This window comes from Adiantum capillus-veneris, chromosome 4 (assembly GCF_014529385.1).
Source record: "Adiantum capillus-veneris isolate H3 chromosome 4, ASM1452938v2, whole genome shotgun sequence".
NCBI lineage: Eukaryota > Viridiplantae > Streptophyta > Polypodiopsida > Polypodiales > Pteridaceae > Adiantum > Adiantum capillus-veneris.
The window spans coordinates 44,433,159-44,505,247 of NC_140934.1; the positions used below are offsets into that span (position 1 = coordinate 44,433,159).

The window sequence follows — 72,089 nt, forward strand, 5'->3', positions numbered from 1 at the left end:
TCTGTCTGTTGGGTTGGTTGGTCAACATCGAGGCTTTGGACTTGTCTGTAACATAGTCGTGAAGCATCCTGTCCAATTCTAGCTCATTTGGAGTCAGTTTGACCTCGCATGTCAAATTTGACGCTTTGTAACCTTCGAGCTGTTTTCTGCTTTTCGAGGGATTTTCTTGATGGATTTCACCAAATCAATCATATATATTGTATATGGGCCTTCTTAGCAAGCCATCCGTGGAGTCAGGTCGGAATTCTGGCATTTGCCAAAAACCTAACTTTTCTACTTGGGAATGCTTTACCCCTACCGAATGGTCATCTGATGGTATAGAAAGGTTCTATTATGTTAGGGCATGCTATGGTTCAAATCCCATCCGATTTGGTCAAGCTGGCAGGCCGCTATGGTCAGTTTTAGGTCATAGGTTTTTGTGCACTGCTCGGTTACTAGGGTTTTAAACTAGCTACCGGCCGTATAAAATGGATCATTGTCAAGTATAGAACTTACTCCTCATGTCTCGTGTGAGACGGCGCTGAAAATGGTCAACTGTGGGTTCTGGAAAAGTCGCGCAAAAGAGACCTAGATCTCTCTTTGCAAAGGCTTCAAGTGGAAATGAGGTGGCTTTAGCCTACCTTGGATATCTATACCCGGACTTCCCGAACCAAATTTCCTCAGATTCCCCCATTAGTCCTACTAAGCCGTGAAATCTATGGTAGACTCAAAAATTTCCTTGATCGGATTCCTGTAGCTCATTCTGCAAGAATTTTGCAAAAGTAGGCCTGACAATCTAATTTAGGCTTCCCGCTTCCATCTTCTGATTTCATTGAAAATTTTTATGCTTGTCCGCCTTGTCTTTATGATCACGACTGTGTCTTTTATTTTTCTATCAGAGCTTCCCTGCTATTTATTATTAATTTTGACCTGTTTATTTGAAAAAATCAAAGAAAATATCAAAATGCTCTAAAAAAGTAAAGTAAAAATCTAGTAATTAAGAAAATTTCTGAAAAACACAGCTTTATTGTTTTTTGTTGCATTTCTCCATTTTTAAGCCTCATTATCAACAAAAATGATAAAAAATACCCAAAAAATGACTATTTTTTATGATTTTTTGATAGTATATACACTATTTACACTCATCGGAAAGATATTATCAGTGAATTTTTCCTTGATGATGAATTATAAGGGCATTATTAGGTAATTTTGCAAAAAATCACACGTTAACATCAAACTTTTTCTTCCCTCTTCAAACTTTGTCTGTAATTACTTAGTACTTAGTGCCCTTCCACCCCTCCTAGATGGAGTACTCCGGGACGACTATGTGCATGGGTTGAACAATTGTGTCTATGCATAGCTGTGATTGGCTCTACCATGATATGAAGATCAATGCAATTCAAACCAATATGTTGTGCAAGAGCTGGGTCTTGAGTAATTAACTCAAGGATTCCCGATGTCGAGGTTTGTTGCTGATGTCCTCCAAAGAGAAAGTCTTGTAGCTTGTGTGCTCTCTATTTGATTGTACCATCAGGATGTTTCAACACACTGATTGCTTGAGCTATTGGTAGAACTTTTGAATGTTGTCGAGCTTTTTCTCGCCATTGGTAATTTGGTCGACGTGGTGCTTGATGGTGTGGTGGAGTCTTTTTGGACTTAACTCGCCATTGCTTGATTGTTTTTACGGTTTGTGGAGAAGATAAGTGCTGCTTTTTCATCCAAACCATTTCTGTGTTAGGTTCTTTGCTTGGAGATGCTCGTCTCTGTGTTTTAACTCTCTTTTGTTTTGTCGGTGAAGTTTTAGGCACCCATATCTGAATCGGTTTATCCTTAAGCTGTGCTTTTGGTATCCAAATTTGCCTAACTCCTTGCATGCTACTTGTAGCATTTGATTGTCGAGGGACTGGAGAAGATTGACTACTTTGTGGTTTGGTCTGCTGATTGATTCTTTTCCATTCCTCCTTGCTTGGTGCAATTGGAACAACGAGTTGCCCTCCTTTAGGTGATAGCTTAAGCTAATTTGTATCCCATTCTGAAACTGCTTTGTATGTACACATCCAGGGAATTCCAAGAATCATTGTCTCATTCATGTGTTTATCTGGTAAGCATACAAACTGATGAGTACATGAACATCCATGTACTATCACGTTCAAGTTGACTACTCCCAATGTTGGAGTTGGGTTCTTGTTGCATCCTTTGATTGTCGCTATTCCTGCCGTCAATGCTTGACTTGTTGGCTTGGAAAAGTGGTGGAGCTTTGCTTTTCTACTCTTCATAACACAATGACGTATAGGTTGGTTACATGGTGAAACTTAAGGCCAAACCTCCCATCTTACTAGAGATGATAGATTGGACAAGTGGTCAACCTTCTATCATTTCTCCATGCCTATAATTAGACAATTAGGAGAACTAGCATCTTTCTATGTTGTCTAGAGCGGAGCTTGGACAAGTAATGGACCTTGCTACTCTCTTCCCTTGGTTTATTAGTTTGAAGACTCATTATATATACTTGCTTAGATCTATATACTTACTCATTAGTTAGGTTACAAGTAGGTATGTAATGTGTTCCACTTCCACACTTCGAGGTAGTGTTTTTCTTAGGGCTTGATATGATTTTTCCCGCTTTGCGACATCCTGAAACCCAGTGGGTTACTCTCCTTCTTCTAGCATCCTTTTGTTCAGAGACAAAACACTGAAAAACTCGACAAGTTCTTTTCAATGAGGGCCTTGCATCCTTTCAACTCCTCTTTATTCATCCCCAAAATGTCGTTCTGGCCATCCCTCATCACTTCTCGATTACCCCCTCCTCTGTTTGTACCACCCCCAACTATTTTTGAGCCTTTATCTTTCCCGCTCAATAGCGGGACCGAATCCCCCCCACTACTCCCCATGATAGCTTTCACATAAGATGGCTTATGTGCTCTGTCCATGTACTCCAAAGCAAATGTCAATGTGACCCGGAAAAGGTTAATAACACCTTCTCTTATTTACAACGGACCCTAATCCATAATGGTTTCTTCACAAGATGGCTGGGTTTTGGAAGCTTGTGACAATATACGTAGTGTGGATATAAGGTGAGAGATTTGTTGGATGTAGGTCTTAGCAGTAGGTAGGGTATAACATCGATCGTGATCCGGGTTTGCATGCCACTAACTTCCGTAGGGTCAACCGCCGATTGCAATCCGAGTATACCTCCCACAACTTTCCAAAGGGTTGATCAACCGATTGCAATCCAAAGTTAGATGGATTGCAATCCAATTCTGAAGGTTTGACAATAGGTAGGCAAAAGAGCGCTGCCTCCAAGCGGGAAGGGGGACGTCCAGAGGGTGGAAATTGAGCATTTCACCCTGACTCAAAGCACAGAACCCACCCACACTCCCTCTCCTCCCCTCACTCCTAAGTGCAGTCCCACCAAGAAAAAATCCCACAGGTCGGATGAAGCAACCTTCAGAAAGAAAAAACTGAGCAAAACTAGTGTTGCAAGCTCAATGCACTATTGGTCAAGAATAACAATATTGTTGCTTTGACATCCAATGGCCTATGCACGAGGGAAGAACCTCCTAAGGTGGACAAACCAAGCTCTGGAAGACGTCTTGTTCACATGCAGAGCAAAATGTGTGCTAATGCAGTATGCACCCCACTACCCTGCTCCCGCCATCACTGCCCTACTTCAAGGTTGTAGAGCCTTCTTAAGCCAATGTCCTTGTGTCATACCCCATTCTCTTCCTTATGTACTGAATTTAGTTTCAAAAGTTAATCAACTCTTATAGAGCCATCTAAACCTAATCATTAATTTGAACCAAGAGTATAATCTCATAAGATATTATTTTCATGCTATCATGCTTCCTTTTTAAAGAAACAAGAGAAAAGACTGAAACTCATATCAACATCTCAAGAGGATCATTATCTTGAGTGAAGCAAACACCTTAAATAGAGTCATTATCATCAAAAAGTTTTCACCCCTCCACATAGTCCTTCCTCTCGCAAGGCAAAAGGTCATTGGTTTTGCCCTCAAGGAAAGTGGAGAAAAAAGGAAATTGATTTTCCCTCCAAGGAAAGTGTAAAACAAGCATGGTGTTTTAGGAAAAGGAGGAATAAGGGTTTTGTTTTGCCCAAAACAAAGTGTGGCCCCAAAATTTTCTCTTGTTTAGTAATGCATGCTCGTTATGTACGACCATTACAAGCTTTTAGGAGCAACATAAGTAGGGTGTGATATTTTTTGTGGATCTGCTTTTCACCACTTCTTACTCTTAAATGGTGATATCCCTTGTTGTGAGAGGTGGTTGCTACTCGAATGCACGAGGTTGGGTGCTATGATCAAATGATAAGTTGTATTAAGTCCCTGTGGTCTTAGATTGGTATCACAGCTCAAGGGAGAAGGGGATGGAGGAGTAGGGAAAAAGCATGATCTCTCTCTCTCTCTCTCTCTCTCTCTCTCTCTCTCTCTCTCTCTCTCTCTCTCTCTCTCTCTCTCTCTTCTCTTCTCTTGAAGCTTGGCATGGTTCTTTGTTCTATCTGTAAGGTTTTCACCTTTTCAACAGGGGAAATGAACCCTAAGCTTTAATGGAGAGCATTGGACGTACAAATAGTAAACCACTATCTCCAAATCAATTAAAATTGGTATTTTTAGAATCTTAAGCACGACAAACCTATAGCTAGGAACTCTCGGTACTAAATTCGGGTAAAATTTGACACTGCTATCCCCTCTGGAAGTTTTATTACCACTTTAATTTGCAAAAATAATTGAATGGTTTTTAGTAATCATTAAAGCTTAGGAATTTCATTATAACCTTTACATAATTTCTCAGATATTTATCAAAATAGTAGAAAATAACACAAAAAATTAGCAGGTTTGATTTTTAAAGTAGGCAGGTGTTAGGGAGGGCTATCACTGACCTGCCAAATACTAATTTAGCAATAACAAGCACCATTTTGAGCCTGGGGGCTACTTAAATTATTAGTATCATCCAGATTCAGTATGTGAGACCTGTGATTGCCAGAAAAAGCTATAAATAAGACTCTATGCTTCACAAATTGGAAACAAACTCGAAGTCTTGGCCAAAAATCTCTCGTACGAGAGTGATACTTCACAAAAATCACCAAGAGAGCAAAACTCTACGTGAAGCAAGGTACTCAATACTAATCTCAGGTAATTAGCAATTTATATTAATTTAGGGCCAAATTTTCTAATTAATCTATTAACTGGAAAAGATTAGACCATCCTCTACTATTAATCATTCTTTTGTATATTATTAAACTTTTGATTACTTAACCTTAATTCAATTTAATAATCTACTTAATTATTAACTCTAATTAGAGATAAAATGATTAATTTTGGCCTTAACTAATGGGAATTATTTTTAAAAAGTTTAGTTAATGCTAAGATTATTATCAAAACTTAATTATATTATTAGAAAGCTAGGAAATATATATCATAAATTTTTATTAATGTTTGTTATTAATTAGGTAGAAATGAATTTTTTTAAAAATGTAAAACTAATGGGAAACTTAGTATACAAACTTAGCAAAACAAAAGATAATTATTAGAGATAAAAGATAGTGTTAAGAACACGGGGTAAATATCTCATTAACAAAAAATTAGTTTAGCTATTTAATAAGCCTAAAATTGATTGATTTTAGCTATAAATTAAAGATAGAAACTAGTTTACTAACTTGGATAATTGCAAGGTAATTATTAGAGTTAGAAAACAGCATTAGGTAGCCAAAATAATCACCTCATTCATAGAAAATTATTCTAGGTATTCAATTAAGCTAAAATTGACTAATTTAAGTTGTAAATTAAAAGGGGAAATTAGTTAACCAACTTGGATAATTACAAGGTAATTATCAAAATTAGGAAAAATCATTAGATAGCTGTGATAATTAGATCATTAACATAAAATTAGTTTAGCTATTTAATTAGGCTATAATTGAATGCTTTAGGCTGTAAATTAAAAAACAAAATTAGTTGATTATCTTTGATAATACAGTGGTAATTTTTAGAGTCAGTAAATATCATTAATAAGTCAAGATAATTAACTCATGACCAAAAAATTAGTTGAGCTATTTATTTAAGCAAAAATTGTTTGATTTTAGTTGTAAATGAAAGGAGAAAATTAGTTAATTAGCTTAGATAATTATCAAATTTAAAAACATCATTATCAAGTTGTGATAATTATACCATAAATAGTTAATCAATTTAAGTAATTAAAATAGATCAAAAACTCTATTTTAAGCTAAAACTTAATTAGGATAAATAGAAATTATGGTTAAAAGTTTCTAAGAAAATTAATAAAAGTATAAACCATTGATAGGAAGCTAATGAAATTCAATCTTTAGGAGATAATGAATCTAATAGATATTAAGCCAAAAATAAGTAAATTTTAGGCTTGATAAGTAAGGAAAAATTAGAAAAAATATGCAAAAATTTATAAAATAACTAGGGAGGCTCAGAATACCCAAAATAAATCTAGGATAAAAATATACTAGCTATATGAGTAATTAGAAAAATCTTATCTTAAGAATCTTTCGTTTTCTAGAGACTAGTACAATTTGAAGAAAACATCAATAGGAAAGTTATCAAAGTTAATCAGAGAATTTCCTAGTCAGTACTAAGATATAAAGAATCATGAAAAAGACACTAAAACCCAAGGAATCTTCTGTAAACAACAACTAAACTACTTCAAGATCTAAGGGATTATGATAAGGAATAGAAATACGTTATAGAATGGTAAGAATCAAATTTTTAATGATTTACCTAATAAATAGGATTCCTTTTTATAAGGATAGAAGTCATGGCACCAAAAAGGACCCGAAAAAACCCTCAATCTGATGAGGAGGTCAATGTTCCCAAAAGGGCTAGAGCGTCATATGACCACTAGGTTGAGCCTAGTAATAGGCCTATAGATAGGGCTAGAGTGTCATATGACCACTAGGTTGAGCCTAGTAATAGGCCTATAGATGAAAAGATTCAGGTCCCAACACTGCAGCAGCAAATGCCTGACCAGTCTCAAGTGGGTTTTCATTATAATTTAATCAAGTTCTCCTTAAGTATTAACATTGTATACGTAAAAGAGAGTGTAAGAATTTAGGAAAGATGGAATTTGGCATAAAAATGGAAGGCATCTCCTAAGAAACCAATGTACACTTGTTTGTAAAGTAGGAAAGAATTGTTTGGGTTAAGGCTGATTGGTTTAGGAAAGATATGATTGATCATCCTTAAGACAGCTTGCCTCAAAACACCTCTGACTCCTTAGTAAATTTTGATGACTAATGATGGCTTTCTAGTCACGGATAAGTCAGTTACCCCCCATGAACGATGAGTTTTTACTCTGTGTCATGTCTTGATATTTCTATATAAGTTAGGATACCAGTTTTTATCCTAGGGAAGCCGCCCGATTGTATGGACAACTCGTTTGGTGTATGGGCACCCTGAACTTTGGGTGATGAGGGTTTCCACCCCGGATTATGAATAAGAAATGGGTGACATTTTTTCACCCTTAGGTGGCCTTGAGACAAGAAGCGTATTAGTCGTGGTTACTATGGTCGATGTTTTTGATTGACAGTACCCTGTCTTATGTTTAAAGATGTCTGTTTGCTAAAAGAATGTTTTTTAATGCTGTCTTTAACTTGATTGAAGGAATCAATGTGAAGGAAAGTGAAAAGAAACCATTATTTTAAATGTTAAAACAATGTGATAGTAACTAAAAAACAAAAGAATCATGTGTGAATGCGGGGTGGTAAGTGGGGATTGACTAAGGTTGTCAATCATGGATGGGTAGACCTGATTGGTCAAGTAACTATCCATCCCCGTGCACTACAAATGTTTATAAACTTCTTCACTTGGAAGAGGAGTCCACCAGCTGGTTGTACCCTCACATTTGTTAGGGGGAAAAAAGCGTTGGTTGAGGATACCTTTAGCCAAATCTGTGGAAGTTATAGAGCCGAAAGAGTTTTAAACTTTTAAGATGTTGCCCCGTTTTTATTGTGAGACAGGACTAGGTCTTCTTCTAGGGCTATAGACCCAAGCCAGTGTCACTGGTAAAAGGTCTATTCCTTGGAACATTCTTACTTAAAGACTCTTGAATTTTAATAGGCCTAGATACCTATCAAGGACCCCTTCTCGACTTTGGTGTCGACGGGTTGGGGATCTCTCACCCTTTGACTCGCTTTGTCAAGGTTCCATGGCAGCACCACCGGATGGGGAAACGGAGCATGCAAAGCAACCCTTGTAAGGCAATCATGGAAAGAAATCCTTTTAAGTGTTCAATCAAGGACCAGATTTGTGGGAGTGCTTGATTGTATGGGAGAAGAAGCACCACAGTACCTGTATTGTTTTGTGTATGGCCGGCATAAAAACGAAGCACCATGCAAAGCCCAACAAGTTTCATTTCATGGAGGTTGTTGTCTAAATTCCATAGTGGCTATAGCGAAGGTTTTTCTTTCCCCAACGCCGCTGATTTGCAGCTCGTTATGCCTCCACGAAGTTTGTGTTCACACATATTTTTTTTAGAAAAGAGGATGTGTGCCCTCTTTGGGACCCCTTTCTTGCTAAGGGCTCAGCCTCGTGTAGGAATTGTGAGAAATAAGGAAGACATCGCAACTCAACATTGGCTATGATCAGGAATGGACAATCACCAACCATGTACTTAAAACTACAAAAAAATGCATAAATTGTTTGCAAGAAACATTTTGGCTACATCAAATTTCATGGATCTTAAATTGCTGCCAAATTCAAGCACAGCTTTAAGCAGGGTGAACGCAAGGCCATGCGAGGGTGGATGACCCTCAAGGCCACATGAACTAGCCATGAAAGGCATGCGAGCAGCAGCTTTTGGGAAGGACCAATAGGATCAATAAAGGATCTTGAAGCTTTTGAGTTTTGACATGCATAAGCTTTCATGGCAAAGCTGTGCATTATGGGCTCCAAGATAGGAATGAAACCAAGCCATGCATGCACCAAGAAGCAACGCTAATAAAGGTAAAGAGTTTTATTTACATGCTAATTTTGTCTTCCAACTTCTACAAGGCACAACATGATCGGCCAGGCTCTCGGCATCTCGAGAAATTGACATGTCTGCAAGGAGAATCGCAGGATTTGGCAAAGAGAACCTAACGAGCCGCATGAAAGGCTTATGGAGGGCATGCCAAGGGCAATATGACAAGCGCTAGGGTACAACATGCATAACATGTGGTACATAAAGATTAGCTTCCAGCTTTTGATGCTAAAATTCTCAGCAACTCAAGGCTTGACAAACTCCAACATTCCAGGTCCTGCAATGATTCTCGTCCAAGGGTTACAACACAAAAGACGCTCCTCGGTGGTCAAATTTTGCTTTAACGGCAAGACCAATTGGAAATTTTTTAGAATCTCCCGGATATCGGCATGGTTTGTTGCTTGACTTGATGGCGGGTGCCAAGCTGCTTTGCATGGCTGACTCTTTATTACCACTCATCGAAGCGGATGGAGAACACTTTCTTTGAGGCACCATTAAATCATTTAAGGTATGGTTTATGAGTGCAATTTATGATTCTCAATATGGTATACTATTCAACACGATCAATTAGTAGTAACTGTTTGGCAGGGTTGATTTAAATTTTCCATGATAGTTGTATGACGGCAGGAGCATACGTTGTCTAGGAGCACAATAGCATGTATGTGCAACAAGGGTTTTTGGTTAAGTCATATTGCATAGTGGCTTCCAAATTTTGGAATATGCTATCAACATATGAACTTGGGGGACTTTGCAATGTGTCTACCAATTATTTTACTACGTGTCAGTCTGAGATAAACCAAGAGGGCGTACATGGAATATAAGACAACTCTCACTCTAGTAGAAGATATGGCTACAAGCCAGCTTCCAACACAAACAACAAAACTAGGCATAAAATTACTCTCTCAACAAGGGATTTTCCCTCGACAGCTCAGAACAAGTGGCCACAGCAAAGCGACAAGGTCAGACAGTTTCAAGTTTTTCTATGTTTGAACCTTTAATTTGGAAAGGATAACCTGCTATGAGAGAAGTTCTTTGATAGATTTAATGAGAAGCAAGGCTGCTAACCTGTGTTGAGGTATTGCCCGTCGACTTGGGATTAGAAGCACTGGCACAAAGGTTTTGGAGATTTGTCACATAGGGATATAAGTTCACATTTTACGCAACATAACGTTGAATACTGATGTATCCAAGTAGTTCAGATTTTGCATGGCACTTACAGTATCGGCTCACTCTGTTGAGACCGTCATTCTAGTGAAGGGCTTATCACATTATTTCTCTGGTTTATGTACGATGGAATCAATTCCACCTCATCATTGTTTACGCTTCCGGTATAACACCAATCACTCTGTCAAGGACACAATTAATTATTGAATGTTTAAAATCATTTCATCCAACAAACTTCATTCCCTTAGTTCTCAGGAGTGCACTAGTCCAATTTCCCTTAAAAATGTCCACTAGGTACATGGATCTCAATTCCACCTCATCATTGTTTACGCTTCCGGTATAACACCAATCACTCTTCCAAGGACACAATTAATTATTGAATGTTTAAAATCATTTCATCCAACGAACTTCATTCCCTTAGTTCTCAGGAGTGCACTAGTCCAATTTCCCTTACAAATGTCCACCAGGTACATGGATCGCAATCCATGTTGGACAGCCTCTGGTCATGATTTTATCTCCTGTTGGTTCCCTAAATCTAGTTAATCCCAATTCTCACCCTTTTTTGAATTTAAATAAATAAAAGTTTAGTTTTTCCAAATTTTCTCAATTTTCAAGGTTTTGCTCTTCTTAACCCAATTTCTCGATTTATATTATCTTTTAGCACTCCAATCCTGGCCAAACTCAAGGTTCTGATGCCTAAGAGTCTGTTCTAAGCAAAGGAAACAATTTCTGCTTACTTTGCTTGAAAGGTACATGGATCGTGATCCATGTCGGACAAGCAAACTGGAAAAATTATGCGCTGTCTGTCTCTAGTAAGATTGTATATCCCCTTTTTGCAAGTTTTGTTGGGTTTCGTTCAACTTTTAAGCTCTGACCATCAATTTTACAACTTTTCAGAGTTATAATCTTCGGCACCAAAATAAGGTTTTGGACAGTTTTTTACCTGATCCTTTTGGCCCAAATTGATGGTGAAAATTATTACTTAACCTACTCGTATAAACCAAAATAGATGCACAAACATAAATAAATTTAACAGTACAAAAACGACAATGATGTGTGTGGTGAGTACGTCCTTTCCAAGCATGGGAAAAATGAAAAAACGAAATACTCTTTTGTACTTCACTCACAGCTTTCTTTGCTCATACGGAGTAGCACTGGCTAGTTTCGGACTCTAGTCTCTACTAAGCACTAAACCTACATCTAGATGCTTTACTGTCTATGTGTAAACGGAATGGGTGTCAAAAGCTTTGGAAGGGATTTTTTGTACAATTGAGTCACTCACCACCTAAGGCTCGACTTCCCTGGCAACGGCGCCAATGTTAGCAGGTCGCCCGCGGTGGACGTCTACAACATAGCTTTTTGGTACTAACATAATGTCAATGTGCAAGGAAGCGAATCGGGATGAGGCACGGAGACTTAATGAGAGTGTCAATCTCACCAAAGTGAACTCAGTGAGCTATTCATACTACGACAAAATGGGATGTATATGGTGCTTCCATTTTTCTTGACACACATGACAAGGCCATGTTAGAGCAAAACACTTTGGCAAAGTAGTATGCAATACAATTTCTACACTTTGCAGAGTAAGGCCTATATGGTACGGTTTTGTTTGACAAATGTTGTCAGAAGAGGAGAAACATGGTCTAAGAACTCATGGAATTCGGTTTAGCCAGGGTGGAGCAAGGTTAATGAGAGTCCCTCTCACTCATATCACTGAGTGTTTACAATTACCTCCACACACAAGTACATCTCGTACTTAAAAGATGTCCTTCTTTCAAATATCCGTATCCGATACATATTTTACATGTAGAGAATATGAGTCTCTTGCACTGACATTGACACCCGTCATTTGAATTATGTGTCGCGACTAAGTCCGTGGTGCTGGTCAAATCCGTTCACTATACCATTTTGAGCACATTGTATGAGGAACAATTTTAGTGGTCAGAAATGGTCATATACTTAGTAAGGCTTGTAAGGTTACAAGTACTGTTGACCAAATTTAACGGATGGTTGTCTATACACGTAGCAAGGTTAAAGTCTGTTTCATTAGGTACCCAAATGTGATGGATTTTTACATTCTATTATGGTCCAAATAGGTTAGCACGATTTTCATGTGGAAAGTATTTAGTTCTTTCAAAATCGTTAAAAAAGCTATTAAGGACATTCCAACATTTACATACTACACTTGATACACCTCAAATTTTCTATCATGATTTTTTTACCCGAGAAGAATGCGATCTTGAGTATTGATTGCCTCACAAAAAATTAGAATGTAGATCACACTACAATCAAGAATCCCATTCGTGAACATAACATCCAAACTTTCCTACACAATGAACTTTTTGAAATGCATTCTATTCATAATCCAGTCAACAACAATGAACTTGTCTGCACATCCATTGTGTTTTGAATACGTCGCATTGGTTCCTTACTAGATGTATATGCCTTGAACTTCGACCCACAGGTTGAAACACCAATAACTTGAACTCCTCTCTCTGCCTGAAGCAAGTTACACAAGCATGCACCTGACTAGAAATCTATCATCGCACCCATTGTGGCTACCACCACATGTGCCATGTGGATTTCTCGAATGGACTCTTTATCACTGCTATGATGCTATCCCTGTCAAGCTTGCATTTGCCTTTTTCCTTTTGCAAGACTCAAACCATGCCTTGGGCTTCACAATCCCAAGATAAACAGACGCACACCTCCCTTGAAGGCCTCCTATGTGATGCCAAGACAACTAACTGATATTGGAGAATGCACCATCCATAGCCACGCAATCCGCTTCAAAACGCGAAGTTCGCCATGGTTGCAATCTTCATCCGCAGCTCTAAGGGGTTGCTAGAGGGCACCATCAACATGCGTCTGAAAACATAAAACACTTCCAATAGTAGTCTGCCGTAGTTGCTCCCTGAGTTTCAAAACGTCCATAGAGCGTGGATCATCTGAGCATGCATACTGCATTTCAAAAATATGTAAGGAAGAGTCCTCTGCCTTGTCGTCGTCTCTTTGCGTCTCACAACATTGTCGGAGAGTCACTAGTCCTCGTCGTCACCATTGAAGATTCCAATCCTCCTAGTCAGTTGCGTTTGGAAACGCTTTGTCAAAGCACCCTTCAATAGCATTTTAAAATGCTAGGCCGAGCTCTCATAGCCTTGCTCTTCAAGAAAGCTGCCGACAGAGCTTTGCTCTTCATTGCTTCTCGCGGTCCCATGATCACTGCAGCAAAAGCTCTAATACCATGTCAAAGTCGACCGTGCAGAAGCGTAGAGCAATAGGAAGAATACGAGAGAGAGAGAGAGAGAGAGAGAGAGAGAGAGAGAGAGAGAGAGAGAGAGAGAGTAATACCATGTAAAAGTCAACGGTGCAGAAGCGTAGAGCAATAGAGAGAGAGAGAGAGAGAGAGAGAGAGAGAAGCTGAACCAAGCAATCCACCAAAAATTAGTGATTATTACACGTGCATAAACAAAGTATATCATTAAGTGTAAAATTCAGAACGTGAGGTTTATCACGTAGCTGCGTGCACATAATTAGTTTTAGACAATTTCTATTGTAGAAAAAGGCACCTTCATTAGTGCTTGTTATGTAGCAAAGAAAAAAAAAGCTCTTTTTACCCGAAGGGTGATATAATTATGATTATTACTTCGTCTTCCATATTGGAGTAATCACATGGTCACATACTCTATGCAATGGTCTTAGAGAGTTTTCCGTGCTCAATATTACAATAAAAAGTCATTACTAACTAATAACGTGGTTTTATTTATAAAGATGCACATTCTTCACATCCATTACAAATAGAGCTTTGCGTGTTTAACACTAGTTCTGTAATCAGACACTCAAATGTCCTAAGACACTAAAGTGTCCTGTTTTTCTAGCAACTTGTCATAATTTTTTGGTGAATCTAGAAAAAAAATTCATAGGTCACGTTCATATATCAGGTCAGTTATGAAGTGAAGAACAAAGCCAAATTTTACTTTTGCCAAATTTATACCAAATTAAGATTATAATGATAAGTTTTACAATGAAAAAAATCATAGAAATTTAGTGCAATTTTAACAAAATCATCATAAATTGAATATAACTTCTCATCAAAGTAAGATTTTTCATAGATTTCAAGGTGTATGGATAAGAAAAAACTTATTTTAGCAAGAAATGAGCTTCATAACCTATTTATGGGACTAGATTTTTGTTATAAACAAAAAACCAAAATCTTGAAAATGTTGACAAAGAGGAAAATTTTGATCTTTCAAGGCCTCTTTCATTAACATGATGAGGTTATGGGACAAAACCTAAGGTGTACAATGTATCTAAAGGTCAATACCCATCAACCAAGCATTTTTCAAGGGTTCAAACTCATAGACATCTTGTAATATAAACTCATTTTAAAAAATTGTAGTGCGTAATTTCTTGCAAAAAAAACATTGCTATGAAAAACTAATGAAAGTGTGTATATAAATCTCTCACTTGTGTCCATATGAGGTATTTGTATACAAATAAGTGAGATGAAGAGAAAAATCCAAAAGTGGACTTTATTTTAAGGCTTAATTTTGATAGATTAAAAAATCATAATTACATGTGCATTTTTTTGGATATGCCATAAATCAAAAATTGTAGCTTGCATAACCATTAAAAATTATCACTTTATGTGATAGAGTCATAGATCTAATATATGTGCATCATAAGACATTGTAAATTTAAATGAACTAAATGTTTTTTGTGATTGTTAATTGAATTTATAAATGTTGCATATTTGACCCACAGGACTTTCTATATTTAATTTTAATCACAAAGAATTTTTTTCTCACATGACAATTGCAAAAATACCAAACACATATATAAGTAGTTACCACGGAATATTGCATGCACACTGCTCATTTTTTTCTTAGGCTAAAGTACAAGTTCTAATGAAACATTGAATGTTGTTTTACGTAGGTTCTTTTCATGAGTGTAGTTACTAATGAGGTTATGATCAAAAGTGAGGAATTATAATTTCTGAGTACTTTTGAACAACATTTTATAAGTTTGCAAAATCATTTCTTGAGATATATTCTAGATTTCATGTACCATTTTATTTAAATTCGCGAAAAAATAACACTTCTAAAGTGTCATTTTTTGTACCAAACTAGTGTTAACACAAACATTTGCATACATGATTGATATAGCTTTGATACAAGCAGTTGTATACATATTTTACATCTTTTCTTATTTGAATTTGACTGGTGTGTGTGCGTGCACCCACACATTGATGTCTTGTACATAGAAACCAAAGAAATGACTAGCAAGCCCCACCCCCTCAACCTCCTTCACAACCACCTCCACCTCCACAACCACCACCACCAGAACCACCACATCCGGCTCCCCCACATGCACTTCCTCGACAAGCACCAGCTCCACACGACCCTGCGGCTCCACATCCTGATGCCCCAAACATAGAATTGTGTGGTGTATAAAATTTAGAGGACCATTCAATGGGGGGCATATCCCACCAGCAGTAAACTGGAGTCATGGATTTGCTTGTTAATCGATCTCTTCCATCTTTTGTTTCTTAAACAACAGAACCTTCAAAAGCAAAAAAAACAAGAGAAGCTCTTAATGCCAATAGCCGAAATCACAGGCAGAAGAATCTTTTTCTCACAAAAACAACGACAAAGTGTGTGAATAAGCTGATGATAATGGTGATGAAGACCATACCCCACTCATCGGTTGTCCGTATTGATCGACTTGGAGGTTCCCGTTGCGCATTGAATGTGACTTTGACACCTTTCATATCCATCACAGACTTCAAAATAATGCTCGATAGTAGGAGGACAAGAACAACGCTTCTTCAGGTGAGACCTGTAGAGAGTAATTTCCACATTCATATTTGAGAGAGAGAGAGAGAGAGAGAGAGAGAGAGAGAGAGAGAGAGAGAGACCATATCCATAGCATAGTAAAGAAGAAACAAACAAAAATTTAATACCTCCATAGCACCGGTCCTCCAATTGAACAGAGCGGTCGCCTTCCCCACTGATGAATTGACGAGATTGTACCGTAAAAGAGTCACAAAGCCTCCTTCCTCGTCCTCATTAGCATCTCTCACTTCGTAGTCTAGTTTCCGTCCACACACAAGACCTATCTGGAGTGAAAAATGCAATTGATGTTCCCAATCTGTGATCCATAAATGATGCCCATGGAGGATGCCTACTACTCCACGTGACTAGGTGCAACCCTACATGACCCTTATCCAAAGCAAAAATTGCCATGAAAGAGAATATTTGAAGTCACCTACACAGCTGACCAGCTTAGTTGTGTTACTATGCCTTTTTTGGCATAGTAACACAACTAAGCCGGTGTCAAACTCCACACTGCTAGTGATGGTCGGCTGCAATAAGTGGCAACTAAGCCTCGCGTGACCATAGCCTTACTAGTAACAAGAAATGCAGTTTCTTCAGGACGCTTCCTACCGATCTGTTTCGAGAGAGACCACGTTTCTGACCTCTTTATTTTTAATTCTTATTGTGGCTTGTGGGCATTTTGGGTGGCCTTGTGTATGTTTAAGTCCTACGTTAATTTTTTGGGAAAACTACCAAAATACCCCTCTAATTTGTAGAAATTCCCAAAATACCCTTGTAACTATTTTAGTTTGATTGTTCACAATTCCCTAATCTTTATCTTTTTTTGACAATTGAGATCCGTTTGTTGAGTGCTTAGCATGTAATTTGTCACAAATCACCTCCCAAAAAAGACAATTATGTCTAAAAGCCTACATAACCAGTTCAAATTCTAGTTTTAGTATCTTGTATTGGTAGACTATCAGTCTTCTTCTTATGAAAAGCTACAAATTTTTTTATCTTTGGAGAAATTTACTCTCAGAACCAGGGGTATTTTGGGAATTTTGGAAAATTTGAAAGGCATTTTGGGAATTTATGACAAAATATTGGGAATTTCCACAAATTAGAGGGGTATTTTGCTAATTTTCCCTAAAAGAAACGCTCATTTGAACCTTGATCGAAACTCTAAAACTCCGGTAGAGTCCGGTTTTTTCGTTTTTGTTTTTGGTGAGAACTACATGTACAACTCAAACCCTTATAAACCATGAAAGAGAAGTACCTACCTGATACTTCAGACTTCCATTTAGCTCTAGATGTGGTCGGAGGTTCCGTTTTGGATCCACTGTGGATGCCCTTACTATTATTAAGCTGACTACTGTTTTCAAAGAAACCCCAGCATCTTTGTAGTGATAAGGATTGTTTTGATTCTTGGCCCGTTACTACTTGATTTGCGACGGCAGCCACCGTCGCTGCAAGGTCATATGAGAAAACAAGTCAGATATGCTCATAATCTCTTTGTAATTGCACAAGACCATTAAAGTACCTGGAGCAGTCCCTCTCCTGCTGCGACTGCTTCGATACTCCCAACCACCTTGATGGATGTGGATGCACTTTCTAGCTTCTGGTGTACGGGTAAAGCCATCAGAATACCTGCGCACCAAAGCTGAGGATCATGTTCGTCAGCGTGGGTGCACACATGTTTGAATTGGACAAACAATGCAATGGTTAAGATGACACAAACCTAGCACGAATAATGAAAACCTGTCTGTTGGCATGATCAAGAACAATCCTGGTGAGCCAGCATCCACGCCTGTCGAATAAGCCACCCATGCCCATGTAGCCTTTATCGTCTGTGGGAATGGAGTTGATGATGCGGAACAACTGTGGCGCTGGTTGGGGAGGAGTCAAAGACACACACATACAATGATTGACCCTTTGTCACAGGCATTGGGGGCGTCAAAGAAAGCCAGCCACTGCAGGAGAGGGTAGGTGTGCTCAATAGAGACTCCCAGGAAAGAGATGTGTATCCTAGTACCTCACTGCCTGAAAACATCTGGACGACGCTGCTGGAGTGCCTATGAAGCAGCTCCAGTGTAAAGCCCTCAGTGGATTTCTCTTCTTGGAATTTCCAAGTGTGCATCCAAACAGGTTCTGAGTACCTCAAGGGGATTAAGGGTGTCCTTAATTTGAAGGCACTACATTTCTTTTGTAATTGCAGACGTACTTGGATACTACCTCGCCTTTTAGGCAGACCATATTCAGCCCTCAGTATAGTCAAATAGACCTGTAGAAACAAATTATGGAGACCTTGGAGCAATGCATTATAGCTTGAACTTGATTTCAAGACTAAATTGGCTCTTGTACAATTACAAGTTCATCAAATGGTCTTCCTACAGCACGATGTGATCAGACGATCTTCCAGGCACAACACATGGAAGCATAGAGTTTGATTGATGATATCAGCAATGGAGTTCTTTTCATCTGCGTATAACTATGTGCAATAGGAGAATGATGTTAGGAGTATGAAAAAGGTATATCAATCTTGACAACATTTTGGGGAAGAAAATGGCACTATAGTTACATGAGCCCCATTCCTTTTAGGATTGGACCAGTGGGATAGGCTTTTGTTCTCTTCGCCTTCATGACTTCCATGCCGTAATGGGCCTGGAGGTTCTTGGTACACAGGTGAAAATTGTGTATATGCAGTTTGAGAGCCATATGAAAAAACTCTGATCTTTGCAGAAAAACATGAAACTAATGCAACCAGATCATACCCCAACCACACAAAAATATGAAAACACTGCTGCAATTTGTTTGTGCCAGGAAGTTTGAATCAATTCCAAGGTTGCATTCCAAACACATATTTATCAATCTTCCCACACCTAACCATAAATACAGTACAGGTATTCAGTACTTTATGTACTGGTTGTTATTTATACGCACACTCAAATAAACAAGCGCGCGTCTATGCATGCATGTACTTAAGGTTGTGTACATATGATGTGTACATGCATGTACATATGCTTGTCTAGTATATACATGCATGCATGTATGTATACATGCATTTACATGTATACAAGCATGCATAAGTAGACATGTACATTCAATACCTATATTGGTAGTGATGACCCATTCTACACAACATTTTCTTCGTACCATACTCATCATACCTATCCACCTTGATCAAATCAGCATAGAAATAGAACCAGACAGACCGGCATGGTTTCTCGCGGAGCTATTGGAGTGAAGTTTGAGGGAGTTCCAACAGCAGGAACTTGAGAGGATGAGCGGACTGGGGCTGGTGGTTCACCTCTGTACATGGCACCTGCGTGTTCGTATACACTACCATAACTATGCAGCCACCTTTCAGAAGTTTGACGAAATCCCTCATCTAGTTTTTTGCCACTGCTCCTATCTGTGTCAGTATCATCATGTTCAAGCACTCTTCCAAGTATACATGTTAAATCCTCAAGAGTACACCTTCGGGTTCAGCTGATGAGCATGCCACATTAAGTCTATGTCATAAGTAGGAACCAAAAAGACTTTGCAACCAGTCATCTTGAACAAATGCAAGAAAGCCTTGTAACGCTGCTCCGCAGCACTCAAGAAGCTCTCCTCCATCATGTGAGGCTTGGAAACCTGGTTCATCATATTAAGATCCTAGAGTTATCCTGAGCTCGATGGAAGTACTTAACATACATACACTCAGGCATGCAGATATGCAAGGGTGTGCATGTATAGATGTAGCTATGCAGGCATGCATGCATGTGGTTTTGTGCCTAAATGCATTTGTATACACATACATACATACACACATTGATACTTTCTACAGCATACATACATAGGCATTCATATATATACATACACACACCCACACCTAGTGATACCACAAGCATACATATATAGACACTCATATATACGACATGCACGCACACACACATGCACATGTGGTTTGTGAGGAAACCAGTTTTGTATTGCCGAGTACATAAAAGCCCTGAGATGCTCTCTCTCTCTCTCTCTCTCTCTCTCTCTCTCTCTCTCTCTCTCTCTCTCTCTCTCTGTGTGTGCGCATGCATGTATGCGCAAAAGAAGGGTACCCTTTTGTATTATGTAACCAAAATTACAGGACCGGAATAATTACATCAGCCCATAGGCATACAACGATAACGGATCTAATAGTGAAAATGACAAAAACGGAGCGCATAACAATATAAAATATACTTGGATAAATAAACTTAATTACTTAATACTAAACCAAAGAATATAGAGAGAAATAGAGAGAGTAACAGGAACATGATCAATCAAACCACAAAATTTCTCACAAGACCGGAACCATCCAGCTTGACAATCACTCCAAGGTGTACTCGGTACAGATTGGAGCCACTTGAAGGTTTGATGATCTTTACAAACAATTAAGTATCCATCATGCAAAAAATACTTCTTAGACTTTAGAGAAGAAATGACAGAGAGAGGTTCCTTTTCATGCAGTGACTGATTCTTTTTTGAAGTAAGTGATTGTGTATTGAGGGAAACTAGTGGATTGTGTGCTTTTTCCTCTTTCAAAACATGAGAGTGAGAGATTCATGAAAAAGACGGAATATTCTTCTCACAACGAATAACCACGGGAGAGGCACCTTCGACCGCAAGAGAGAGAGTGTTTTCTTTCCAACTAACTCGTGGATGAAAACTTTTAAACCATTGAATGCCAAAAATCATATCACATCCAGACAGAAACTTAAGACGAAATCCTATGTTTTGAACAGAGACTGTCACATTATGACATTCATGTGTTAGTGATGAGTGCATGCCACGAGAAAATCCAAAGACCACAATGGGATCCATTGGAATAGCTTCTCACCGTGCACTCTTCACAAGAGAATCACTAATCACATCATGCATACTGTCAGCATCAATGTCACGTGACACATCCAACCCTACGTGTCTGTGGACAAGCTACAGCATAACAGGGTTCAGTCAGTCAAGTCAGTCAAGATTAGAAGTGACTGGCACTTTTGTGAGTCTATTTGTAGACCATGCATGCCCAGTCACTTAGTATAGATGCATATCCTCTGGTTGCACACAGCACGATCATCAATATTCCCATCAGAATCCATTAGAATCAGTTAGGGGATTTTTCCAATGCATTTAGTCTATTTTCCCTATTTTTGACATTTTTCACTTATTAATTTAAGTGACTTTCCAACAAAAGTAGGTAGGGCAATTTTGCTAAGTTTGTATATAAGCAAACCCAAGTTAGCACTCGATGGCAGAAGAGGCAACAGGAGCCAAGCTCAGCAGGCAACTTCTCACAAGACCCTTGGTGGATTCCCTCCAAGCAAGAACCATCGCCCAAGGCTTTCCCTCTCCTAGCGTTTTTGGGAAGCATCACCAAGCCTGACGTTTCTGCATCAGCGACCCATCACCACAGGAACCCCCCCCATCAGCTAGCGTTTTTGGATATCCCAGCTCCTAGAGTTTTTGAAGCAACATGCCCTAGAGTTTTTTGTTCACATCAGCCCTAGCCTTTTCAGACATCAGATTTCAACCATGAAATAGTTGCAGATTCCAAGCAATGAAAACCATCGAGATCAGCCCAAAGAAGTAGCAGATTCGAGCCGGAAAGACCATAAGTTTTCAGCCTAAAGAAACCTCAGTTTTCAGCCCTAAACCTGCAGATTTTCAGCGACAAAGATCCACAGAAACAACCCCCCAAATCAGCGTTTTTGGATTGTAGCAGATTTCAGCCCATAGCGTTTTTGGACAGCACTAGAAAGATTGCAGATTTCAGCCCTAGTGTCGTCGTCGTCATCCTCGTCGTCATCGCCGACATAGCCTAGACTTGCATTAGTCCCATGAATTCCATTTGTACCAGATTGTGCAATCATAAGTAGACCACTCTCGTCGACGAGGGTGGGGCCTTCGGAGGAGGGTTTTACGTCTCTGGTGTCATATCTCTCTTAACTCTCTATCTCTCAGTTTCAAACACTTGCACGCACAGTGTCCATTCACTTTGTTTGTGATCATAGCATTCTCTCATTAAGAACGGAAGGCTCTCCCTTCCATAAGAACAAAAGGAACCCTTGAGCCCAGTTCGGAGCACTCATCTTGAGCAAAGCGCAAACATTCATTCCGCTGCACCTAACATTGGTATCAGAGCTTTGGCAGTGTTCTATATCACTCAAGGAAAGAACCACAAGAATCACAAGAATTTTTTTGCTTGTTGCGGTCGCACGAACCCAAGTTCGCTTGGGCGTGTCGATTTCTAATCGTGTTTTTGAAGAGTGACAGGAATCCCAGGAAAGGGCTTGTCCAACCTCCCCTTGTGTCTCTTTTCACTCATTGAGAGCGGACCGTGCACTTAGCGGCTGGCCAATCGACGTGAGGTGGGAAAAAGCAACCTTGGTGTGAGCGCAAGGCCGCCAAGGGGTGCGCCCGCGGAAAAGAGCAGAACTCGGGTGAAGAGAAGATCCTTCTCAAACACAGTTTGCAAGCGAAAGAAGAACCTCGAGAACCTCAAGACCCTCAAGAACCCAGGAACCCAAGTTCCTCGTGAACTTAAGAACCCAAGACCACAAGAACCAATAAGAACCCACGACTTCAGAATGGTCATCACTCGAAGCGGAATGGATACTTTGCTTAGAGGTGATGAGCATGAGAGAGGCGAAGAAGAATTTTCCTCACCAGGAGGTTTTTCCGACCCTCCCCTTCTCCCATCTACATCAAGGATTGCACTAACTCCTATGGATGCTTTGGAGCTGATGTTTATGGAAAGGAACTTAGAACGCGAAGCAAGAAAAGCAGAAATGGAGCGCGAGCACCAAGAAAGAATGACAGCCATAGTATGTGAGCGCAAGCAAGCACACTTTGAAGCCAAAGAACGACAAGCCAAATTGGATCGTGAGCGCGCAGAAAGACAAGCAGAGAACAAAGCAATACAAGAACAGAGCGACCGACAAAACAAAGAATTATGGCGACTCTATTCTCAAGTTCAGGCACAGATGCAAGAGATTTGGGGAAAGGAGACTCTCTCAGTCTCTTCTTCTCCAAAGCATGACCCACAGGATTTGCGTGATTATGAGAAGCATGATGAATTGAATGACAATGATTTGCATGATGATTTGAATGACAAGCATGATGATTTGGATGACAAAGATAAGCATGATGATTTGAATGATATTGCTAAGCATGATGATTTGGATGCCAATGACAAGCATGATGATTTGCATGATCAAGATGTGATTTCTCACGAGCATGATAATTTGCATGATCAAGATGTGATTTCTCACAAGCATGATAAGTTGCATGAAAAAGATGTGATTGTTCACAAGGATGATGAGTTAAGTGGATGCTTTTCTAGCGAAGCTAACCTCGTTGTAGATTCGATCAATCACGAAGAACCGATCTTGGCTCTTGAGCCTAGATCCAAAGAACCCCTTCAGGAAGAAGCGATCTTGGCTCTCGAGCCTATGTCTAAAGAACCCTCACAGGAAGTATTATGTGTTCGCATGATTGATACGCACGCATTGGTCGAGTGTTTCATTCGTGATCGTTTCCTATATTTTAGTCAGCGTCTTTATGTGACCCCTTTTACTAGGCATGACATATTGTACGTTGAGCACGTTTCACTCATGAATAAGCACGAGTGTATGCGGATTTTTCATGAATATTTGAAAAGTATATATGTAAAGAAGTCACATTCCATGTCTCTTCCTTGGCATGACACAGTTTCCGAACGAGCACATGAACGTATGAGCACCAAGCGTGGACATTTCCATTGTGTTTTGCCACAGTTGATTGCTCTAAATCATTCGATCTCATTATTTGCATGTGTTTGATGAACGGGTTGTCACTCAGTCTGTATGTTCATCTACATTGCATACACAGTCTTTAGCGAAGACAAGATTTTTTCCACTCACTTTACATGGAATAGGTATGTTCATGGTTTTGTGTTGGAAATGGTTTCAGGAATTTTCAGCCATGGAGATTCTTGAAGAAGAAAGAAGCATGACTAAAGATGAAGTTGAAGCATCGAAAGAGCCACAGAAGACTTTGTGTCGCTTTCGGCGCGGCCCAAAGAAGCAAGCGTTGCAGACCTTTATGAAGTTCAAGTACCGCACGACCCACACATCAGAGTGGGCCGGCGAAGAATCCCTTCCAGGATTCCGGATGCTATTGGCGATCTCCCTCGACGCCATACAGTTCGGTACCAGTACCTCACTTTGAAAAGGAGGGGATGTCACATGACACATCCAACCCCGTGTCCGTGGACAAGCTACACCATAACAGGGTTCAGTCAGTCCAGTCAGTCTAGATTAGAAGTGATCTGGCACTTTTGTGAGTTTATTCGTAGACCGTGCATGCCCAGTCACTTACTATAGATGCATATCCTCTGGTTGCACACAGCATGATCATCAGTATTCCCATCAGAATCCATTAGAATCAGTTAGGGGATTTTTCCAGTGCATTTAGCCTATTTTCCCTATTTTTGACATTTTCACTTATTAATTTAAGTGACTTTCCAACAAAAGTAGGTAGGGCAATTTGCTAAGTTTGTATATAAGCAAACCCAAGTTAGCACTCAATGGAAGAAGAGGCAACAGGAGCCAAGCTCAGCACGCAACTTCTCACAAGACCCTTGGTGGATTCCCTCCAAGCAAGAACCATCGCCCAAGGCTTTCCCTCTCCTAGCGTTTTTGGGAAGCATCACCAGGCCTGGCGTTTCTGCATCAGCGACCCATCACCACAGGAACCCCCCCCATCAGATAGCGTTTTTGGATATCCCAGCTCCTAGCGTTTTTGAAGTAGCATGCCCTAGCTCACATCAGCCCTAGCGTTTTCTTACATCAGATTTCAACCATGAAATAGTTGCAGATTCCAAGCAATGAAGACCATCAAGATCAGCCCAAAGAAGTAGCAGATTCGAGCCGGAAAGACCATCAGTTTTTAGCCTAAAGAAACCTCAGTTTTCAGCCCTAAACCTGCAGATTTTCAGCGACAAAGATCCACAGAAACAACCTCCCAAATCAGCGTTTTTGGATTGTAGCAGATTTCAGTCCATAGTGTTTTTGGACAGTAGTAGAAAGATTGCAGATTTCAGCCCTAGTGTCGGCCTCGTCATCCTCGTCGTCATCGTCGACATAGCCTAGACTTGCATCAATCCCGTAAATTCCATTTGTACCAGATTGTGCAATCATAAGTAGACCACTCTTGCCGACGAATGGGGCCTTCGGAGGAGGGTTTTACAACGTCTCTGGTGTGGTATCTCTCTTAACTCTCTATCTCTCAGTCTCATACACTTGCACGCACAGTGTCCATTCACTTTGTTTGTGATCATAGCATTCTCTCATTAAGAACGGAAGGCTCTCCCTTCCATAAGACAAAAGGAACCCTTGAGCACAGTTCGGAGCACTCATCTTGAGCAAAGCGCAAACATTCATTCCACTGCACCTAACAATCAAACAAAATCACAATATGTTGACCGTTCACATGACCATAACACTTCATGAGAGACTAATTTAGATGATCATTAGAACTTGGAGCACATTAAGTTTCTCATTGATGAAACTAACAGAAGATATGGATGCTTTTGTGGGTTAATTGGATGCTTTCTTAGGACAATCTCTTTTTATGTGACTAATAGTGTGATACTGAAAACGTCTTCCTTCTTTTCCATATGTCACAAGACGGGCACCACGTGCCAATAGAGAAGAACAAACTGAACAGACTTTTAGCACTTCAATAACAACTAAACTGAAAGAGAGAGACGATACGCGACACGGAGTGGCGGAATTCCACCCCAGAGAGTATTGGCCCCAAATCTTGGCGCCCCTTTCGGTATTTCTTTATATTGCATCAACTCAGCACAAGTTGGAACTCCAAACTCTGCACCTTCTCCAGGAAGCATGCCAAAGAATGAGCCCTTAGCACATATTTAAAGGCCCTAGGCCCCAAAAGCAGTTTACATCAAAAGCCTTCAAACTCAAAAGCTTCTAGTTCGAAAGCAATGCCAAAAAGCTGCCAGCGTAAATCATGGAAATGCGTACAACAGTCAGCACAAAACATGAAAATCCGTACAGCCTGCCACGTCATCATGTCAGCGCAATTTTCGGAATTTGTCCATACAGTTGCCATGTCATCAATATTGACGCAAGTCTTTCTCTGTGTGTGTGGGTCTTGCTTTATTTTAATCCTTTATGTCTCTTGGGGCCCCATCGGACGGGATCCCCATAAGTTGGTAGGACTTCTTCTTCTGTTACTTGTTCTTCTTAGAGTTTAGGCCCCTTGGCCGGCATCTGCAAGTTGGCTCCCTTCTTCAGGGCTTTGACACGTAAGCAGTTTATGACATCTCCCCTTCTTGAAGGAGAGTAATCGTTCGCCATTTCAGCATATCTACAAAACAACTGAAGTTAGCTCGAAAATTTCCGAGGGTTAGTCTGAGGACAAGCAGTTTGCTCTTTTTTTTGTTAAGGAGTTAGCTTCTCCTTTGGGCTCTTTTGATCAAGGAGTTAGCTTCTCCTTTGTCTAGATCGGAACCCTTGATATGCTGGCGTAGTAAAATTAGCCATCACACCCTGACCGCACTTATCTTCCATGGGTGTCTTGATGCACAATAATTACATACATAGGCAATCTCATCCAATTAGGAATATTCAGTAGTTGGCACATCACAATGCAACACAAATGCTTACATATGTATGTTACAAGACACAACAAACAGCGCCGCTGAGAACTCCCCCGAGACAAACGATCTACGGTGTGAGGCTACTCAACAACTACCTCACCACTCCCCCTGCAAATAACCTAAAAAGGTCCAGGCCATGAGCTCAGAGAACTGTACAACCAAACGCTCCCTAGACCGCAATCTGCATCACTTGGAGGTTCAAGCATACAACCAAACGCTGCCCAAGCATCGGCCAGTGTCGTTTGGAGGTTTTCTAGCATACAACGGAACGCTCCCCAGGCATCGGCCTGCGTCATTCCAAGGTTTTCAAACATACAACGAAACGCTCCCCAGGCATTGGCCTGCGTCGTTCCGAGGTTTTCTAGCATACAACGGAACGCTCCCTAGTCATCGGCCTGCGTCGTTTCGAGGTTTTCAAACATACAAGGAAACGCTCCCCAGGCATCGGCCTGCGTCATTCCGAGGTTCAAGCAATACCAAAACAATATTTCTCACTTCTCCACTCTAGAGTAAAATGACCAATCGATAAAACCAGTATTAAAACTGTCACGACAATGGAGGTCAAGGACCTGCTGGCCAAGGACCGGCTGCCCAGTGGAGAAGGGATCCCCAAGCCAAGGGGCTATAAAAAGGGTGGTTGGGCGGAGGATCGTTCACTGCAGTTCCTAGGACTTACATTGGTATTAGAGCTTGGTGCGAGAAAGGGAAAAGTAGGACTTGCTTTTTCATTTTGCATGTTGCATGAAAGAAGCAGGGCAAATCTGCATGCCGCTCTTGGGTCGTGGGCTGCTATCCCAAGCCGGGGAGGAAGGAGAAACCGAAGTCTGCTGGCTCGTGTGCTGTCGCTCTAAGCCGGGGGGGAAGAACCGTGGTAGGGCCTCTTGAGGCGAGGGGAGGTGACGGTCGACTTGCTCAAAACCCGAAGCTGTGGAGCTCTACGGGAGTGCGAGGGCCAGCTGTACAAAACACGTCACTGCGGCGGGCAAGGCCGAGCAAAGCACGCGACAAGGTCTCTCTTGGCGGCTCTGCAGCACGCGACATCGCCAAGATTTGCTTCATTTTCATACTGCAGTGCCCTAAGGCCTTTGGCCTTGGGCAAATTCTTTAAGATAGGGTGCATGCCCACCCCGGCATACACCCCATACAAGCAACATACGACCTCTCAACATACATAGTTTGGCAAGTCTTGCTTCTTGACGCACTTGTAGATTTTGGCCATTTTTTTGAGCTCCGCAAGTACTGACAACCAGAAATTGAGGATCCAAAGGTGCCGACGAACGTTTGCACGATCCTTCATCAAGTCTCCATTCGGCGACTTGCAACTTGCCGAACTGCATAAGATGCAAGCAAGTTATTTGAGAAGCTCGAATTTCTCGACACCTTCAATTTCATCGACGATTTGAAGTTCCTCGGCGATTTCAACTCTCACAAATTCTGCCGCGGTTTGGAATTCACCTTCTTTACGACCGCAGGCGGAATTAGCACGGCTAATCACCGGCCTCTGCTACGAGTTTCTGCGTTCGGTACGGCTACGAGCTTTTTTGTACTCCAAGGTATTGTTTTCTCTTTTGTTCGCACAACACGTTTTCGCCATGAGTACGGAAATTGATGATCAACAAATCTTTGACTTTGAATACCTGGAGTCTGCTCCACCTGTGGATGCCGCATGGTCGGATACTCTCACAAAGGGTACCCATGTGGCAACAGGGACGGATGATGCATACCCAGGCAGTCTATCTCTCTCTCTGCGAGAATCTACACCTCCTCCTCAGAGTGTTTTTTATATTCTGGAGGATGATAGTAACTTGCCGGATGCCAGGGAGTTTGTCACTCGACAAGACTGGCAAACTTTTGATGCCCAATTTCGCAAGCTAGCTGTACAGGTCCAAATATTGGCTACGCAAGAGAAAAATCTCACACGATCAATTTACAATATGCTACCACAATTAGCTTCTCACTTGCTGAACCCAAGAGGTTGTCTGTCCAGCAGTTATGACCAAAGAGGTCCAGCAGGCACAAGAGAAATCGGTTGTAGATACAGATCTCGTCGTGACCAACGTGGTCAGAAAGCGACTATCACAATCCGACTTTCAACGGGTAAAAAAGTAAAAAATTATGCTTCTATTGCTTAGGACCGCATCAAAAAAAGCAGTGTCCACATGTACGACGACGTAAGCATGATGCATGAGTTAGTGACTCGACATAAACTCCAGTTTTGGTGCAGGGCACAATAGTTATATGTCTTTTGAACATGTTATGCTCACACATTTTCTCATACTTGCATGTGGATTTTCATAGTACTGTACGTTTTTTGAATTCGGTAGTGTATGCCCCAATTTCTTTTCTGGTATAGTAATCTTTGGGACGACCAGTTATATAATCTCGGCTTATACTGTCAGCCGAAAACATTACAAGATGCATACAAGATCACAACATTAGGTGTATATGATACACATGTCCCACAATTTTACGTTTCGCATTTCCTTTGGACAATATTGTTTGTTGTGCACAACCAAATGCTTGACCAATTTCACGAGAAGCAAGGCTTCTAATTCGTGCTACGATTCACTTGGCGTCAAGAGCAGTGGCAACCAAGTTTGGGGCATCTACATTAATCGGGATATCATCTCACTGCATCCCTACTAATCTAGCCGATGCAAGGCACTTATGCTGTTGACTTTTACGTTTACGGTTGTCACGTTAGACAAGGGCTTCCACTTTTGTATGCAAGGCATGCTACCCAGGTGGTATAAAGTACGCTTGTGCTCTCACACAGTCACTATGTCAAGGACAATATTAGTTATGAATTGTTTCCCATAATTTTCTTTTTGGTTGGCCATATTTAGGTTCTCCTCGCCCCCTACATAGTGGAACGGTCCCGGTACGATTTCGGTTACCTCTCTCGATGGGAGCGTCATCCAGGTAGATTGTTGCATGCTAATAGGATAAGCTGCAGACTAAGCATAAGATGCACACGAGCTTGGGCACCAACTATACACGTCATACCAGTTTAAGGAAAGTTCCTCAGCCCGTATGCACTCCTCTCTCTTTCTTATTTCTCTCAAGGAATAATGAACATGTTTTTGCTTGTGAGTCAGCCTGAGCCAAGGTGCTCTAACTCTCAGCTAGAACTTGGGCAAGATGCCATCCAAGTTAGTCTTCATCGGTTCGTCGATTGAACACTAGTTGCCAAAGGGCTAGTAGTCACACACGCTGGCTAAGAGTCATTGTCAGATCTAGGGTAAGATCCAATTGTTGGCATTCCTAGGTGATTGTTCTCCAGCTTGAACAAATGTACCCAGTGGACTCCCCATCGATGTTAATGGCCTAGCAAGAGTCTTGCCATTACATATGTTTTTGGGTATTTTGTAAGTACTACATGTTTTAGTGCAAAGATTGAGATAAGTTTTTGATGGCCTATAGCACGGCGTTTAGATGCAGCAAGCATTTCAAACAGCATGGCTATCCATACGAGCTTGGAGTCTCGCCCAGCGTGGATCTCCCATTTTCTCTATAGCACTGGACATGCATATAGGAGCACAGTTTTGTGATATGACCACATATGTGATTAGTAAATCACACAATACGTGTTGATGGTCATTTTTGGACACTTTCACACTTTGTTTTTCAAGAAAACTATCTGCCAAGGGATAGTCAAAACGTTCTTTCCAAACTTTCACCACGGGGATTGGTTTGTCAAGATATACCTAGGGGTTTGGATTGCCAAGGCAACACCAGGGTCACAAGTTCACTTTCTTTATCTTCACTAATCTCTAATGTTAGTGATTAGCAGGTCGAAGAAATTTTTGATATGATACGCTTACAAGTTGAGGGTTGTACTTGACTTCCGGGTAAGTATCAGGTAATTTCCACCTCCTCGTAAGTAAATTTTTTTGGATTTATTTTCCTTTCCAATTAAGTTTGTTTGCGTTATATAACCGGGATGTTTGAGCTAGAAGGCTTTCATCCAGCTTGCTCTTTAGCCAAGTACCAAGGTCATGGACGAGCATAGCATTTTGAGAAAATATTGTTATTTTCTCCCTCCCTGTTCATCATGATACCGTAATGGGTTTGAATCTTGTTGAAACAATTACAGATCTACATGGTACGGTTCTCTTTGGCACATGTTGTCACATGGGACACAACATGGTCTAGGAACTCAAGGAGTTCGGTTTAGCTAGTGTGGAGCAATGATAATGAGGGTCCCTCTCACTCGTGTCGCGGAGTGTTCTTAGTTACCTCCACATACAAGTACAATTGTGCTTGATGAATGTCGCTTTCTCTGCCATCCTTACTTGAGACATATTCCACATGTGGTGAATATGAGTCTCTGGGACAAACACTGGTGCCTAATTCCTAATGATGTGTCGCGACGAAGTCCCTACATGTTGATCGCATCCGTTTATTCGACCATTTGGAGCACAACGTATAAGGAACAATTTCATTGGCCAGAAATTGTTACTGAGTACAGACTTGTTACGATTACGAGTGCTGTGAAACTACCTTAACGGAGGGTCGTTTCTCCATATAGCCAAGTATGCTAAGTTACTCAGAATGTCTCATGGTTGGTACCTAGGTGTGACTGAGCTTTCACATTCTGATGGTCCAACTCTTGTTGCAAGGCTTTCACGTACGTGCCGTGGAAAGTCTCGTCATAGAATTGCGGTTCGGATTTGTTTGTGTTAAATGCATGCACACTAGGTGTTATGGGCCCTAGTGTTTAACACAAATTTGTTCGGAGCGGCATGCCAATTCATGGACTTTTTTGTCTCTGCAATTTTTTGCACTTCAAGTGCAACTTTTCAAGCCGATTTATGAGTTTACATCCTACCGTACAAGGTAACGACTCAAGATGGGTGTCTATGGATGGTCTATACTCTATGAGCTTACTCCACTCCAACCCGCTTTAAACCTAGTTGGTTGCCTCCACTCCATATCGAGTATATGGCTAGATACTCACTTGTTGAGTCAAAGTTATCGTCAGTCGTGGAAGACTATCTGTAAGTGGTTGGGGCAAGTACTTCTGGCATGTAACCTTCATTAGGGGTGAACATGTAGTTCTATGTGTTCTAAAATTTTCACCAGTCTGACATGAGGAAACTCCCTATTATGTCCCTCAGTAGCTATGAGCTTTTCAAGATACTCACGCGAGTTGGAAATTGGCTCACAACTTCATGGAAAGTTGTGCCAAGGTTTTCTTGCATTTTTCCAGTATCTTTCAGAAAGTCTGAAAACTGGTTATGTCTTTAGACACCTTTTAGTTGTGGTTACTCCTTTAAAGTGGTTGCAAAAGGACAAGAATGTTGAAAATCAAGATGTTGCTCTTGGTTTCATTGAACCTCCTCACTGCACCAAGTATCAGTCATCAGGACAATTGGCCTGCGTAAGGGATGTCAATAAGGAAAACATCAGTTCTCTTACGAAGATACTATCACTTGTGTTTTCGAGGACGAAAACGCTTCTCCAAGGGGGGAGTAATGTCAGACCAAGGGCCACCCTGGAGGTCAAGGACCTGGCCAAGGGCCGGCTGCCCAGTGGAGAAGGGATCCTGCAAGCCAAGGGGCTATAAAAAGGGTGGTTGGGTGGAGGATCGTTCACGGCAGTTCCCAAGGTCTTACAAAAACCAGAGTCAAACATTTCAAATCGGCACCAAAACAGATTCAACACAAATACCATCCATTTCAAACAGAATCACCAAACAAGTTCTCAAACAGATTTCAAACTTAAAAAGCAATCTCGACATCAATCGAGCTCGAAAAGTGAATTGACTTTCCATCCTGAAACCTGCACCAAACATTAGGGTTAGGTTCATTCCATAAGGTCGTAGCCGAGCACAGCACGGTCCATCAGCTCTTGGACAGACAATGTTTCTTTGGCGGAGATGGTAGTCCCAAGAAAGCAATTGCACTAAACCTCAAAGGTCATCTACTGAAGAAGAGACATCTACTAAGAGATGTCGAGAAACTTTAAGATATAATCTGCTAGGGTTTCCATGGCAAGCATTTCAGGATACCCCACTCTGCCAGAAGTTGCACTCCGAAGGAAGATGTCAGAAACCGTATAGCTTCGAGCAAAAAAAATTCTTGAAAGCTTGCCAAGTCCTTGGAAGTGTGCGGTTCGGTAGCTATAAAGATCAACATCTGCATGGCACTACCTCTGAGAAAAACAGCAGCTCAAAACAAATCTTGGATCCTTCTCTTGCAAGTGATCTTTATGGCTTATCCCCTGTAAGACATGAGCGGTGAAGACGGGAGCACGCCCGATGCGCGATGAAGAAAGGGTGGGAGTGGCTAATAAGTCCGGGGTCGGAGGCCGAAGATACCTCAAATAAAATTCCGATAGCTCTGTCTGCTCTTTTGTAGGACCGGTGTGCTTTCAGAAAAAGCACATGCCTGATGCTCTGATACCATGCCTGATGCTCTGATACCACTATCACAAGACGGGCACCACGTGCCAATAGAAAAGAACAAAATGAACAGACTTTTAGCACTTCAATATCAACTAAACTGAAAGAGAGAGATGACACGCGACACGGAGTGGCGGAATTCCACCCCAGAGAGTATTGGCCCCAAACCTTGGCGCCCCTTTCGGTATTTCTTTTTAATGCATCAACTTAGTACAAGCCGGAACTCCAAACTCTGCACCTTCTCCAGGAAGCATGCCAAAAAATGAGCCCTTAGCACATATTTAAAGGCCCTAGGCCCCAAAAGCAGCTTACATGAAAAGCCTTCAAACTCAAAAGATTCTGGTCCAAAAGCAATGCCAAAAAACTGCCAGCATAAATCACGAAAATCCGTATAACAGTCAACGCAAAACACTGAAATCCGTACAGCCTGCCACGTCATCATGTCATTGCAATTTTTGGAATTTGATCGTACAGCTACCACGTAATCACTATTGGTGCAAGTCTTTCTCTGTGTGTGTGGGTCCTGCTTTATTTTAATCCTTTGTGTCTCTTGGGGCCCCATCGGACGGGATCCCCATAAGTTAGTAGGACTTCTTCTTCTGTTACTTGTTCTTCTTAGGGTTTAGGCCCCTTGGCCGGCATCTGTAAGTTGGCTCTCTTCTTCAAGGCTTTGACACGTCACCAGTTTGTGACACCATACTCGGTTCATTCTTCAAGACTTAGCCAACCTCTTACTATTCCTTGAGCAGATTTTTCATCAGATGTCAACTTAGGGATTTCTTGAGTTTTAGCCTTTCCTTTACTATCACTGTTCGGTGAAGAGTTCTATGCTCTAGGTGTAGAGGAAGATTGAGAAGAGGAAGAATTACCGCCGTTCTTACCATTCTGTTGGTTATGAGGGGTAATTCATTTATTCTCCTTCCGCTTACCTTTGTTGTGCTTCATTTCCCGAGCGAGAGCAATTCTGCTTGTGTCATTGTAGTCCTTTGGGTTGAAGACTTGCACATCATATCTGATGTACTTGTCCAAACCAAAGAGGAAAGACTCCTTGCGATCCTCATCCGACTTGTGAAATTGAATGCCTATCTACAAAGTACAGTTAGAAAAAGACATAACAGGAGTGTCATTTTGCTTGAGGTGAAACCGGCATGTTTAATCCAAAAAGGGCGGTAGACCTTAGACTTAAACTTTATTTGCTTTCACCCATTTAATTTGTCGCCCACTTTATCTGTACTTTCAAGACACAACAAAGGGGAAAGGGATACAGGTTGCTAGATTGCACCTGTATGAGAAGACCGACACCAGATTGGCCCCTAAATAGGCACCCCTTTCGGTATTTCTTTATTCTTTAACAATTAAGAGGAAGTACAAAGAGTGCTTATAGCACTTAACCTGTATCTCGCAGTTCTTAACCTGTATGTGGGAATTTGGGCAACATAACGATGCAAAACCCTGCCCAAGTCAGTCTGCAAGTAGGGAATCTTAAGGAGACTACTGTCCTTGTCCCTAATCAACCATAAACTGAGTAAAACAGAGCATAACCAGCCTCTGTAATTTTTTATTTTTCTCTGATTTTTCACTGTTTTCAGCTTCCTGTAGCCCTTGTACTGTCCCCTACACCTTGGGGTAGCTGCCCCTTGAATCTGGAGAATTTTAGGGCACCAAAACAGTCCCAAGTCAGCAAAAATCAGCAGCCTCACCGGTTCCTGCTTTTGGTGTAGCAGTTAGCTACGCCTGTTCCTGCTCAAGAGGCTCTTGCCTCAGCACAAAATCATGAACCCACAACTGTATACATTGGTCAACTGAGTAGCCCACTAGAGGGGCATCACATAACTGCACGGAGGGGAGAGAGAGAGAGCAGTGAGAGTTGTGCAAGGCATCAGTTCTTGCACTTCACTGTTCATAGAGGTAAAGCATGCACTCCATAGCTCTTAACCCGTGTCAAAGCTGCAAGTGAGTCTCTTCTCTCATTTTAGGCGCCCCCTCTCTGGCCAGAAGTAGCAGAATGCTCACGGAGTGCCACACGACACACTTTCCGACTTTGGGCATTCTTGGCTAAAAATATCTCAACTGGTGCATCAGTTGACTTTGCAGCAGAGCAATAAAATGTTCCTCTTGTCATTCCAGAGCTAATGACGCAAACACATTTTTAGGTCCAAAATAGCAGTTCCCTAAATTTTAGGAGATGCTGCCATTGTATCTTTCTAGGTCATCTCACCCTCTTTGTACACTACAGCCACACCAAGAACTGAAATGTAGCCTATGTAGCAAAGGATTCCACTTTGGCTAATCAATGACCCCACTTTGGCTAACCATAGCCCTTGTCCAACCTTAGTGCTCTCTTGCCCTCAGGCCTGGACTCCCTTTGAACAGTTTCACACTAGCTATGCAATGCAGGGCAGTTAGATTTCTAGAGGGCTGTTTCCAAAAAGTGAAAATAAATAAATAATAAGAAAGAAATTAACAAAAAGGATAGATAGTAGTCGCATGCTAGTGACATGAGGCCTCTCCAATCTTCATTCAACTGATCAAGGTAATGTGGTGGCATAAAACAATCCTTGAGGTTGTCTTGGAAGCTCACCATCCGCAGCACGATCAAGATGCTTAGCCATCTGTGCCTCTTGCTAGGACCGATACCAACTAATGGCATCATTTGACAAATACATGGCAGCAATCAAAACTTTAATGTTCTTGCTTTTCTTGTTAGTCACAAAGAAAGCATTGAATTGATGCAACCAAGAATAAATCATAGAAGCATCCATCTTACCATTAAACTTCTTGAAAGTCAACTTCTCCGTGACTGGATTGTTGTAGTCCTCGTTTCTACCTGCCCTACTTGATGACTCGCCGGCCTCCTTGGGTGATACGCTCTTCGAGGAGAGTACTTGTAGGACCAACTCTTTCACACGTTGATCTCACTGCGCTTCACGTTCTTGCTCCATAGTTGCCCTCTTTTCTTCAACCGCTATGCGTTGAGCTTCACGTGCTTGCTCACGCTCTAGATCCGGAGCTTCCCTCCGTTCTTCAGTCGCTATGCGTTGAGCTTCCCTCTGTTCTTCACGCTCCCTTTCCATGGCAGCCTGGTGAGCCTCTTGTTGTAGCATCATCTCCATCATAGACTTCATCAAAGTCTCCATCGCATTTGATGTAATCCCTGGCGTAGATGGGAATGGAGGAGGTTCGAGAAATCTTCCTCCTGGTGTATGGACTTCTTCTTCTCCAATTCCACTCTCATCACCTTACGCTAAGTATCCATTCCACTTCTGGTGATGACTATGCACTGAGTACTTGGGTACTTCGGGTACTTGTATACTTGGGAATACTTGGGGTATTTGGGTTCTTAGGATACTTGGGGTTCTTGGTACTTGGTAATGCTTGCAATCTGCGTTTAAGAAGGCTTTTATCTTACCCAAGCTCAACTCCTTCCTACGGGTGCATCCCTTGGTGGCCCTGCGCTCACACCAACGTTGCTTTTTTCCACCTCACGTCGATTGGCTTGCCACGATGTGCAAAGTCCGCTCTCAATCAATGGAAAAGAGGAACGAGGGGAGATTAGAGAGATCGACACGCCCAAGTGGTCTTGGGTTACGTGCAATCTCAAACAAGAAAAAGAATTTTCTGTGGATCTTTATGGCTTAATTGTCCTTAAGATAGAATGATGAAGACGGGAGCCGGAGCGTACCCAATGCGCGATAAACTAAGGGTGGGAGTGGCTAATAAGTCCGGAGTCGGGACACAAAGATGTTAAAGTTTAGGCATCTCAAGTGAACTGCCCAATGTGATCCCATTATTTGGTTTGTCTTTTAGGTATTTATTTTACTTATTTGTCAAAGTCTTGGGCAGGGCAAATTACTGGGATTGCTATATAAGCAACCCTTGGCCTCCATTGTATACACATTCAGTTATTCATTGCCAAGGTTGATTGGTTCAAGAGACTCTCTCTCTCTCTCTCTCTCTCTCTCTCTCTCTCTCTCTCTCTCTCTCTCTCTCTCTCTCTCTCTCTCTCTCTCTCTCTCGTACTCACTCCCCTACGCTTCGCATCGCGACTTTGACATGGTATCAGATCTATGTGCTTGTTGATGGCAAGGGAGGGGAACTGGCGCGAAGAAGAGGATTGGAGCCCTACCAAGAGCATTCCAAAACGTTGGCGTTTTTGTTGACCAAAACGGTATCGACCTTGTGCTCTACCAGAGAGCGTTTCAAAACGCTGTCAAAAGCACCTTGGTCTCCTTGTAGCACTAGGTGAAGGTCGTATGGTCACAGTGTTTTGAAACGCACAGCAAGGGATGGGAGGCTTCTACGAAAACTTTGTAAGCATTTTGAAATGCTAGCACCATGGTAAGCCCAAGGGAGTAGCTTTTGAAAGCGCTGGTAGCAGGCCCCCTCATTGCATTGTGGTTTAAGATGCCATCCCGGCACCTAAAGCCCCAATACATGCAACGTTTTGATATGCGAAAGGAAGAAGGGGCTTGGATATCAAAGTTTCTACAAAGGCAATCGATGCTCAAGATGTCATTACTTTCAGGTACAAAGTTGAGGAGAGAAACACCAAGGTGTACCTTGTATCCCGGTCGGGGTGTCCATGGTAGCTTCTTCATCGACTTGGTCTCACTAATGATGTCCACTATGAGTTGCAAAGAGGGTGTTAAAGTTTAGGCATCTCAAGTGAACTGCCCAATGTGATCCCATTATTTGGTTTGTCTTTTAGGTATTTATTTTACTTATTTGTCAAAGTCTTGGGTAGAGCAATTTACTGGGATTGCTATATAAGCAACCCTTGCCTCCATTGTATACAAATTCAGTTATTCATTGCCAAGGTTGATTGGTTCAGGAGTCTCTCTCTCTCTCTCTCTCTCTCTCTCTCTCTCTCTCTCTCTCTCTCTCTCTCTCTCTCTCTCTCTCTCTCTCTCTCTCTCTCTCTCGTGCTCACTCGGTCTCTACACTTCCGCATCGTCGACTTTGACAAAAGATTCTTTGAGAAAAAATCTGGGAGAGATTCTTTAGGTTCTTTTCTTGAGTGACGATACCGAACACTATCAAATAGCTTTAATACCAATGTTAGGTGCAGCAGAAGTGATTGATGGTGAATGCTTTCAAGGTTCCTTTTACTAAAGGGGAGAGACAACCCCCCTCTTTACTTCATGAGAATTGTGCAATAGACAAGAGCGAGAAGGAGAATGAAAATTGTGAGTCAAAGTATTGAGAGAGAGAGAGAGAGAGAGAGAGAGAGAGAGAGAGAGAGAGAGAGAGAAGACGGACACCATATGGGGTCCCAAACCCCCCTCTCTGTTGCTACAGAGGTATTTGCTTTCGATTGCACAAATGCTAGAACAACGGGTTCTAAATGCGGGAATGTTGATGGTACTTTCTGTAGATGCTTGGTACTACGAGGCTTAAGGCTGAATGCTGAAAACGCTAATGATGTTGAGACTAGGATCTGCGTCCGCAACGAGGCTATGGACTGAATGCTGAAAACTCTAGGGAACTTTGGCTTGAAACTTCATCCTACTCAGGATCATGGCTGAAATCTGCAAACACTGAAAAACGCTAATGATGGCCGATGAAAACGCTGATGTAGGAATGCTGAAAACGTTGGATTGGTGATGCTGAAGATAGCTGGAAAAATGCTGGTTGAAGGGCTCAAAAATGCTGGCCTTCTGGGTCCTTGTGCTACATGTACTATTAGAGCTTCTGCTTCTTCTGCTTCTTGTCTTCCAAGCGCCCCCCATAGGCTGCCTATGTAGCATCAAAAAGGCTGGGTTGAGCAGTGTCTCTCCATCCTCCACGATTTGTAGCAAAATGCCAAAATGTTACTTATTATTAAGTCCAATAATAAGAGGTGGTTCAGTACCTAAAGATGCATGTCCTGCGTACATGCTCACAAGGGTGCAAAAACACTTCCTAGGCTGACCTAAACCCTAGAAGTAGGAGTCAGCTTGTCCACATGCACATAGGGTTAGATGTGCACGTGATGGTGAGTGAGAAGATACACACAATACTGGGGCCAGAAGATCGGCTAGCCCCCCCTGGTAAAAGTATCTTTATTACTGGTGAGAAGTCTATACAAGCACTTGAACTGAACGTATTATCACGCTCGTTCTAGAATAAGACTAGATGGTTCTTGGAAGCCTCAACTTCCTATTGCCACGCTATTCCAAGAAATTTCTATTCCTTATTCTAAATCCTCGAGAACCAAACTTCTCACCTCTGGATCTCACCTTCTAGACTCAGAGCATCATATCCCTGCAACTCTTTTCCGATTCTATTCCCAGAGTCCTCTTCCTGTAGAATAACTCTGCTTTCCTGGACGCGCAGTTTGTCCTTGGGAATCTCAACTTCTGGATCCCAACTCAAGAATCTATCACTCTCAGATCCATGGGCCTATTCCCAAACTCAGGGTGCAAAACCCTTGGGTTGATCTCGCTCTAGTTCCTCAGAGCACTTTTCTTCTGCAGAGGCTCATGCCTCCTCCTGCTCCTTCTCCCTCGCAAAGAGAAAGTAATCTTGCGAACAAATAGTCAAAGATGAAAACATGAAAGCATTACCTTTGAAGTCTCGATGCTTGCAATGCAACTCGGTTCTCGAAAAGAAATTCCCTTGAAGAGATCTCTACACAAAGAAGCCTCTCTTCCAATCCTACACACAGAAGATGTGTGCTCTTGAGTTCCCATTCGTACATCAGCCCCGGCTACTGTTAGAGTTCATTTTCCTGTCTGGTGGTAGCTTCAGTATCTCCTAGGAGTAGATTAGGGAGTCAGGGCTGTTTTGTGGCTGTGCCCGGCCAATGTGAGGTAGGTCTCTCATGTCGGGTCGTATCTAGCCATGTTTAGCTCGGGTTTTGGCTCAGTTCCATAGCTATGTAGGCTTTTGTTCCCCCCTTGCCATGTCTCTCTGCTTTCCCAGAACGCTCTAGGCCATTTCTCTCTTGTTTCCCATTTATGGGATTTATTGGCTTGGTCGTGGGGCCAGCAGCCAGTAGAGGCCTATATATAGATCTCCGGGGGGAGTACTTTGAGTACAGTTCTCAGCCCTGCAGGGCGCCCAAGGGTGCAGCCCTTGTTGGCGTATTTGGCCACCAGCAGGAGGGGGTGGATCAGCGTTTTCCAGCAGCCCCTTTCCTTGGCGGTTTTCTTGCTGCCCACAGCCAGCGTTTGCAGTCAGAGGGGACCACTCCCCATCGTTTTCTTGGCCAACATTCCCAGCGTTTTGGGAGGCCAGCCAAGGCACATTTTGCATCACTATGGGAGTAGAGACAGGGGGCATTTGGTCATCCTCCGCTTGGTGATGAGCAACACACTCTCACCTTCCACATTCCTCCTCAGGGCAGCTCATTCGACGGGGTTTGCTATTGGTCCTTCCTTTGCTAGGAGGAGGATTCATGTCAGGGAGTCCAGCCCTTGGTGTGGCCGTGTCAGTGGTGTCATGTGCAAGAGCAGTTGGCAGTGTTAGTAGTAGTCGTAGTTGTGTGTCCTCCGGTCTGCCCATTGGACATGGCAGTTCTATGCCCGACCACCCTTAGTCACTTGTATGAGCAAATTGTTATTAGCATGCAGAGCCTTTCCCAGATCTCTCGATCTCTCTCTCTCTCTCTCTCTCTCTCTCTCAGCCTCAGCATTCTAGCCAAACACCCAGAATGCTTCTAAGAAGTTTATTTAAAACTTTGTATTTAGTTTTTCACACTTTTCACACTTAGTACTTTAGTACTAAGGTACCCAGACATTGTAACAGATTCACCACTTTTGTATCAGTTTGGTCTCATAGGTCATTCTGGCCTTTTGAAGACGTTGATACAACATTTCATTTCTCTCTCTCTCTCTCTCTCTCTCTCTCTCTCTCTCTCTCTCTCTCTCTCTCTCTCTCTCTCTCTCTCACACACACACACACACACACATTCTCAGATGTCCCGTCTCTTTCTACCTCAGTGATCTCTGTTCTCCACAGGTGTGCCTTTTTCATGTGTTTGGTATTTCAGGTGTTCTAGATCGGAGTCGAGGTACCCACCGGATCACAAACCAGTGCTTGTCTTCATTGCATCTTCTGCTGCCACCTTTGATATGGTATCAGAGCCCTATGGTGATACGAACACCTGAGTGCTCATATGTGGTTGATCCCGTTTTGCTTTGGACATGATTGAGAGAGAATAAGCTTGCTCTTTTTTTTTCTCCAAGTTTAAGACAGATGTAGGTATGTGGAGGCCTTGGATCTTCATCTACGACTTCCCCATCTTTACGCTTGATTACCGCGACCTCTCTTCACCGAGGGGAACCCGATGGAGGTTTCAAGATGAGAAACAATGCTGGTTATCCCAGATGGAGTCATGTTACCGTGCTTTTACGCAAGGAGAGCAAGCATGCGGTTGTTAGATCCACAAGGAGAGCTACTCATTTCCAACTTCTTCTTGAGAGAAAAGTGTTTGGACTGCAGTAGGATCTTCTTCATCCCTTATGATGGTAGGCACCTATCCTCGTAGGGTCTCTACATTCTCGACTGTTGCAAGAATGGGGAGGCCTTCCAAAGGTGGTCCTGCTACACAAGAGACATGGAGATGTCTCCTGGGCCGTAGCAATGTTGCCTAAGCAACATGGGAGGCAATGGAAAAAAAGCCAGAGCTTGCATAGCAAACAGAGGCTTCAAAGGGCAAGGAAAACTGCAATGGCAATCACCCCGCAACCTCGAAGAACGTGGTTGTACGGGGCAAAGAGGGCAGCCAGGTACTCCGTGGCAGGCTGGAGAAGGAAGAAAAGAAGCGATAGGCCGCAAGGGAGGTCGGTATGAGGGCTACTAGCAAAACACACACACACACACACACACACACACACACATATATATATATATATATATATATATATATATATATATATATAATATCACTTTTATATTTATATATGTATATGTTTGTATGTATATATCAAAAGTACTACCATGGGAAGAGATTGTTGTCAGCATACCTGATAGAGGAAAGTCTTTTGCCTCATAACCGCCTTTTCTGGATCATACTTAATTCTTCTCCTCTTAAGCACTTCTGTAGGAGGTGTCCATTGGTCATCATAGTGAAACATATTAAGATCAAGTGTATAGCTTTCATGGGGGAAATGTTCTTGCCAGAGTGCCTTAGTTGTTTCTGCAGCATTAACTGTTGTACCATGCATGCCTACTGGAACATCCAAAAGTTGACCAACAAGAAGGCGGCAATCATGAGCATACATGACCTTCACATAACAAACAGAGTAAGTCAATCAGTGTTGCAATACACTACATGACCTTTAAATAACACACCAAGTCAATCAGTGTTGCAATGCGCTATATCAAGATCGAGCTGAAAAGCCTCGATTTTACTACGACAAAATGAAGCTCGGGAATTTAACAAATGCATTTTGTGTATCACAAGAGGTTTTGGCACATTCTCTCATCATGATTCCCACATTGATAACTTCATAAGCTATTACGAGCAAGGGCCTGCATACTGTAGCAGGCTACAGTGTCACTTTCACAGGACACGGTCAGTACAGTTGGTCTAGGCTGGTTCACACTGAACGGACCCTCTGGACCCTCTGGCCTAGGAGTGACACGTGGCAGGGTACCGATGGTGGTCTAGTGGACCTCGTGGTCAGGTCACCACATGGCTGACATTTATGAGCCGTTGGTGGCTCTTTATGGTGGTACATATGAGTAGTAGGGGTTGGTCATCGGGATCATCATCTTCACCTCTGGTCCAGCGATGCAGTTGTCTAGAGTGAGTCCTATACACAGAGCACGTCTTCACCATCCCAGCACATCTGAGCCTCGACACCCCCATTGTACCTGTGAGTCCTGGGCTGGAGCTGAGTGTGCTGCCACGCCAGAGTCTGTATCAGTCTTTGAGATAGTCGAGTCATATGTTCTGGTCTGCTGTTGTGTCTTTGTGAGCTCTATTGGCGTCTATTATTTCCTTTCTATTCAGTCTGTGTGAGGGAGATTCAGTTTGTTGAGTGAGATTGTCATGCACATTGCACTGAGGACCACCCACTGTAGAGAGTACGACACATTATCCGTGCTACAGGTGCTCTCATTTTGGCATCACGGTGGGACCTCAATTGAAATCTCACTCTGTGAGGTGCAAATCTTGAAGCTAGTTGGGCCAACTTCGCCGACCTTGCCTTGACTATTCTCCTCTCGCCTAGTCCAACGGGTCTAGTCCTCTCTCGCCCTAGTCATCTCTCGCCTTGGTCCAACCAGCCCTCGTCTCTGGTCTAGACCTCCTCGACCCTGGTCTAGTCCTCCTCGTCCCTGGTCTAGTCACTTGCCTAGTCTAGACCCCGGTCTAGTCCTCCTCGTCCCTGGTCCAGCCTGGTCTAGTCACTTGCCTGGTCTAGTAGAGTCTAGACCAGTCTTCAACCAATTCAAGGTTTTCTTGCCCAAAGCTTAGCTTGGTTGATTTGGTGGTCGCTGCATGACCCATACAAGGCGGTCAGTCAAGCGTCAAAGCGCACTCCTAAGTCCTCAGAAGTACTACAACAGAAGACGACCCTTGGAACCTGTTAGAAGTCCATCAACCTCATCACCCATACCTTCACATACGGCATCACCCATTCCTCCCTCCGGTTCCACATCTTCCAGATCACCTTCTCCAGTGAAGCTCTCTCCTATTTTGCTACAGCAGGCTACTGAGCAACAGGCTCAGCAAGGGGTCATGGAGCCATTGGCTAGCATTTTGTCTAAGGTAAACATCAAGTTCCCTACATTCAAAGGTCTTTCTTCAGAAGATGCTGACGACCATGCAAGGAGGTTTGTATCTCTGTGTAGGGGTTGTGGTCTTAACAGGGAAGATGCTTATTTGGTACTCTTTTCATCCACCTTGGATGGCTTAGCAGACAAATGGTACAGCCAGTTTGCAGAGAACCATTTTGCAACTTGGGCAGCCTTAAGACAACAATTCTGTGCAGCTTTCAAGCCCGGTGACTACCAGGAGAAGGTGTTGGATGAGTTAGCCAACATGGTGCTCCAGCCAGAGGAGACTTTTGCAGAACTTATGACGAAAACCAAGTCTCTGGTTGCCAAGCTTCCCCAGCAACCAGGTGAATTTATGGTTAAGAAGTGGGTAGAGAAGGCGCTTCCCAAAAGTTCTCAGCAAAAACTACGAGAGAGTCTCCGACCCGACACCACTCTGGAGGAGTTCATCGCAGCTGCTACGAGGATAGAGTGGGCTAAGAAGCTGTTCACCAACCCCCCTCACATAGAGACCCCCTCTGTGTTTTTGGAAAGTCCTTCTGATCCTTTAACTTCTTTACGCAGGGAACTGAAAGCCCTAAAGTTACAGCGAGCTCTTCAAGAGGAGAGGTCCTTCTCTCTTAGACAAGAGAAGCCTCCACATCATAAGGCATTGGAACAAATTAAACGCGAGCTTGAAGAGCTCAAGTGTCAGCAAGAGACTAAGGCTACGGTTTGGTGTAGCTCATGCCGCTCTCCAGGGCACCCTCCACAAGAATGCCCCCTTCGGGTTTACTGCCACTTCTGTGAAAAATCTGGACATGAGGACAAGGATTGTTACTACCTCAAGGGATTGCGACAAATACAGCAAAGTCTTGGTCCTCTTCAGCAAGGGCCAGCACCTCCATCCAACATGGTTTCTCCCTGTGGCCATCCACACCATTTGCTGACAGCCCCTCCTATGCAAGGTATGCAGAGCACTTTTCCCTCTCAGAGATTTTATCATACCCATGCCCCCTCACCACCTCACAGCTTCTATGCCTCCACCTCCAACTCCATGGAGCAAGGACCACCTCGTCCTTCGACTCGTCCAGCGAATCGACCCATTTTGTACTTCAGCAAGGGCCAGCACCTCCATCCAACATGGTTTCTCCCTGTGGCCATCCACACCATTTGCTGACAGCCCCTCCTATGCAAGGTATGCAGAGCACTTTTCCCTCTCAGAGATTTTATCATACCCATGCCCCCTCACCACCTCACAGCTTCTATGCCTCCACCTCCAACTCCATGGAGCAAGGACCACCTCGTCCTTCGACTCGTCCAGTGAATCGACCCATTTTGTGCTACAGATGCGAGGAATATGGTCATTACCAAAGCAAATGCCCTCTGCCCGAAGGATCTCCTCCCTGCCGTCATTGCGCTGATATGAAGGATCACTACAGTAAGGATTGCCCTAAAATTCGTGCATCTACGGCTTCGAACCCAAGTCAAAGCCAGACTGAGTTTGCCTTTCCCAAGCTCAATTTTCTAGCAGTTAGCACTGTTTCTCAGCCGCCCCCTTCTACCCACGTGGTTACCCCTCAAAATAAGCCGCCGCAGTTGGCAGAGGAGCCATCAGGCATCCTCACCCAGGCCCAGAGAGCCGCTCTCAATCTTAGCATTCCATCAAGTTCAACTCCCCCACACATTGTCACACCAGTGGAGCTGTTAACAAGCCATCCCCTAGTGCCATGAAAGAATCCAAATCTTTGCTCTCAGATATTGATGAAGCTTTCTTGGAAGCAATTTCCGATCTACAGAAGATCAAAGTACCAGAGGAACAACAACAGGTAGAAAAAGCGAAGCATACAACAGAGACAGTCTTGAAGAACACTTTCCAACAAGTGTCCCTCTATGACATGTTGCGGCTAGATGCGAGTTTCAGAAGTGACACCCTTGTAGTTATTCAGTCACTTTACCCTGGAGCAGGTCCTAGTGGCGGGCACCTCCCAGTGCGACCGTCAAAGTCCTATATGATATCCAATCCTGCTGCTCCACTCACTGATTATAGAAGCCCTCGCCTGACAGTGTCCGTTTTGGATCGACAATTCTCAGAAGTGATAGTGGATGGTGGATCTGGCATCAACCTGATGCCCGAGTTCACTATGTTAGCTCTAGGTCTACAACCTACTCGCCCTGCTCCCTTCACAGTTACATTGGCCGACCAACGGACAGTCTACCCAGTGAGCATAGTGGACAATGTGCCTCTGCAGGTACAAGACTTTACTTTTCACTCGGATTTTGTTGTGGTTCGTCTTCCCCAGGTTGAGAAGGGATTTCCTTTGCTCATTGGAAGACCATGGCTGCGACACACTAAAGCACTTCATGATTTGGGAAACGACGCAATGTGAATACATACTTTTGGCTCCTCGATGCAACCCATTCTCTTAGAAGGTGGTATGGATCCCGTGGTGTAGCAAGTTTCTTTGTCAATGGAAACCAAACCTGAATAAGAACAACCTACTACACCTGAAGGGTCAGATGAAGATCTACTGGAGTGGTTAGAGGCTACCAAATCTATGCCTTGTTATGGAGTCTCTATTCACTCTTTGCATGAAGGTACACCCTCTTCCAATGTTTCCACAGTAACTAAACCCAATGAGCCACTTGAGCCTATGAAGAAGCATAGAAGCAGTAAGAAATCTCGACCACAAGAGTTCACCACTTTTCAAACATCAGCCTCAGAGATGTCTGCTGCTACGACCAGAACAAAGCTCTGCTTTGGGTCTGGCGAACTCCCTTCACAGAGCCCGACCTGCTTGACGAATTCCTTACTCGTCATAATTATCTTGCTGATGATAGTTCGTTCTGTCCTTGGCCCTTACCTTGCTCATCATGGTCTGTTACCTCTTCTCCCTTTCCCAACTCCCAACTCTACCCACCTCTCTCCCAACTCGAACCTACCCACCCCCTCCCTTGGCCTTCGCCCTAGTCCCCCCTCACCACCTACCCACTCAACCTCACACCCTCGCCCTAGTCCCTCTCCCTCTCCATTGCCCAGCTCTCGCCCTATTCACCCCACCCCCTCCTTGCCCTCGCCCCTTCCCTCCCCCCACCCCCTTGTCTATCCCTGTCGCCCCTTGTCCACTCGACCTCGTCCCCTAGTCCCTCGCCCCTAGTCCCTAGCCCCCTCACCTACCCACTTGCCCTCACTCTCGCCCCTAGTCCCCTAGTCCCTCGCCCTCGCCCCTAGTCCCTAGCCCCCTCACCTACCCACTCGCCCTAGCCCTCGCCCCTAGTCCCCTACCCTCGCCCCTAGTCCCCTAGTCCCTCGCCCTCGCCCTCGCCCTCGCCCTCGCCCCTAGTCTCTAGTCCCCTCGCCTACCCACTCGCCCTCACCCCTCCCCCTCTCGCCCCTACCCTCCCCCTCACTTACCCTCACCCCTACCCCCCCCCCCCCCCCCCCCCCCCCCCTCTCGCCCCTACCCTCCCCCTCACCTCCCCTCGCCCCTACCCACTCCCCCTCCCCCCTCGGCCCTATCTAGCACATTCCTCCCGAACCTCCCCTCACTTCCCCCCTCACCCCTACCCTCCCCCTCACTTACCCTCCCCCTCTCGCCCCTACCCAACCCCTCCCCCTCACCTCCCCTCGCCCCTACCCACTCCCCCTCGCCCCTATCTAGCCCTCCCTCCCCACCCTCGCCCCTACCCAATCCCTCCTCCCTCGCCCCTAGCCTCCCCCTCACCTCCCCTCGCCCCTACCCACTCCCCCTCGCCCCTATCTAGCCCTCCCTCCCCACCCTCGCCCCTACATACCCCCTCTCGCCCCTACCCACCCATTTCACCCTCGCCCCTACCCACCCCCTCCCTTGCCTCACCCCTAACCAGCCCCCCTCCCTAGTCAGGCTGGCATCTAGGTCGGGAATGCTTGCTGGGAGCTCTACTGCCTCGAGCCACAATAACAGGGAATGGCCATTTTCACGTCCCCGTTCCCCATTCCCATCCCAATTTCCCGTTCCGGATCTCCATTCCGTGTTTTAAATGTGAGATCCGAAACAGGGAATGGCATTTCATGCATGTTGCCGTTCCCCGTTTCACGTTCCGAGTAACTATGCCTCGAGCATGGCATCCATCCAAATGGACAGATGCCCAGTAACAAGACTGTTGGTGGCGGTGATGATGCCTTTAACAACTTCTTCAGTGAGACAAGACAGGAGCGGGAAAGCATGTTCCTCGAGCTGTGTGTTGATTTAGAGCCCACTGTGATTAATGAACCAACCTGGTTATTTACCCCAGAATTCACTTCATGCTTTCATCATATGCCCCAGTGATTTCGGCAGCTAAGGCCTATCATGAGCAGTCGTCCGTTGCAGAGATAACCAACAGCGCATTTGAGCCATCGTCAATGATGGCAAAATGTGATCCTCGTCATGGTAAATACATGGCATGCTGCCTCATGTATAGAGGCCCCTAACAAAAAACCTTCGTCCCTACCCACCCCCTCGTCCCTATCTAGTGCCAATTCGGCCCCCCACCCCCACTGTCTATCCTCTTCTCTCTCTCCTGCAAGGAAATGGAGACCTCCTGTAATAAATAATCAATCGTCTCTTTGGCCTTGTTTCCTTCGTCACGAGAGATGGCTAGAGACACAAAGGGACAGAACAATTTTGTGTAATCCTATCATAGCAACAAGCTTAAGAGCCTTTTTGGCTGTTTCCTTGGGGCTATCAAGCATTCACCGGCTTGCCATCACAATGTCGTTAATGCTTTTCGTTTTGCCATTAAGATGGAGCTTAACCGCATCGCGTTATGACTCGAGCTTCTAATCATCCCTCTTTTCGACAATTTCATCTGCAAGTGCGGACCAGGTCATTTTCTTCTCACTATAGTTATGGAGGATAAAGATGCGTTGGATCCAAACCGAGCATATCTCTTTGCTGAGGAGCCTCAATCTATTTTGCCGATTGGGATTCTTGGACTATGCAATCATATTGGGTTCTTGCCTATTCAAAGACTTAAGGCGTTGCAAGCAAGACAGTGTTTTACTCCACTTTTGAGACATGTAAGGTCATGGTTTGGCCTAGCACCTGCTCCAAGAAATGTACAGATGCACCTAGTGGTTCTCTTTCACAGTTTTTTCAGTATTCCTCTCACCGAGACAGTGAGCGGTCTTGTGGCGGGCAACCTGTAGCAGGCTACAGTGTCACTTTCACAGGACATGGTCAGTACAGTTGGAGTTGTTCTAGGCTGGTTCACACTAGACGGACCCCCGGGCTCTTTATGGTGGTACATGAGTAGTAGGGGTTGGTCATCAGGATCATCATCTTCACCTCTGGTCCAGCGACGCACTTGTCTAGAGTGAGTCTATACACGGAGCACGTCTTCACCATCCCAGCACATCTCAGCCTAGACACCCCCATTGTACCTGTGAGTCTTGGACTGGAGCTAAGTGTGCTGCCACGCCAGAGTCTATATCAATCTTTGAGATAGTCGAGTCATATGTTCTGGTCTGCTATTGTGTCTTTGTGAGCTCTGTTGGCGTCTATTGTTTCCTTTCTGTTCAGTCTGTGTGAGGGAGATTCAGTCTGTTGAGTGAGATTGTCACGCACATTGCACTGAGGACCACCCACTGTAGAGAGCACGACACATTATCCGCGCTACACATACCAAGGTAGGTATAAGGATTGCAGGAAGGAGAAAACAAGCTGGGGTGGAGGCCCTCTGTCCCCCATCCACAACCGCAAATAGCTACGCAAGAAATCTCTTCAAGGAGTGGCTCGTGATGCTCAACACTATAGGGAGTAATGATGGGAATAGAACTCCATTGTCCATATGGGAGAATGCCATAGTCTTATTGTGTCAAACCTTCATCTAAAACCGTGTATGTCTGTGTGTGTGTGTGTGTGTGTGTGTGTGTGTGTGTGTGTGTGAGAGAGAGAGAGAGAGAGAGCACCAGAAGTGCATGTTATAGGTAGTTGGTTGAGTGTAGTACCGGATTGAGCCGATGGATATGCCAAATCCAAGCGCAGTCAAGAGGTGGTTGTAGGGGCAATATTGGGGTGCCATGCTGGCTAAAGTTGGAAAGCAACGGAATCCAGCATTCCTCATACCTGCGCCAAGGAATATGATTAGCTCTACAGGGTACAATTAATGGCAGTCAACCAAATTCACACGCAATTTCGGTCATTATTCCATTGGAAAATGGAGTCTTTCTCATTGTTTTGCATACACGCTGCTTGCTGTCAGCTGTACCATGAGTTGAGGGCAGGGAACAGCCAGCCACAACCCCCTCCCCGTCACAGTCGGGCATCGGGAGCCTGTAGATCTCAGCCCTCCATTTAGTCGCCATTCCTGAGCGGAATGAAGCTGGGGTAGGGCTGTTGGATGAGAGATACCTCAGCACCTGGAATATAGCAGGGCTACATCCAATCAAAGTCGAACAACTCATCAGCCAGAATGAGCTCAGAGGTCAACAACTCATCATGCATAATCTCGCTTCCCCTCTGTCGCTCAGCGCCCTGGAATCCTTGCGGCCTGTGCAGGCTCGAACTGTCAAGCAATCGTCTTCAATGCTCACTGTATCGCTGCCCTACTGCAGTGCTACAGTGTTCCACTATAACGCTAATGTTGTATTGCTGCCCCACCGGAGTGCTTCAGTGCTCCACTTGAATGCTACTGCCGCTCGACAATGATGGCCTGGAATGGTCATTCGGCGTTGGTTAGGGCATGGTCACACGAGGCTTAGTTATCAGTTATTGATAACTATGCCAACTATTTCCAGACAAAGCATTAAATGAATAACTAAGCCTCTTGCATGGTCACGCGAGGCTTAGTTATTCATTCATTCTCCCAACTATGTTTTGAACTTCATAACTATGCCAAAATTGGCATAGTTACAAAGTGTAGATTTAGTAACTCATTTAATGCCCCTTTGTGCGTGTGACCAAGAATGAGGCTTAGTTATTTGTTCAAATAACTGATAACTAAGGCTCGCGTGACCATTGCCTTAGATATCGGAGTGCTTGCCTTCGTGGCAAGCCCTTTCTTCCCGGTTCCGAGTCAAATCAAGTGGGCCACAGCCTATTGACCATAAGTGTAGTCAACGCGCAGCGCACATAGAATCGACCTCTCCACCTGAGCCCTCAGACAGTGCGTCTCTACCATTGCACTACGTGCGCGCCTGTGCTTAAGGAGGGCGATTTGCTTCTTATATGTTTAAACTACGTGCTCCCCCCAAAAAGAACTGCATGGCCGGCTTTGCCGGTCACCTCGACCTACATGGGGGCAAGCACCATGAAACTTAACCACTTCCATGGTCATCCACTGACCATTTCCTTCAGAAAGTGCTCTCACCATGGCTCCCCACATCCACTGACTGCCATGATGTCGCCCTTTCTTTCAGGGAATGGTCAGTGAATGACCATTCCTACACCAACATATAACACCATATATGTTAGAAAATGAACTCTTTCTCGTTCTTTTCCGTATAGTGTTGAAAATGAACTCTTTCTCATTCTTTTCGATTGAGTGTTTAACATGATTAGCTTCCTATCGGCAGGAACTGCAGACCTAGCTAAGTGGGAATTGCATATCTAGATAGATGTTGATATTGGAGAGCAGCGGACCGACAACGCCCCGCCCCACCAGAGAGAGAGAGAGAGAGAGAGAGAGAGAGATCGTAATACTTGCCGTTGGATTGCGCGAGAGACTGCGGGGCCTCCATAGAGACAAGGGTAGCGATCGACTTATGCAAGAAAGCGCAACATCTGCTACGCAGCGGGAATCAAAGCAACGCCAAATCTCACATACTGAGCGTCCCTCCATTTGCTTACGAACTCTCCCACCTCGATCTCTAGCGCCTCAGTAGGTAGATGTGTGTGTGTGTCTCTTTGGCATCCTCTGCATACTTATCTCACGATTAATCATTGGTACCTGATAACAATCCGACCATTGATAGAGCCCGTTTGAAAAATGAGACCCCTTGGCGGCCCCCGCGCTGTTAGAGGCTTGCAGGGTTTTCAAGGTGACGACAGACCGTGACCATGCACGATGACTTAGACAGTTCCGAAAGGGAGACTATGGGCTAGGTCCTGGGTGTATGTCATCACAATATCACACGGCTAGCCTCATCACTATATCACATGGGCATCTTCAAATGGGATCAATGATATAAGGGGGACGACCGAGAGGCGTCAATCGTGAGCTGTCATAAATGACGACATGGAGGTATCTCAAATTTACAAATCCGTTCGCATTTACGATATGACATACTCAAATCCCCTATATATCAATGAATGCAAGCGGGCTTAGTGGTTAGTACACATGGTTCTTAGTGGAGAGGCCCCGAATTTAGAAGCCTACCCGAACTTACTTTTAGCTTTGAATTTACCAAAGGTGCATCGGTCAAATTGCTTGAACCGTAGATTCCATTTCAAGCTACGTTACCCGTGTGAGATAGTCATTATAAGAGGAGCAGGCCAAATCCGTGTATGTTGCCGCAAATTAACTCTAGGGGATTCACTATTACCTATCAGGGGACGTCACTTGTGAGTAACCCTTGAGCCAAAACTCCTCTATATACAGGACCGTGCATATTCACCTAGCCCTTATCTACGGAGATCATATAACTCACATAAACCCCTACACATGGGATTTTGAGTATTTACAAACCCCCATCCCCTATCTTATGTATACTAACCCTATTTCCATCTTGAACGGAAAAAAGGCAATCCTTGACTAAATTTTAATAGCCTCATATGTATCCTTTCATTAGGCCCCTTTTTTAAAGTATAAAAGGTAACTCACATTTTTATAACCAATGGAAAAAATGAAACACTTAAAACTATATTGGCTTTTGGGTTAAAATTTGTAGCATTTACTTGCATTTGCTATAACAATAATATAATTTTACCAATTATCTTCTCAAAAACTTTTAATCTTGCAAGGATTCTGCAATTTAAGCCACTATTTAGCTTAGAACCAGTTAATCAAAACCCAGATTAGCCATTTATTGGCACATGTTGTGGAAAAAATACTCTTAATTTCATGAAAAAATCTATAGAGTGGTGAACCTACAGTTCCTTCTTCCCTCCATCCCCCCCCCCCTCCTACATATGGTATATGCATCCCCAAATTTGGGAGCACCCCCTATTGTATACATTTATGGGAGTTCTAAAGAAACCCCCTATTGTGCACTCATATACCACCATACGGAAGGTACTAGCTAGTGAACCCCCCTGGAGATTAACAAAGGAAAATAGAAAGAGAAAATATTATATACGCATCAATAACAATGCTAAAGGTTGTGGTGATGATTTAATAGCAATATGTGTGGTAATAGACGCAGATATATATCCGCGCCTATTATTGCGACCATTACCACGTTTATATCCACACATATTATTGTTATACCAGTACTCAAAATAAAAATTCTCATTTGAACCATCAATTTTTTAATCTTGCATAAAAAATATCAAACGTCAATTGCATTTTGTAAATTTTACAGTAAAAAAAAATCAAGAAGTATAAGATTTAAAATTAACAACATACTCTAAATTACATATCATGTCTTACTTGCATGATTTGAAGCTAAAAAGAAAACTATTGAAATTTATAAAAATAAAGCTAAAATTTTACAATATTTTATGTAGAAATGAATTTGTTGCGCCATTATGCTTGTAAAAGAGATCTACACAAAAATATCAATTTATGTCCTCCTCTTCCTTGCAGAGAGATACATAAGTGTAATCCACTATAAGAGGAGCATTCCACAACCACTAGCATTGCTGCAGAAAAATAAAAAGAGAAATATTGAGTATGCGGCAATAACAGCGGCAAAAAGTGTTGTAGTGGTTAGACAAAAATTACGTGGTAATCGTTGCGGGTATATACCCGCTACTATTATCGCATGATTTATCGTTGCTATTATCGCGTATATTATCGCTAAACACCTATTCAAAAATAAAGGTGCTCATTTGGGCCATCCAAAATTGGGTGGTTCAAATGAGCACCTTTATTTTTTACCTGCATATAAAACAATGAAACATCAATTGTTTTTTGAAAGAGTATACAGAAAAAACAAAAAACTGAAATTGAATTTACTTTACCTTGACAATTTAATGTGCAGAAGATCAACTATTTAAAAAAGTCACAAATAAAATGAAAATAGTTGTTTATACATTGTGCTACATTAGGACTTTATGAAAGTTTGGATAAATATTTTTCTGTCTAATCCTCCTCCTCTTCATCATCGTCCACAGGCACGTACGTTTGAACACCTTGACTCTACATAAACCCAAATATCATTATAGAAATATTAACATCTGAAATAATTGATACAAAATTATTCAATCAAACTTACCGCTTGTAGTGATCCAACCACTGTGTTGAATTTCTTCCAAGAGATGTGGTTGCTCTCGAACAACCATCGCCAAGTTTCAAATTTTATATGCCGCTCCCGAAACTTGACCATCTCTGTGGTTGGTCGAATAAGAATGATATTTTCCTAAGCTAGCAATAACAATAACAAATCATCAACTATAATCTTTACAATCACCTATTTAGGTTGTAAGTTAATCAATCTTATATATTTGTCCTTCCATGCTGCTTTGCCTCCCGAGTCATAGTACGTGGGAGTTTGTCTGACCCGAGCTTCGCGTTGTTGTCTGTAGGATGAGTTGTTGCAGCTTGATAGCTCTTTTCTTGCATTGCCCACTCCTACTTCACATCTGTCATGTTGCCACCGTGATAGCTCCTATCTAAATCTCTAACTTGGTTGGCTGTTGCGCGCCGTACATTCGACTGCTTGTTTTTGAAAAATGTTTTTATGTAGCCCTCCAACCACTGTTGTGGAAAATGTTGATCGGGGGCATTTGAAAATCTAGCACGCAACGTGTCCTCAATGTAGCGTGCATTATCGGGCAGCTAGTCTCTAAACTTTACAAAATAATTCTTATACGTCGAATGTATAAGAATTTAAAGATGGAGTCGAACTGTCCTGCGTTGTGTTGTACTGAAGTCCACCTACCCGCCATATTTTACCATGTAGTAGCACCCATGCGTGTCTGGCACGGGTGCACAAGTATCCTCATCCTTTGCGTCAAGAATGGCACGCTCTGAAATAGGGAAATCTATTCCCCCCCCCCCCCGCTACCAAAACAAGCGAAGCCACAAGATCCCCTGTCACTTCGTCTCTCTCGATGCTCGTTGCCTAGATGAGCATCGACATGTGCCGCTAGAGGAAGTGCGTCGATGGTGCTCTGGCGAAGCAGGAGTGGGATGGACTGGCATGGGACCTTGCGATGCCATGGGAGTGGGACAATAAGAAGGGGTTGTATACTGAGATGCCATCGATGTGAGGCTCTAGATGTAAGGAGTCCCTCCCCGACTCCCCATGATGTGGAATGCCAAAAAAGACCGTAGGTTGCAAGCTGCTATGGAGTGTACCGGCCAAACAATGCATCCGTTGAACAGAGGTACTAGTCCCTCAAAGAGATAGCCCGCTATAGATCTAAATCTACCACCCGTGGAGGAATCTGAGTAGAGTAGGTGTACGATGGCCATGTCTGCAATTAACAAAAATAAACCTATAACATTCATGGTTTAGGGTTAACTAGCCACAAATAATCTTTCTTTCTTTGCTTGGTCTCACCGCCTGAAGACTCGGGTCCACTGGAGGCGATGTCCACCCCGGGTGGGAGACCACCTGGATGTGAACCAACCAAAAGAAGAGCCAAATGGCTGCTCCCCACCAGGTGGTCTCTTGTCCGACATCTACATTACAAAGAGCAATATGAGATTTAGCTTTCCCCCCCTACTCATTCATCCATATATATGTACACAAGTATATATGCACATAAGAATGTAGATACATATACATACTAGTAGACCTAAGTAGGGGCTAGTAGTGCCAAAGGTCACGTGGCACCTCTTTAGATATCATCATAGTCTCAACCGTGGTAAAACCAAAGGTACGTTGTTGTAATCTATGCATGAGTGGATCAATGATCGCAACGCCACAATTAAAAAAGGACTATACACAAGAGAAAGCGTGTAGCCTTTAGGTATTATGCTCCTATACACACTGCCTTAATACATGCATAAACAAATATATACGTATCGACCCCCCTATAATTTAAGTATTTACAATTACATACTCTCTACAATTAATATAATTTAAATATGTACAATTACGTTAATGTAGCCATAGTTTAGGGTTTAGGATAAAGAGCTAGTCTTATAAATAAAGTTATCGTTTTGTGTTGTGCGTAATGCGAGAGTGCTTCTGCCTCTGTAGAGTGCTTTGAAGAAGAGCTTCTTTATTGTGCTTCTTGCGTAACATCTCTTCACAACATCTGATTCTTCAACCTAATGCTTCATCCGTAGAGAGAAAGAGAGAGATAGACAGAAAGAGTGAGAGAAAGATAGAAAAGGTAGAAAGAAGAGCATAGAAATTCATTTTTGAACTCCATCTTGGGGACGTAAAAAAGATGTTTCTCAAAGCACTTTACAAAAGCCTATGCACTCTTGCATGATGCGCAACACAAAATGGGTACTTTACTTACAATCATTGTTCTTTACTTACTTGCAATCATTGCGCTCTCTCTCTCTCTCTAATACTCCCTCTCTTTCTCTATTCTCTCTCTCCCTCTCTTTCTCTCTATCTATCTCTTTCTCCCTCTCTCTCTATCTATCTAGTACTCCCTCTCTCTCTCTATCTATCTATTACTCCCTCTCTTTCTCTATTCTCTCTCTCCCTGTCTTTCTCTCTATCTATCTAGTACTCCCTCTCTTTCTCTATTCTCTCTCTCCCTCTCTTTCTCTCTATCTATGTCTTTCTTGCTCTCTCTCTATCTATCTAGTATTCCCTCTCTTTCTCTCTTCTCTCTCTCTCTCTATCTATCTATCTCTATTTTTATCTCCCTCTCTCTCTCTTACCTTATTCTCTTTCTCCGTTTCATGCTCTATTCTCTCTCTCTCTCTCTCTCTCTCTCTCTCTCTCTCTCTCTCTATCTATCTATCTATCTCTTTCTCTCTATTTATCTATCTCTCTCCCTCTCTCCCTCTCTTTATCTATTTTCTCTCCCTATCTTACTCTATTTCCCTCCCTCTCCTTCTCTATTCTCTATCTCCCTCCCTCTCTCTCTCTCTCTCTCTCTCTCTCTCTCTCTCTCTCTCTCTCTATATATATATATATATATATATATATATATGTGTTACTCTATTTCTCTCTCTCCCCTCCCCCCTCTCTCTTATTTCTCCTCTCTCCCTATTTTACTCTATTTCTCTTTCTCTCTATCTCTCTCTCCCTCTCTTTTTCTCTATTCTCTCTCTCCCTCCCTCTCTCCTCTCTTTCTCAAGTGTTTTCCTATTTTACTTAGTTCAACCTATTTCTTTATCTATTTCTCTCACAATCCATTTTTCAACAAATCTGCCTCTTATATCCATTTGCAAACAAAGAAAACAAGGATTCAACGATGTGCAAGAACATTGCATCTACTTCACTAAGCAACCTTCGTCAAAAAATCGTTAACGATAATCCCTATTGCATCAACTGGTCAAATGAATGAGGTATGTGTACTTCTTAATCTCCTATTGTTTCCAATCTTTATGCATGTAAGTGTGTGTGTGTGGAGTAGAATACAATAGGAAAAGAGGGAGGGAGGGGGGGGGGGGGGGGGGGGGGGGGGGGGGGGGGGGAGGTTTTGCAATTACCTTAAGTTGTAGATATGGTTGACCGTTAGGTTGAGCGTCTTATGACAATCGCGATAAGCCGCCTTCAAAAACTTCTTCGCAAACAAATTGAAACTCCTTCGCAAACAAATTGAAAATGTATGTATGTGTGTGTGTGTGTGTGTGTGTGTGTGTGTGTGTGTGTGTGTGTGTGTGAGGGAGAAGGTGGGGAGAGATGGACAAGGGAGAGAGAGGTAGAGGGTGTGGGAGGTGGAGTAGGGAGGGGGGGCTTGGTACAGGTACGATGGCAGAGAAGAAGAGGGCAGTGTATGCCGCAAAAACATGGCATACTCTACCCTTCTTTATTGTTTAGGCGCCAGTGATTACGATGGATATTACTACGCATATCAACGTACCTATTGTCGCGCAGATTACCACGTCTATTGTCGCATATATTACCACGTAACATCATTTCAAATGGATACAAATGTATCGGGGGGAGGGGGGGGTTACAAACCAGCCCCCTTCTACCCGTAGATATCAATAATGTCATTTTTAGCCTTTTGATTTTTTTTATGAGTACTTATTTTTTTAGGACTTTTAAGTGCATTTTTTAATCTTTTTGTAACATTTGCAATTAAAAAATTAAACCATTTAGTGAAAGTATCAATTGCACTTTATTTTTAAAAAATTATAGCACTCACTACACTTTATTCTCTTTGAATTTTCAGTCTTTTCTGTTTTTTATTGAAAAATATAATTGACACTTATTTTTTCTAAATAATTGTTTATTTTTTAGGACACACATGACTAAATATAATTTTTTTGAATTAAATCTCCTCTCTATTTTGTGTGTGTGCAGGACGTCGACTAGGAAGATTGTTGTCATAATAATCAATATCTAATTCTCCTAAATGATTTTCTCATATTAAACTGATCATTTAATGTGGGGAAGTGCCAGGGGAGAAAAAGCTAGAATATTGGTTAAGCTAGCAGATCGGCCACTGTAGGGATCCAAAGGAGGGAAAATAGGGATCCAAAAGGGGGGCCATTTGCAAAAGAGCCATGTGCAACAATGGGCTAAAAAGACCCTAAGGTTCAGCCCATTAGGACTTCCAAAATGCTAAGGTTCCAAAATTCAAAGATTGTGTCCAAAGGTCAACCATAGGGGAATTGGATGCTTTGTGTGTGTCCAAAAAAGTCTTTACACATCCCTAAATAGGAGGGGGCGAGCCTTTCTTGTAGGGGATGAGAGAGAAAGCCACACACACACACACACAAGCTCCCTTTACACAAAGGGAATAAGGGACACATGTCAGCTCCCTAGCCCAGATGCCCACAAGGTGTACCCAATTCCTATTGGATGGCTTTGGAGGTGGACCAATGAGAATTAGGCTAGAGTAAATCTAGTTTAATTAATTTAAAAACACTTAATAAAAGACCAATGAGAATTAAGTCCTCTAGAAGACTATTGGACAGTCTCCCAAGGGGTCCAATGAGCATTCAGGAGCCCAATGGCTTGCCTGATTCCTATTGACCAGGAGGCAAAGGGGTCCAATGAGAGTTTAGTTGAATTATTTTACCTAAAGCTCTCACAAAAGGGGAAAGGGAGACACATGTAAGAAGGCTATCACTTATGCTGCTTAATAGTCATTGGCTAGCCCTGGGGAGGTCCAATGGGGAGATAGCAAGAGCAAATAGCAAGAGGGCTCGCCCAAGAGAGAGAGGGGGCTGATTTTTGCAAGGAATTATCACACACACACTCACACAATCTCATGTGTGAAGAAAGAGAAGACTATCTCTTCCCAAGCTTTAATGGAGAGCTCATCACCTACTCCAAGCTTGTGAGATAGAAGCCTACATCGACACACTCTTGGCATGTGGATGCAAATCCAACCAAGTGCCAAGCTTCAATGCATGCTCATCTCCTCTACCAAGCTAATTACTAAGCTAAGCTATGCTAATATGAGTGATTATGTGAGGAGATGTACATCTTTCTCATAAGATACTCCTTCTTCCTCTCAATCTACTCTCATACCTTGCTAGCTCTCACCATCTTTGAAGGTGTGTGAGGTCTTGGGTCTGAGACCGGGGATAATTAATGTTGTGTTTGCTAAGTGTTTTGCTTAGTGCATGAAGCTTTCATCTTCATTTCACTAGCTAGTCTTGAAGGAACACAAAGAATTGTATTGTACAATGTCTCTCTTGATGGGAGAAACCATATATAATACAAAGCCTTTTGGAGGGGGGACCGGCTCCATGCAAATCCGGTCCTCAACTGTTGTCAATAGCTTAATTTCTCTCTCATTTGAAAGTATTGTTCATGCTATCTAACTATGTGTTATGCTTTTTGTTGCTCTCTCCACCCAAGCACTCTTGTACAATTCTCATTAGGAATCTATTCTAAGGAAATGCCCACTATGTTCATGCTAATTTCCGCTACACACAAGTTTTTATGCCACTAAATGTTACATTGGTATCAGAGCACAAGGTTTCTCTTTTCTTGCTCAAGAAAGGAGGTCCTCAAGCTAGCTATAAATGGTTGGTATTATTAATTGCCTGTGAGTAAGTAGAATAGGGATTTTTCAGCCTTGCAGTGCGCCTGCCTTCGTGCAGTGAACGGGGCATCACCGTCGAGAGCTATAGTCTTAATAGTGGAGTCCTACGGGGCTTGCCTACGGCTTAAGCACTATTGAGCTATTAGAAGCTTGAGAGGAGCCGGTGCTGTTTTGGTGTTGAAAGACCCCCTCTTCTATTCCTTGCAATTAATGGTATTCGAGCCACGAGTACAGTAGCTTGAGTGCTTTTTCTAAAGGGGTAAAGAGGAGTAGCAACTAGGGCTTGAAGTGCCAAAGTACACCTAAAAAGTTTACACCTAAAAGTTGTTAGAATGGCTGACAATAGTAAAGAGAGTGAAATTAATGTTGATAACTTTGATTTTGCTAATGAGCAAGCTACTAATGATGCTCCGATGCTTGTTAACTATCTTGTTTCTAAGCTTCAACAAGCCATGGGCAGTCCATCTCTCCAAAGTGAAGTGCAACGACAGCTCCGTGCTCACGGGATTCTCCAAGCTCATCACCATGACGAGAGAACACTTAGGAAGCCTCCTTGTGAGACTCCCAAAAGAGTTCTCTCTCCGATTCGGGAAGAAGAAGAGAATCCATACGAAGGGCTCAAGAATTTACTCCTTGATGATGCATCTCCTTCCCAAAGGAGAACTCAAGAGCATCCACCGAAGGAACGAGAAAGAAGTGAGTCTCCCGCCACCTCGGCGGAGATGGTTCCACGAAGACGGCGGGCTAAACGCTCTCCATCACCACCAAAGCGGAGAAGACCATCGCACTCTTCTCCACATCATAATTCAAAGAGGGATGATAAAAAGCAAGAGAAGAAAAAGGCGAGAAAGAGGACACCCTCTTCTCCATCTTCTTCATCCTCTTCCTCTTATGAAAGTGATGGTGAAGACACCGAAGATCAAGACAAGAAAAAGGTGAGAAAGAGGTCACCCTCTTCTCCACCTTCTTCAAATTCTTCACCTTCTGAAGAAAGTGATGGTGCAACCTTTGAACCATCAAAAAGAAGAGTCCATAGGAAATCCTATGCCGCATGGAAGAGGTCGTCCAAGTTGAAGAAATTCAAAGAGGGAGGGAAGGGCATCTCTTTCCTTACCTATGATGGTACCTTTGGTGCTATGGACAAAGTCTTGGCCTTTATCCAACAGTTCAATGCGGCGTTTGGAGATGAGGGCTTCACGGAGTCCTCTAAGCTACGCCATGTAGCTATGCACTTTCAAAAGTCCACCAGACAATGGTGGTCTAGCCTACGAGCCAACGGTGAAGCTCCACGAACATGGAAAGCTTTAAGAGCTTCCATTATGAAGCAGTTTTTGGCCACTGAAGCCAAAGACAAAGTACTCACCGAATGGCGGAGCTTAAAGCTCTCTCCCTATGAATCCATCCACAAATATGTAGACAAGTTTTGGGACCTACAACTCAAAGCCACTATCTTCAAAAAGTTGGATTTTGGAGAGCAAAAGCAACAATTTTGTGCGGGCTTAACCGAAGAAATGGTGGAGTATGTCAACTCCCAAAGGCCACGTACCATATCGGCGGTAATACACCATACTATGGTGGCCTCTCGAATCAACTTTCAAATGGGGGCTAAAAGAAATAATAAGCCCACGGAAAACATGGGTTCCAACGAGCCTAAGGGGAAGGACAATGTCCAAAAGTCTCCTAAGGGCAACTCCAACAAAGCTAAAGAGAAGGGAGTTTACAAAGGTAAAAAAAAACTCTCTCCTGAAGAGCTTGAGCGTTATCGCAAGGATTACCGGTGTTTCAAGTGTGGCGAACAAGGGCATGCGTACCGCGCTTGTCCCCAAAAGAACAACCCGCCAAGATCCTCCTAGAGCTTCCTTGGTTGAAATCCAAGAGGAGGAGACTCACCAAACTCACCACAAAGGATCTCCTCTATGCCATGCTTGGGGAAAGGTAAGAGAACATGATGCTTTTATTCTCTTTGACCCTGGTTCTACTCACAATTTCATATCTATAGAGTTGGCCACCAAGCTAGGCATACAAGCTTACGAGATGGGAGATGTCCTACCCGCAAACAGTGCTTTCAAGGAGCAAGAAGCTTCAGTCATTCCCTTAATTGGGAAATTGAGGCTTCATGTTCAAAGCTATGTGGACAAAGAGGACTTATTTATCTCTCCTCTCAAGCATGAGGGTGTAATCCTAGGGGCACCATGGTTTGACTGCCTGGCTGCCAATGTTAAATTCCCTGAAAGGAGAATCTCCTTTAAGTTTAGGGAAAAAGACATGTATATAGATGCTAAGGAAATGGGTAACACTATTCCCATTGTACGTACACCAGCTTTCAACAATTCAATAAAGAGCTCTATTTCTCTGTACACGATTTTTGTTAAAGATTCTCAAAATGAACCTAATGCTTTAGCAAAAGAAAATAAAAGCAACCAAAAGGAATTAGAGTTATCCAATTTTCTCAAGGGGTTTCAAGATGTTTTTATTGACGACATCCCTTGTGATTTCCCAAGGCTCGATTAAGGCACACGACGGGCAAGAATCCTACGGGACACCAAAAGTACTATGCTAAACTAACAAAAAGGTACTATGGTCCCTTCCAGATTCTTAGGCCAATCAATGAGATGGCCTATCGACTCAAGTTGCCCAATCATTCGCTCATACATAATTCTTTCCATGTGAGCCTATTAAAGCCTTACAAAGGAGAGCCACCTCAAGAACCAACTATTGAAGACCCACTGGAGATCGAGGACCAAGAGGAGGTGCTGCAGCCCGAGTCCATTCTCCGACATGAAGACAAGGTATTAAGAGGCGGTAAGACTATCCGATGATATCTTATTAAGTTTAAGAATTATCCTTTTGAAGATGCTAGATGGATGCAAGGCATACAATTAAAGGATAACCTAAACCTTGTCAATGCTTACAAGGCTTCCCAAGAGTAAGCAAATGTACAAAATGTTAAAAATGAACAAAGTTTTTTGTCTTATAAGACTCTATTTTTCTTTATTGTGCACAAAAAAAATGAAGTAGTATGCATGCTTAGATCAAGTTTGCGGAGACGACGTCTCCCAAACACCAAGTAGGGCATGTCACTCTACTATGGAAGACTGATAGGACTAATGTGCAGACATGCTTATGGCAGCCTCAGGCTCTCAAGCGCCAAATGGACTAGTCATCCATTGTGGAATAATGTCGTAGGGTAACATAGGGATCCTCTACCCGCTAAGAAAAGGACTCATGAATATGCTTTATCTTCTCTACACCATAGTCGAGGACGACTATGATTTCAAGAGAGAGGTAATGTCATAATAATCAATATCTAATTCTCCTAAATGATTTTCTCATATTAAACTGATCATTTAATGTGGGGAAGTGCCAGGGGAGAAAAAGCTAGAATATTGGTTAAGCTAGCAGATCGGCCACTGTAGGGATCCAAAGGAGGGAAAATAGGGATCCAAAAGGGGGGCCATCTACAAAAGAGCCATGTGCAACAATGGGCTAAAAAGACCCTAAGGTTCAGCCCATTAAGACTTCCAAAATGCTAAGGTTCCAAAATTCAAAGGTTGTGTCCAAAGGTCAACCATAGGGGAATTGGATGCTTTGCGTGTGTCCAAAAAAGTCTTTGCACGTCCCTAAATAGGCGGGGGTGAGCCTTTCTTGTAGGGGATGAGAGAGAACGCCACACACACACACACAAGCTCCCTTTACACAAAGGGAATAAGGGACACATGTCAGCTCCCTAGCCCAGATGCCCACAAGGTGTACCCAATTCCTATTGGGTACACCTTGGATGGTGGCCTTGGAGGTGGACCAATTCCTATTGGATGGCCTTGGAGGTGGACCAATGAGAATTAGGCTAGAGTAAATCTAGTTTAATTAATTAAAAACACTTAATAAAAGACCAATGAGAATTAAGTCCTCTAGAAGACTATTGGACAATCTCCCAAGGGGTCCAATGAGCATTCAGAAGCCCAATGGCTTGCCTGATTCCTATTGGCCAGGAGGCAAAGGGGTCCAATGAGAGTTTAGTTGAATTATTAAATTACCTAAAGCTCTCACAAAAGGGGAAAGGGGGACACATGTCAGAAGGCTATCACTTATGCTGCTTAATAGTCACTGGCTAGCCCTGGGGAGGTCCAATGGGGAGATAGCAAGAGCAAATAGCAAGAGGGCTCGCCCAAGAGAGAGAGGGGGCTGATTTTTGCAAGGCATTATCACACACACACTCACACAATCTCATGTGTGAAGAAAGAGAAGACTATCTCTTCCCAAGCTTTAATGGAGAGCTCATCACCTACTCCAAGCTTGTGAGATAGAAGCCTACATCGACACACTCTTGGCATGTGGATGTAAATCCAACCAAGAGCCAAGCTTCAATGCATGATCATCTCCTCTACCAAGCTAATTACTAAGCTAAGCTATGCTAATATGAATGATTATGTGAGGAGATGTACATCTTTCTCATAAGATACTCCTTCTTCTTCTCAATCTACTCTCATACCCTGCTAGCTCTCACCATCTTTGAAGGTGTGTGAGGTCTTGGGTCTGAGACCGGGGATAATTAATGTTGTGTTTGCTAAGTGTTTTTCTTAGTGCATGAAGCTTTCATCTTCATTTCACTAGCTAGTCTTGAAGGAACACAAAGAATTGTATTGTACAATGTCTCTCTTGATGGGAGAAACCATAATACAAAGCCTTTTGGAGGGGGGACCGGCTCCATGCAAATCCGGTCCTCAAATGTTGTCAATAGCTTAATTTCTCTCTCTTTTGAAAGTATTGTTCATGCTATCTAACTAGGTGTTCTGCTTTTTGTTGCTCTCTCCACCCAAGCACTCTTGTAATTCTCATTAGGAATCTATTCTAAGGAAATGCCCACTATGTTCATGCTAATTTCCGCTACACACAAGTTTTTATGCCACTAAATGTTACAATTGTGGCCCTCCGAACAGCCCTGAACGTGATCAATGGCTCAAGGACAAACTCCCTTGTCCTTGTGTCAAGTTGAAAAGGGCAATCCCTTGCTTGAGCGCATTTCATTGGAGCACGTGGAGAACGAAGGGCTTTGGAATCCTCAAAAAAGAGTTCGGAGAGATGAGAGCGCTACTCACCCCTCACGTGAGGAGGTGCCCCATTGCTCCGTGTTCAGTCGTGGTGCGCCGGCATGCAAGGATGAACGATAGAGAAAAGCTATTGGATGAGTTGGGCACACCGCATGGTGATCCTCTCACTAGCTCTTCTTCAATAGCTCTTCCTCTGGTGTCTCAGTCGCACTTTGAGGTAGAGGATAAGCACATGTGTGACATGTGTGATGAGTTACTAACTCATGAACGCGATGTGTGCAAGGAGGATCGCTAGCCATGTACTCAACGGGCAGCAACAACGGAGGACAGTTGGCTAATGAGTACCTGAACACCTCTTTACGACGGTGCACAGTACTCAGTACTCCGGGCATTGTTGGAAGTCCTCAACTTGCAAGAAAAATTTGGTTCGAGCAATGCAAGTGTCGATGCACTCCTTGGGTAAGTTCGTTATATGGCTTTTTATACATCTCTCTCGCTTCATGGTGCCTCCTTGCAATTGTATTAATACTCTTGTTTGTTGTAGTTTGATGGGAAAAATGTTGCCAAAAGATCACCACATGCCTCCAGATCATCGACGAGCTAGATCGTATGTCACTGAAGTTGGCATGGAGTATGAGCGCATCCACGCGTGCGTGAATGATTGCATATTATATCGCAATGAGCACGCACATGCTACCTCATTTCCCATGTGCGGGGAAGCACGATACAAGATCGAAGTGAGCAAGGTGCACTTACCTCGCAAGGTATTGATACAATTTCCATTAATCCCTTGCATTTAACACATGTTTAAAAGCATGTCTATCGTGGAGCTTCTCGCATGACACACCAACCACCGCTCAAATGATGGAATGATGCGTGTCCCTGTCAATTCACCTCCATGGAGGCACATCAAAACTCAATGGCCAGAATTTCGGTTGGAGCCTCCACACTTGAGGCTTGGGTTAGCAAGTGATGGTGTACTCAACCGATTCGACACTAAGTCTACTTCATGGAGCACTTGGCCTGTGGTGATCATCAACTACAATATCCACCATGGGAGACAACCAAGAAAGGCAATATACTTCTTTCCTTGCTTGTGCCAGGGAATGACAAAGTGTCAAATATTGAAGTCTACCTCAAACCCCTCATCGAGGAGTTGGAGGAGTTATGGAGAGGCATCCCTATTGTAGATATCTCACTTGCAAAGGGGGGGAGAGAAGCCATTGTGAGGGGAATCCTTATGTGGACTATGCACAACTATCGTAGGCTTAGAGAGATTTTTGGTATCTCCCTTCTTCTTCTCTCTCTTTTCTCTCTCCCTTTAGTTTGAAGCTTCTCTCTAACAATATGATATGTATGCAGGGCTATCCACATCGGGTCACAATGCATGTCCTACTTGCATGCCATCATTGCTGATAAAGAGGCCGGATGCCTTGCGCAAGGTAATCTATCCAAACAACCATCATTTCTTACCCCAAGGTCATAGCAAGCACAAGGCTCCAACAAATGGGAAGACGCCTCTAAAGCTCAGGATGGCAAATTCGGCAGCCATTTGGAAAGAGCATTACAACAACAATACGGCTCTGAGTACTCCACCAAAAGGTATGTCAAGGTATTCCATATTTTTAAGGTTTCCATATTGGAAGGACTTAAAAATACAACACCTCTTTGATCCCATGCACAAGAATGTAGCCCACACCCTGTGGGACCACATTATTGGCAAGAAGGACTCATTGGGGGCGAGGGAGGATTTGAGGGTCTTGAAATGTCTCCCTACCTTTGCTACTCCATTTTGTGCCCCCAATGGGAAGATTGAGATTCGTAAAGCACCATGGATGCTAGCCAAAGAAGAATTAGACAAAGTGAAGGGTACCATTGTGTCTATTCACACACCAACACGATACATAAGGTAGCTAAAGGGAGATTTCACAAAAGCAAAGAAAGGTGGAAGCATTCAATTGTATGGGTTAAAGTCCCATGATTGGCACAAGATGCTTCAGGTAATGTCCCTTTTCTATTATATCTATTGTTTGTGTGTATGACTTTCTCTCAGTTTCCTTTCCTCTAATTTACATTATAGTTCAGTCTGTAAGTGAGTATGTGTATATGTCTCCCTGCTGCTCAAACACTTGCAACCAAAACTATGTGTGCCATTGAGGATGCATTTCCTCGATCGGCCCTTCTTAGTCAAATCCACCTCGTGGTTCACATGGTGGAGGAGATAGCTATATGTAGAGTAGTGCACGCATGATGGATGTTCTTTTTAGAGAGTTTTTTAAAGACTCTCAAAGATTTTGTGTGGCTACGGTGTTAACCAGAGGCATGTATGGCCGAAGGGTGGATCATGCAAGAGGCATTTGTTTACATCTCAGAGTATTTGGCACAAGTTGATCCTTCAATGCCTTGCATGTGGTCAGACGAGGAGGATGGAAGGATGAATTCACTCTTGCCAAGTGGAAAGGGAAAATTACTTACCATGGATATGAATCTATCCCGAGTGGTCAATAACTTTTGTATTCGACTCAATGCAAAGGTTATGACCAAGTGGGTGGACTTGTGGAAAATGGAAAAGGCAAGGCATTTGCAAGAGAGAGAAGCATGGAAACAAGTACATGGAGTAAGGAGGGCACCCCCAGTGCCTAGACACCTTGCATGTTTCCCAGATCTCATTAGTGTGGAGAGGATTCACGAAAGAATGACCGTAGCGAAAGAGCGCGGAGAAGACATCACCGACAAAGAATGGAATTATGCAGGAGGCTGCGTGCCAAAGGTAGAGTACTCATATACCTAAACCATATTGTATAGTTTTTTCTTGATTTTATCTTTGTAATCATAAAAGAAACTTTCCTATTTTTTAGTGACTTTCCTTTAACTCAATGTGTTCAAAGGGTTGTCACTTTCGTACGCGCCACATTGATGAGCATATAACCACTATGGACTATGGCATCATGGGCAACTTTGACATAGAGGTTGATGAAGCCATGTATTGTGGAACTATTGAAATAATACTAAAGGTTAATTTTAGAACCTTTCATACCTTCATCTTTGACTGCAAGTGGTTTGCAAATGTGTCTAGATAACAAGAGAATAGCCTCTACATGGTGGACTCTAGTGTGTATCACACAAGGAGGTATGATAGTTAAGTTTTTCCATGCAATTGTGAGCAGGTGAGTGACTACCCTTTTTATTTTTATTTACTTGTAACATTAATCCAATGTTACTCACTTTGAGCTTCTCTTCTATAGGTCATCTATATCCCAACAATCCATCAACCAAAACTTTGGTTTGTAATTCATGTAACACCTCAAGGGAGAACCATTTTTGCCACTAATGAAGTCCATGCAGACCATATTGGACCCTCTTTCGCCTCCTACTTTGGATGAGGGGGAGACAAAGGAGAGGGAGGTCGATGAATCAAGTCCGGTGGCCGCAAGTCTTAGCAAGGATGATTGTCATGATGATGAAAATGATGAGATAGAAGATGAAGAATTCAAAGATGATGAAGCCAACGCATCCACAAATGACAATTTTGTTTCTCTCTTTATTGATTTAGGAGTAATGGGCTTAGAATTGGATGATGCTTCTTGTAGAGATCTTTTGGAAGATGATTCATAAACATTTTGCATACTTTAAGTTATGTATTTTTTTCGGTCGTGTCATCTATTCATCTCTCTCCCCCCCTCTTCCTCTCTCTAATATTGTGAAGCATGCTAAATTATGTTAATCAAGTGATAGTGATTAGTTTAGCTATAACCAAGTGTAATCCCACATAGCTAACTATTGCTCCGTGTTTTCATATCTCTTTTTTTTAGCTTTGAAAATTTCATATAATGTTCTTTAATTTTTCTTAAGAGAAGGACAACACCAAATTTGAGGGGAAGGGGGGATGTTTCAGACAAAATTTGAATGTTTAGGTGCTAAATTGCGCTTTGAGAATAAACGCAGTAATACTAGCGGCAATATTAGAGGTAACTCTTGCGGTAATAATCGCGGTAATATTTGAAATGAACCCCCCCTCCCCGCCCTCCTCTCTGTTCCCTCCACTACAAGAGGCTATTCATATTAGCGACGCTCAAAAGAAAAATTCCCGGCGTCGCTATGAGCGTCGCAATTTTTTTTGTAAATTTGCGACGCTCATAGCGACGCCGGCTGGGCTAAAAAAATAACCGAGCGCGCCCAAAAACTCAGATCTCAGATCTGAGTTTTTCGGCGCCCTCAAGCAAGGAGCAGGTAACGCTCTCCCTCTCTCTCTCTCTCTCTCTCTCTCTCTCTCTCTCTCTCTCTTTCTTCTCCACACACACACACACACACACGAGGAGAGGAAGGAGAGCCAGGTATGCTCCTTCCCTCTCCTCATTCTCATGTTCCCTTCCCCTCTTTCTCTCTCCCTCTCTCTCTCCCTCACACACACACATACACACACATAGTGTTTTTGAGAGAGAGAGAGAGAGAGAGAGAGAGAGAGAGAGAGAGAGAACAAACATAAACAAAAACGCATACACACATACATAAACAAAGAATGCACACACACATTGAGAGAGGAAAAGAGAGAGAGAGCATGCATAAACAAAAAACGCACGCATTGAGAGAGGAAAAGAGAGAGAGAACATGCATAAACAAAAAACGCACACATTGAGAGAGGAAAAGAGAGAGAAAACATGCATACGATCCAAAAAAACGCACACACATTGAGAGAGAAAGAGAGAAACTAATTTAACGTCGTAGGAAACTAATTAAAATTAAAAGACCTAAAGATCTAGCCGACGAGGAGTTGAACTCAAGACCTATTATTCAAGAGGGAAATGGCATAATCAATCTAGCATACTTAGCATGGGTGATAGAAAGGTTATACCATTTATCTCTTTTTATTGGCACACACATCCACACACGCGCACACACACAAGAAGAAGAGAGTTATAACGTCGTAGGAAACTATCCTAAAAGACGTTAAAGATTAGGTTAGATGTAGACTTACGTTAAATTAGATTTAGGTTTATTTAAGTTAAATTAGATTTAGGTTTATTTAAGTTAAATTAGATTAGATTCAGGTTTATTTAAGTTAAAGATTAGGTTAGATGTAGACTTACGTTAAATTAGATTTAGGTTTATTTAAGTTAAATTAGATTAGATTTAGGTTTATTTTTAACTAGATTTACGTTTATTTACGCTAGATTTAGATTTACGTTATATTAGATTAGATTTAGGTCTCCATAGACTACGATGCCTGCATGAAGCAGGTGAAGAAAGCCCTCAATGGAATATAGGGTATTGCTGCCTTCACTCATGGTGGGCTCCGTCGATCCAAAAGTACTGGTGAAATGTCTTCAGAAGTTAGGGAAGAAGGTGGATCTTCAGGGTGGCAAGAGTCACTACATCCCCGACACAATGACCATCTAGACAACCTCTAGTCATTCAACAGCAACTTCAAAGTTAGTAACAAGAGCAAGAACGGTCTAAAGGGCCAATTGCTGTCGTCAGATGTGGATGGAGATGAGGCAGCGTCACTGCCGGAAGTTAACTCTCACATCTTTAGTGATGAGAATGCCAACTCTTGCCGAGTTATGTGAAAAATTATGTGTTAGATCAGTTTTAAGGTTCTTATAATCCCTGTTAATTTAGTTCTTTGTTTTTGATATAACATAATTTACGTTAGATTTAGATTTATGTTATATTAGATTAGACTTAGGTTTATTTAGGTTTACCCACACACACACACACACACACACACACACACAAGAAGAAGAGAGTTTTAACGTCGTAGGAAACTATCCCAAAAGACGTTAAAGATTAGGTTAGATGTAGACTTACGTTAAATTAGATTTAGGTTTATTTTTAGTTAGATTTACGTTTATTTAGATTTACGCTTATTTACGTTAGATCGAGTCCACACAAGAATTACTTACGGTTTAGGGTTTAGAGTTAGACGAACAGTGAAAAGATCTACTGTGAAAAGATGTTAAGATGCTGTGAAGTGCTACAGCTAGAGAAGAGGCAAAGGGGTTTTGTCCACTACATGCAGTATCATGTAGACGTGGGTGTGTAGATTTCTTGTACCCACAAATATAGGTATTGACCAATAAAGACGAGATTATAACCCGGTGGTTCTGATCTCCGTGCACCTCTAGACCGAGGTGTGCGGGGATTGGACATGACTAGAGAATGTGAGGTAGAGAGAGAGAGAGAGAGAGAGAGAGAGAGAGAGAGAGAGAGAGAGAGAGAGAGAGAGAGAGAGAGAGAGAGAGATAAGACGAAGAATGCCAATAGAATATTAAATTTGTTGTCCAGGTTATAAGATTTTTATCCTCATTATGAGTAGTGACGAGGATGTGGGACCGTCCAACCGAAACACCTATCTCTCAACGAGGGTCTTATGTCCTTGTAATCAATGCAAGCATGCTGTGCGACGGACAAGACGTGTTTCTTTGCAGCACGTTCGCGAATTTGGCGAGTTCGATCCATCTATTATAGATCGAGTTGTTGCCAATTATAACTCGTCGGACTCTGACGCTGGCCAACAAGCAACAATCTTGCAACCCAATAGACGTGTTCGCAGGCGCTTTGGTCAAGCAGCATATGTGAGGCCACAAGATGTAGCCTCTGACAGCTCGGGGGATGATCATGCAGAGCACATTCCCAACGAGGCAATGTTTGAGCCCGAGATTGATGAAATGATCGAGACGATCATGGATTCAGAAAGGCTTATCTATGATGATATGAAAAGTGAAGCCGATACGCCATTGTATAATGGAGCACGTATGTCTAGATTGAAAGCACTCCTGGTTCTTCTCAACATGCAGGCAAAGTTTGGATGGAGTGACACTAGCGTCACAGCGCTTTTCAGGTGATCTATTACAATTAGTTTACTTTAATAAAACTCTAAATGTATAATGATCTGATAGATTTTTACACGACTGTATTGTATTTTTATGTTGTGTAGATTGCTTAAAGAGCACATACTACCAGCTGACAATGTGATGCTAGATTCCCGAGATGAAGCAAGAAAGATTTTGCGAAACTTGGGGATGGATTACAATTCTATCCACGCTTGTCCTAATGACTGCATTCTTTTCAGAGGGGAATACATAGACATGGAGAAGTGTCCGAAATG

At 42.8% G+C, this 72,089-nt stretch overlaps 1 pseudogene across 1 annotated transcript; it reads right to left on the bottom strand.

Moving 5' to 3' along the window:
- Window positions 1-15,117: 15,117 nt before the first annotated feature.
- Window positions 15,118-50,099, bottom strand: LOC147459071 (glycine-rich domain-containing protein 1-like; annotated as a pseudogene). Its single transcript, XR_015187832.1, has 10 exons — window positions 49,934-50,099; window positions 49,697-49,814; window positions 41,988-42,248; window positions 19,168-19,591; window positions 17,694-18,236; window positions 17,496-17,602; window positions 17,236-17,421; window positions 16,102-16,257; window positions 15,834-15,977; window positions 15,118-15,701 (listed from the first exon to the last, which is right to left on the bottom strand). The product of XR_015187832.1 is annotated as a glycine-rich domain-containing protein 1-like (transcript).
- Between the last annotated feature and the right edge of the window lie 21,990 nt (window positions 50,100-72,089).